Source organism: Aegilops tauschii, chromosome 2 (genome assembly GCF_002575655.3).
Source record: "Aegilops tauschii subsp. strangulata cultivar AL8/78 chromosome 2, Aet v6.0, whole genome shotgun sequence".
Taxonomy (NCBI): Eukaryota; Viridiplantae; Streptophyta; class Magnoliopsida; order Poales; family Poaceae; genus Aegilops; species Aegilops tauschii.
The window spans coordinates 37,935,958-38,002,469 of NC_053036.3; the positions used below are offsets into that span (position 1 = coordinate 37,935,958).

General features: G+C 43.2%; 1 pseudogene; it reads left to right on the forward strand.

The window, feature by feature from the left end:
* The first annotated feature begins 36,907 nt into the window (after window positions 1-36,907).
* LOC109739959 (L-type lectin-domain containing receptor kinase SIT2-like) lies at window positions 36,908-56,961 on the forward strand (annotated as a pseudogene).
* Window positions 56,962-66,512: the final 9,551 nt, after the last annotated feature.

Consider the following 66,512-nt stretch of genomic DNA (forward strand, 5'->3'; position numbering starts at 1 on the left):
AGTTGCCATCCAGTGAACATAGTTGCTGAAATTGCAATGACTACCTATTTACTACACTTTACCATGCCTACAGCGTGGCAGCAGCCGTAGCATGTGCACGAAATTAGTTGCCACATGGAAAACATATTTGTGGCAACTATCACAATCAATCAGGAAATTAGTTGCCATACGGTGCAGATAGTTACTCAAACTACCATGTTTGCATTCATACTGCACTTTGAAAAACAACTACCTAGATCTAGGGTTCAATGGCAACTATCATAACTTGAAATTCATCACCAAAATTCTCTCTGCACTGATCGCAAATAGCATTTCGAAGCAATGCGCAACTATCGGACAGAAAAACGACGACCCAATCCCAAGGCACAACCAGGATGTGGCTCCGGACAGGCCGAACCACACCGGCGTGACCGCCACCGCGGCGGCGACGAAACTGCTCAATGCCACCGAAAACGGCAACCACAAGACTCCGCCGCCGGCGGGAACGCCGGTGCATCGCGAACCCGCCTGAATCTCGATGAATCTCGAGCGAAGCATCGACCACGGAGGGGAGGGGAGAAATGTAGGCAAGGATTTTGAGCGTGGGAGGGAGCATTACCTTCAATCTGTAGGCGCTCCGGCGAAGACGCTCCGGTCCGGCGAGTCCCACCGATGGCCGCGAATGCCGTCGACTCTTCTGCCTCTGCCGTCGCCTTCTCCTCTCGCCTTCTCCTCCAATCGACTGAACTGCGGGGTGGGTTGTGCGAGTAACTAAGGGGAGGAGTAAATGGAACCGTGAGGGGAGGGGGGCGAAGTGCGCGACGTGTTTGACGGCAACCACGGTCGAGCGTGGCGTGCGGGCGCAGAGCAGTTCCAGTGCATGCCCCCGAGTGGCAACCGCTGACCGTGGGGAGGCAACCGGCGTGTGGGCGAACTATGTCACACACCACACACACGCCTTGTCCTATGTGGCACACAAAATCAGTCAAAACGTGCCAAGATTCGTGCAGATACTGCTGGACGGCGATGGAGGCGTGTGGTTGAGATGGCTAACGCCCACACGTGTGGGCGTTAACATTTCCGTTTATTTTTTGATGATGATGAGAAACGCAATACGAGTTGTCTCCACACATATACAGTCTCGAGTACATCCGGTGCGAACCGACATGTGGTTGGATCATCAGGAGGACAGTGGTATCCCCGACTCACTAGGATAAGTCACTGGTGCTCACATTTTTAGGGATTTATTTCACCCCTTTCGATGATGTATGTTCAGAGCAGAGGTTATCGTCGATTACAAAGACGTTTTAACGACTTCGCCCATCTCAAGATGATGTGTCAACCCAGTCTCTGGAGGATGATCGTACGGGTAGGTTGTGCGTGCGTGCGTTTATAGGAGTGAGTGTATGCACGTATGTATGAGTGCCTGCCCCTATAAGCACCTCCAACAGACTGAGCTGACACATCATCTTAAAATTGATGAAGTCACCGTCTACATCAACATTGTTTCTTACCAAAAGACAATCGTTAGTAAGCCTAAAATAAATTCATAAAAATGCAAAAATTTGTGCCAGGTTTAGGACTTGAATCCAGGTGGACAAGTTCCATCACAAGTTTCTCTTTTTTTTACAGCGAAGTTCCACCACAAGTAGCCTACGCTCGTTTTACGGGTTCATCTTATTTCTTGAGGTTGCTGCGTGTCCTACACCAACTCTAGGTGCTAAAGCGGACATGTTCGATCAGGACAAAACTCGCAGGTTCTCGCACTAGGTTTTTCCTGGCGAATAGTATTGTGTGTCGGTGATCTTGACCTATGTCCATAATCCGACGATTGGCCCTTCAAAGACCCCTTCTCCCTAATCCAACCCTGTGAATCATAGCTACTGGTAGTCTCGTAAGGACTAGTATCTAGTGTTGGTATGGCAACCCTAGTTTAGATCCCAGAAACCATCACTTCAATGAACGCGTTCTGATCTACTCCCTCCGTCCCATAATATAAGAGCGCTTTTGACACTACACTAGTGTAAAAAATGCTCTTATATTATGGAACCGAGGGAGTAGGCGACATCTCGGTTCAACTTCTCCCCGTCCACCTCGTATCCTTTTGCGTTTGACGGCATGCGGTCGTATCATCGTATCGTAATATAGATAGCCCTAGCCATCTTAGGAGTGCAACATAGTCAAATCGGAGGGACATGGTCGGGGAAGGAGTGGATAACATTCTCGAGAATATGCACGAGCCCAATGAACTGGCTTTTGTAAGCCGCCAGTTATGGCAAGACTTTGAGCGATTGTGCGGTTGAAGAAAGCCAGAACACCTTCTCCTTCGTGTAGCATGACACCAAAGTCTGACCCGAATGCGTCACACAGAAGGCTTGGTGAAGTCCGGCATGTGTAACACGTGTGGCGATGTGAGAGTTGTCCTGAGTGCCTCAAAGGTGCTCGTCGTGCTGACTAACTAGTGGTAGCTCTCCTTCTCAAGGAGCTTGGTGATGGGGCAGCGATGGAGCCAAAGTCACAAATGATTTTTCGGTAGTAGCCCGCCGACCCTTGGAACCTACTGAGTGCTCACACGGTCCGTAGTATCAGCCACTCCTGCAGTACTTGGACCTTTGATTTATCCACTATGGTCCCTCCCTCGGAGATAACGTTGCCAAAGTATGCCACCCTTGAACCCCCCAAAAATGCACTTGGAGCATTTGAGCACGAGTCATTCGTCCTATGAAAGATAAAAAACTGTACGAACATAGCACAAGTGGTCAGCCCATGTCGAAATGTAAATCAGAATATCATCAAAAAGTACGAGGGAAAATTGGCGCAAGTAAGTCCTTAGGGCGACGTTCATGAGTGTTTGAATGTCGTTGGCATGGTACTAAAGCCAAATGGCGTGACAAGGAACTCAAATAACCCCTGCCGTGTGCGAGACGCCGTCTTGTGGACATCATCGACGTGCATTCAGACTTGGTAATAACCCAGTTGTAAATCCATCTTGGTGAAAAATCAAGCTCAACGGAGTTTATCGAGCAAATCATCCACCACTGAAATAGGAAATTTGTCTTTGACTCTCCGCTCATTGAGGGCACAGTAATTGACACAAAAATGCAAGACATGTCATGTTTCTTCACCAATAGCATCGGGGAGGAGAATGTTGAGTGGCTAGGACAAATAAGGGACTGGCTATGTGCCAGTCGACTGAATTTCCCGACTATGGTCAGTCGACTGAATTGTACAGGGCAAACAAACATCGACTAACCATACAAAACAGAGTCAGTCGATCCCTAAAGGCAACCCAACCCAGAATTCTGGTCTGGCTCTTTCTGTTCTCTCTGGGCCTTCTTCTTCTTCTGCCCCTTTTCTGGACCTTCTCCATCTGTTTTCGCTGGACCCGCAACCCGTTAACCCGCTCAGTTTTCCTTCCTTCCTTCCACTTTCTTCCTCCTTCGAGACCTCCTCTACCCTAACAGCGCCGCCATGGAGAACCCTGGATCTGATCCAATTAAAGTCATCAAAAGATCAAGAAAGAAGAAGAAGAAAGATGGATCCGGTGACCCTACCTGTCCTCCTCTGGTAAATCATCTTTTCTTCCTCCCTTTCTCCATGGATCATATCATTTCACATCTTCTCAAGGAGCATGACACCAAAGCCTGACCCGAATGCGTCACACAGAAGGCTTGGTGAAGTCTAACATGTGCAGCACAGGTGCTAACATGAGAGCCGTCTTTGGTGCCTCAATTGGTGCTCTTCGCGCTGACTAACTAGTGGTAGCTCTCCTTCTCAAGGAGCTTGGTGATGGGGCAGCGATGGATCCATAGTCACAAATGATTTTTCGGTAGTAGCCCGCCGACCCTTGGAACCTACTGAGTGCTCACACGGTCCGTAGTATCCCACTCCTGCACTACCTGGACCTTTGATTTATCCACTATGGTCCGTCCCTCGAATATAACGTGGCCAAAGTATGCCACCCTTGAAACCCCCCAAAAATGCTCTTGGAGCATTTGAGAGCGATTAATTGGTCCTATGAAAGCTGAAAAACTGTACGAACATAGCACAAGTGGTTAGCCCATGTCGAAATGTAAATCAGAATATCGTCAAAATTTACGAGGACAAATTGGCGCAGGTAAGTCCTTAGGACGACATTCATGAGTGTTCGAATGTCGTTGGCATGGTAGTAAAGCCAAATGGGGTGATAAGGAACTCAAATAACCCCTGGCGTGTGCGAGACGCCGTCTTGTGGACATCATGCACGTGCATTCAGACTTGGTGAGAACCCAATCGGAGATCCATCTTGGTGAAAAATCAAGCTACACGGAGTTTATTGAGCAAATCGTCCACCACCGCAATAGGAAATTTCTCTTTGACTTTCCGCTCATTGAGGGCACGGTAACTGACACAAAAATGCAAGACATGTAATGTTTCTTCACCAATAGCATCGGGGAGGAGAATGTTGAGTGGCTAGGTACTACTTCTTGAGCTTGCGTTGGTTTTTCCCTTGAAGAGGAAAGGATGATGCAGCAAAGTAGAGATAAGTATTTCCCTCAGTTTGAGAACCAAGGTATCAATCCAGTAGGAGGTACATGCAAGTCTCCAATCTATGCACCTGCACAAACAATCAAACACTTGCACCCAACGCGATAAAGGGGTTGTCAATCCCTTCACGGTCACTTGGAAGGATGAGATCTGATAGAGATAGATATAAAAGATTACTAAAACATATAACAAAGTAAAAACAAATAAATTACAGCAAGGTATTTTTGGGTTTTTTGTTTATAGATCTGAAAATATATGATGGAAAATAGACCCGGGGGCCATAGGTTTCACTAGAGGCTTCTCTCTTCAAAGAAAACAACACGGTGGGTGAACAAATTACTGTCGAGCAATTGATAGAAAAGCGCAAAGTTATGATGATATCCACGGCAATGATTATGAATATAGGCATCACATCCGTGTCAAGTAGACCGACTCCTGCCAGCATCTACTACTATTACTCCACACATCGACTGCTATCCAGCATGCATCTAGAGTATTAAGTTCAAAAGAACGGAGTAACGCCTTAAGTAAGATGACATGATGTAAAGGGATAAACTCAAGCAATATGATGAAAACCCCATCTTTTTACCCATGATGGCAACAATACAATACGTGCCTCGCTACCCCCTACTTTGTCACTGGGCGAGGACACCGCAAGATTGAACCCCAAACTAAGCACGTCTCCCATTGCAAGAAGAACCAATCTAGTTGGCCAAACCAAACCGATAATTCAAAGAGAAATACAAAGATATGAAATCATGCATATAAGAATTCAGAGAAGTTCAAATAATATTCACAGATAATCCGATCACAAAACCACAATTCATCGGATCTCGAAAAACACACTGCAAAAGAATATTACATCGGATAGATCTCCAAGAACATTGAGGAGAACATTCTATTGAAGATCAAAGAGAGAGAAGAAACCATCTAGCTACTAGCTATGGACCCGTAGGTCTGTGGTAAACTACTCACACTTCATCGAAAGGGCAATAGAGTTGATGTAGAAGCCCTCCGTGATCGAATCCCCCTCCGGCAGGGTGCCGGAAAAGGCCCCAAGATGGGACCTCACGGGTACAGAAGGTTACGGCGGCGGAAAAGTATTTTGGTGGACGCTTCTGGTCGTTTGGGAATATTTGTGAATTTATAGGCCAAAGATTAGGGTTGGAGGAGCTCCGAGGGGCCCACAAGCCCTTAGAGCATCTCCAGCCGCGCCCCCAACAAGGCCCCCCAGGCGATTTTTCGGCCGCCGGCCCAAAAAATTGGCCTAGTCGTGCCCCCAGGGGCCCTTTTTTCGCCGGCTCGGGCCGAAATTGGCGCCGGCGGACTCAACCCGAACCCGGCGCGCTGGGGGGCGCCGGGCGAGTCGTTTTTGGCGCGAAAGCGCCGCGGGCCAGCCGCGTCAGCGACACCGCCCGCCTCGTCTTCTCCCGACGCCTCGGTTTCCCGCGGGGAATCAATGGCAAGGCTGCCGCCGGTCAGCTTTGCCATTGATTCCTCACGGGCGGCGCGTTCACGCGGCGCAGCTATATATGGCCTCGCTCGCCTGTGATGAGTGCCACCTCTCCACCTCTCCCGAGCGCCGCCGCCGAGCTCTTCTCCCCCAGCCCTCCCTCTCCCGAGCGCCGCCGCCGATCTCTTCTCCCCCAGCCACTCCATCTCCCGAGCGCCGCTGCCGATCTCTTCTCCCCAGCCACTCCATCTCCCCGATGGCCGAGCGTTTCCCCGGAGACGAGGCGGCGGCCAACGGCTTCGGCCGCCGTTCGCTCCGTGAACAGGAGTCCTGGCTCCTGTTCCAGGCGAACATCCCGGCACCACCGGACATGCGCGCCGGGCCAACGGGCTAGAGGCTCAGCAATTGGGGAGTGCCCATTCCCCCGTTGCCCGACGCCGTGGCCAAACCATCCTACTTCGCCGACGAGGTCGAGATCGTGCGGGCACGCCAGGACTCCATCAAGATGGCGACGGAGCGCCAGCGCGCCGCCCTACGGCGCTTCGAGCAGCGCCGCCGAGGCCGCGACGAAGGAGGAGTCGTCATCATCGACGACAGCAACGACGACGACGACGCGCCGCCGCCGCCACTAGCAAGGGAGGGGTCCAGCAGGGGCGCCCGAGTCAAGGAGGAGAAGGCCGACGATGGCGGCGATGACGGCGACTTCTCGGCCTTCAGCAAGTTTTTTTGATTAGTTTTTATATGTAATGGCGACTACTCGACTTAAATCCGCGAATATAAGCCCAAGTTTGCCGAAATTTGGCGTGTTTTAGCCGAACTTTGCGTAAATTTGCTACACAATTTTTTTCCCCGCGCCTGGGGCCGGCCCTGGGGGCGGTGGCTGAGGGCCAACTCGCCCCCAGGCCCATTTTTTTCGCCGGGTCACCCCCAGGCGGCGATTTTAGGCGCCCCTGGGGGGCCAACGGCTGGAGATGCTCTTAGGGCGCGCCCATGAGGCTTGTGGCCGCCTCGGGACTCCTCTGACTTCATCTCCAAGTCCTACGACTGTCTTCTGGTCCAAGAAAAATCACCGCGAAAGTTTTATTCCGTTTGGACTCCGTTTGATATTACTTTTATGTAAAACTCAAAAACAAGGGAAAAACAGAAACTGACACTGGGCTCTAGGTTAATAAGTTAGTCCCAAAAATAACATAAAATAGCATATTAATGCATATAAAACATCCAAAACAGATAATATAATAGCATGGAATGATAAAAAATTATAGATACGTTGGAGACGTATCACTAGGACAAATAAAGCCTCGTTCCAACATCTCGGTGCACTGCTTCTCAATATCATCCTTTTGAATCACCAAGTAGCGGTATGGTCTACCATGGCTGGTGTCGCACACAGTAGCATGTGGATTCGATGGTCACATTTGCGGACCGGTGTAAGACACTGTGGATCACAAATAAGGATGCAAAGTCCTCAAGGGTTGCTTCTAGGAGGTTTTGACTATTGCAAGAAGTTGTACATGCGCCTGATTTGGCTTCTCCTAGCAGAGTCATGTGATGATCCTTGTGCCAAAAGGACATTGACAACCTAGAGAAGTCCAATTCGATGGGTATAAGGGAGCCCAACCATTGTACCCCAAGAGCTATATCAAAGCCGCCTAGTGAGAGTGTATAATAGTCCACATGGAAGTCCCTAGTGCCCATAGATAGCCAGATGTTACGGCGGATGCCGCGGCTGATGACACAATCCCCATTAGCGACAACCATCTTCAAGTCCTAACACTAGGTGACGAGCGTGATACTACAGTCAACTGCTTCTTCCGTGATGAAGTTGTGGGTGGATCCGAATCCACTAGAGTGAGTAGCTGCACGTCGATGATGACAACCAATATCTGCATGGTTTGGGTGGAGTTGATACCAATCAGCGCATTCATAGGCACCTCCATGGTAGACGTGGCATCCTCGTCCTCCTCGGCGGTGATGTCACTATCAACGTAACACATGAACATTTACTTGCAGCGATGCCCATGAACGGATTGTTCACCACAGGTAAAGCATTGCCCTTTGGCATGACACTTGTGTTGGGGAACGCAGTAATTTCAAAAAAATTCCTACGATCACGCAAGATCTATCTAGGAGAAGCATAGCAACGAGCGGGGAGAGTGTGTCCCTTGTAGACCGAAAGCGGAAGCGTTTTATCAACGCGGTTGATATAGTCGTACGTCTTCACGATCCTCGATGACGTCCCTCGTACTCTTGATCCAGTTGAGGTCGAGGGAGAGTTTCGTCACCACAATGGCGCGACGACGGTGATGATGAAGTTATCGGCGCAGGGCTTCGCCTAAGCACTACGATGATATGACCGAGGTGTGTAAATGTGGAGGGGGCACCGCACACGGCTAAAAGATCAACTTGTGTGTCTATGGGGTGCCCCCTCCCCCGTATATAAAGGAGAGGAGGAGGAGGCCAGCCGGCCCTAGGGGGCACGCCCAAGGAGGGGAGTCCTACTAGGACTCCAAGTCCTAGTAGGATTCCACCAAGAGGGAGAGAGGGGGAAGGAAGGAGAGGGAGACAGGGAGAAGGAAAGGGGGGCGCCGCCCCCCTTCCCTTGTCCAATTCGGACTGCAAAAGGGGGGGGGGGCTGCGCTGGCTGCCCTCCTCTCTCTTCACTAAGGCCCATGGTAGCCCATTAGTTCTCCCGGGGGTTCCGGTAACCCCTCCGGCACTCCGGTTTTACCCGAAACCATCCGGAACACTTCCGGTGTCCGAATAACATGGTCCAATATATCAATCTTTATGTCTCGACCATTTCGAGACTCCTCGTCATGTCCGTGATCTCATCTGGGACTCCGAACAACCTTTGGTACATCAAATCACATAACTCATAATACAAATTGTCATCGAACGTTAAGCGTGCGGACCCTACGGGTTTGAGAACTATGTAGACATGACCGAGACACATCTCCGGTCAATAACCAATAGCAGAACCTAGATGCTCATATTGGCTCCTACATATTCTACGAAGATATTTATCGGTCAAACCGCATAACAACATACGTTGTTCCCTTTGTCATAGGTATGTTACTTGCCCGAGATTCGATAGTCGGTATCATCATACCTAGTTCAATCTCGTTACCGGCAAGTCTCTTTACTCATTCCGTAATGCATCATCCCGCAACTATATCTTATTAGTCATATTGCTTGCAAGGCTTATAGTGATATGCATACCGAGAGGGCCCAGAGATATCTCTCCGATAGACGGAGTGGCAAATCCCAATCTTGATCTATGCCAACCCAACAAACACCTTTGGAGACACATGTAGAGCATCTTTATAATCACCCAGTTACGTTGTGACGTTTGATAGCACACAAGGTGTTCCTCCGGTATTCGGGAGTTGCTTAATCTCATAGTCAGAGGAACATGTATAAGTCATGAAGAAAGCAATAGCAATAAAACTCAACGATCATAATGCTAAGCTAATGGATGGGTCTTGTCCATCACATCATTCTCTAATGACGTGATATCGTTCATCAAATGACAACACATGTCTATGGTCAGGAAACTTAACCATCTTTGATTAACGAGCTAGTCTAGTAGAGGCATACTAGGGACACTTTGTTTTGTCTATGTATTCACACATGTACTAAGTTTCCGGTTAATACAATTCTAGCATGAATAATAAAAATTTATCATGATATAAGGAAACATAAATAACAACTTTATTATTGCGTCTAGGGCATATTTCCTTCAGTCTCCCACTTGCACTAGAGTCAATAATCTAGTTCACATCGTCATGTGATTTAACACCAATAGTTCACATCGCCATGTGATCAAGACCCAAAGGGTTTACTAGAGTCAATAATCTAGTTCACATCGCCATGTGATTAACACCCAAAGAGTAGTAAGGTGTGATCATGTTTTGCTTGTGAGATAAGCTTAGTCAACGAGTCTGCCACATTCAGATCCGTATGTATTTCGCAAATTTTTATGTCTACAATGCTCTGCATTGAGCTACTCTAACTAATTGCTCCCACTTTCAATATGTATCCAAATTGAGATTCTGAGTCATCTGGATTAGTGTTTAAAGCTTGCATTGACGTAACTCTTTTACGACGAACTCTTTATCAACTCCATAACCGAGAAACATTTCCTTAGTCCTCTTAGGTAACTAAGGATAATTTTGACCGCTATTCAGTGATCCACTCCTGGATCACTATTGTACCCTCTTGACAAACTCATGGTGAGGTACACAATAGGTCTGGTACACAGCATAGCATACTTTATAGAACCTATGACTGACGCATAGGGAATGACTTTCATTCTCTTTCTATTTTCTGCCGTGGTCGGGTTTTGAGTCTTACTCAACTTCATACCTTGCAACACAGACAAGAAATCCTTCTTTGACTATTCAATTTTGAACTACTTCAAAATACTGTCAAGGTATATACTCATTGAAAAATCTTATCAAGTGTCTTGATCTATCTCTATAGATCTTGATCCTCAATATATGTAAGCAGCTTCACCGAGGTCTTTCTTTGAAAAACTCCTTTCAAACACTCCTTTATGCTTTCCAGAAAATTCTACATCATTTCCGATCAACATTATGTCAGTCACATATACTTATCAGAAAGGCTGTAGTGCTCCCACTCACTTTCTTGTAAATAAAGGCTTCACCGCAAGTCTGCATAAAACTATATGCTTTGATCAACTCATCAAAGCGTATATTCCAACTCCGAGATGCTTGCACCAGTCCATAGATGGATCACTGGAGCTTGCACATTTTGTTAGCACCTTTAGGATTGAAAAAACCTTCTTGTTGCATCATATACAACTCTTCTTTAAGAAATCCATTTAAGGAATGCAGTTTTGACATCCATTTGCCAGATTTCATAAAATGTGGCAATTGCTAACATCATTCAGACAGACTTAAGCATCGCTATGAGTGAGAAAATCTTATCACGGTCAACACCTTGAATTTGTCGAAAACCTTTTGCGACAATTCGAGCTTTGTAGATAGTAACACTACTATGAGCGTCTGTCTTCCTCTTGAAGATCCATTTATTCTCAATGGCTCGCCGATCATCGGGAAAGTCAATCAAAGTCCATACTTTGTTCTCATACATGGATCCCATCTCAGATTTCATGGCCTCAAGCCATTTCGCGAAATCCGGGCTCATCATCGCTTCCTCATAGTTCGTAGGTTTGTCATGGTCTAGTAACATGACTTCCAGAAAGGATTACCGTACCACTCTGGTGCGGACCATACTCTCGTTGACCTACGAGGTTCGGTAGTAACTTGATTTGAAGTTTCATGATCATCATCATTAGCTTCCTCACAAATTGGTGTAGGAATCACTGGAACTGATTTCTGTGATGAACTACTTTCCAATTCGGGAGAAGGTACAATTACCTCATCAAGTTCTACATTCCTCCCACTCACTTCTTTCGAGAGAAACTTCTTCTCTAGAAAGGATCCATACTTAGCAACAAATATCTTGCCTTCAGATCTGTGATAGAAGGTGTACCCAACAGTTTCCTTTGGGTATCCTATGAAGACACATTTCTCCGATTTGGGTTCGAGCTTATCAGGTTGAAACTTTTTCACATAAGCATCACAACCCCAAACTTTAAGAAACGACAGCTTAGGTTTCTTGCGAAACCATAGTTCATATGGCGTCGTCTCAACGGATTTAGATGGTGCCCTATTTAACGTGAATGCAGCTGTCTTTAATGCATAACCCCAAAACGATAGTGGTAAATCGGTAAGAGACATCATAGATCGCACCCTTATCTAATAAAGTAGAGTTATGACGTTGGGACACACCATTACGCTGTGGTGTTCCAAGTGGCGTGAGTTGTGAAACTATTCCAGATTGTTCCAAATGAAGACCAAACTCATATCTCAAATATTCACCTCCACGATCAGATCGTAGAAACCTTATTTTCTTGTTACGATGATTCTCCAGTTCACTATGAAATTCTTTGAACTTTTCAAATGTTTCAGACTTATGTTTCATCAAGTAGATATACCCATATCTACTCAAATCACCTGTGAAGGTCAGAAAATAACGATACCCGCCGCAAGCCTCAACACTCATCGGACCACATACATCAGTTTGTATTATTTCCAGTAAGTCAGTTGCTCCGTCCATTGTTCCGGAGAACGGAGTCTTAGTCATCTTGCCCATGAGGCATGGTTCGCAAGCATCAAGTGATTCATAATCAAGTGATTCCAAAAGTCCATCAGCATGGAGTTTTTTTCGTGCGCTTTACACTAATATGACCTAAACGGCAGTGCCACATATAAGTTGCACTATCATTATTAACTTTGCATATTTTGGCTTCAATATTATGAATATGTGTATCACTACGCTCGAGATTCAATAAACCATTTATATTGAGTGTATGACCATAGAATGTTTTATTCATGTAAATAGAACAACAATTATTCTTTGACTTCAATGAATAACCGTATTGCAATAAACATGATCCAATCATATTCATGCTCAACGCAAACACCAAATAACATTTATTTTAGGTTCAACACTAATCCCGAAGGTAAAATGAGTGTGCGATGGTGATCTTATCCACCTTGGAATCACTTCCAACTGACATCATCACCTCGCCCTTAACTAGTCTCTGTTTATTTTGCAACTCCCGTTTCAAGTTACTACTCTTAGCAACTGAACCAGTATCAAATACTGAGGGGTTGCTATAAACACTAGTAAAGTACACATCAATAACATGTATATCAAATATACCTTTGTTCACTTTGCCATCCTTCTTATCCGCCAAGTATCTAGGGCAGTTCCACTTCAAGTGACCATTTCCTTTGTAGTAGAAGCACTCAGTTTCAGGCTTGGGTCTATCTTTGGGCTTCTTCATGATAGTGAAAACTTGCTTGCCATTCTTCTTGAAGTTCCCTTTATTTCCCTTGCCCTTTTACTTGAAACTAGTGGTCTTGTCAACCATCAACACTTGATGCTTTTCTTGATTTCTACCTTCGCCGATTTCAGCATCGCGAAGAGCTCGGGGAGAACATATAGGGTTGTGGAGGAGAACCCTTCCTTTTTTGTTTTATGTTTATTGCTTGCATTTTTCAATACCGGTCAAGGACAGAAGAGGACATAATATATCATGTGGTTTACTCTTGGAAATTTTGACTCTGGACTTTTTCAACTGACTCAGACTTGAACACAATAGGGAAACATTCTACGAGACAAAAAACCACAACCTACTCAAATTAGACTTCCAAAGACGTAAAGTTGCCTAATCATACACTCTTATCATGTGGTGGCTGTGGAGTCCTACTTGGGCTTGCACCTGTGGACATAGTTCTAACCCCACATGACGTTGGTTCTCTCAAATTTTCTGGCCCAAAAGTTCAATTATTGTTCTTACCATTTCTTTCAAAGAATCAATGATAATGCTCTCAGCAATCCAAAGGTATCCATTGGTTGCATACACTAGAACACCATGTGCGATTATATAAAAGCTACCATCATCATTTACAAATTGGAAAATTCGAGCACTCCGCAAGGAGCACCTTCTGCATGAAATATGGATCATGCCCAGTCACATCTCCATAATTCTATGGATGCCTAATTGCATTTGTGTGTCATAGGTGGGCTAATCTATAGAGGCGGTATACCCATCTTCCTTTGTTGCTTCTTCTTATACAATAAAATGACACACATGGACAAGTAAAAAATGAGCATTAGAAGCGGGCTCCAGAAGCGGTTGTGGCCAAGAAGAATGAAGTCGCGTGCAATAACACAACTCGAAGTGCTATTCTTACTATACAAAGCTCCGGAGGTGGTTGGAAATACGAAACCGCGTGCAGGAAATATTGGAGCCGATTGTTAATTCGTGGTTGCCTCTAGTTTCTCTTCATCGCAAGTGATTTTGTTCTAGAAAATTCATGTGCTAACTGATTTCCTCGGGGCCCTTCCCTTCTTTTTGTCTACGTGTTCATAGGCATGCCCCATTTATTTTCCTTTCCTTTCAACATTCAAAATGATTTTCCGTTCTCCCATCCCCTTCCCCTTCCCCTTGGCCAATCCATGGACAACCTAGCAAAAACATAGCACCTCTAAGTTTTTTCGTCGGTTACAGATGTTGACCCAGTCCTTCGTGGTGGCAGATCCTATCCGACCATGCCATCGACGATGGGTCACAGATCTGGTGGTATGTGTGACTGATACGTCCATTTTGCATCATGCTTTTATATCGATATTTATTGCATTATGGGTTGTTATTACACGTTATGCCACAATACTTATGCCTATTCTCTCTTATTTTACAAAGTTTACATGACGAGGGAGAATGCCGGCAGCTGGAATTCTGGGCTGGAAAAGGAGCAAATATTAGAGACCTATTCTGCACACTCCAAAAGTCCTGAAACTCCACGGAAGTCATTTATGGAAATAAGAAAAAAATACTGAGCGAAGAAAATACCAGAGGGGGCCCACACCCTGGCCACAAGGGTGGGGGGCGCGCCCTACCCCCCTGTGCGCGCCCCTGCCTCGTGGGCCCCCTGGTAGGCCTCCGGTGCCCATCTTCTGCTATATGAAGTCTTTCGTCCGAGAAAAAAATCAGAAGCAAGCTTTCGGGAAGAAACTCCGCCGCCACGAGGCGGAACCTTGGCGGAACCAATCTAGGGCTCCGGCGGAGCTGTTCTGCCGGGGAAGCTTCCCTCCAGGAGGGGGAAATCATCGCCATCGTCATCACCAACGATCCTCTCATCGGGAGGGGGTCAATCTTCATCAACATCTTCACCAACACCATCTCCTCTCAAACCCTAGTTCATCTCTTGTATCCAATCTTTGTCCCAAAGCCTCAGATTGGTACCTGTGGGTTGCTAGTAGTGTTGATTACTCCTAGTAGTTGATGCTAGTTGGTTTATTTGGTGGAAGATCATATGTTCAGATCCTATATACATATTAATACCCCTCTGATTATGAAAATGAATATGATTTGTGAGTAGTTACGTTTGTTCCTGAGGACATGGGAGAAGTCTTGCTATAAGTAGTCATGTGAATTTGGTATTCATTTGATAGTTTGATGAGATGTATGTTGTCTTTCCTCTAGTGGTGTTATGTGAACGTCGACTACGTGACACTTCACCATTGTTTAGGCCTAGAGGAAGGCATTGGGAAGTAATAAGTAGATGATGGGTTGCTAGAGTGACAGAATCTTAAACCCTAGTTTATGCATTGCTTCGTAAGGGGCTGATTTGGATCCATATGTTTCATGCTATGGTTAGGTTTACCTTAATACTTCTTTTGTAGTTGCGGATGCTTGCAATAGGAGTTAATCATAAGTGGGATGCTTGTCCAAGTAAGGACAACACCCAAGCACTGGTCCACCCACATATCAAATTATCAAAGTACCGAACGTGAATCATATGAACGTGATGAAAACTAGCTTGACGATAATTCCCATGTGTCCTCGGGAGCGCTTTTCTCTATATAAGAGTTTGTCCAGGCTTGTCCTTTGCTACAAAAAGGATTGGGCCATCTTGCTGCACTTTATTTACACTTGTTACTTGTTACCCGTTACAAATTACCTTATCACAAAACTATCTATTACCGATAATTTCAGTGCTTGCAGAGAATATCTTGCTGAAAACCGCTTATCATTTCCTTCTGCTCCTCGTTGGGTTCGACACTCTTACTTATTGAAAGGACTATGATAGATCCCCTATACTTGTGGGTCATCAAGACTCTTTTCTAGCGCCGTTGTTGGGGATTGAAGCGCCTTTGGTAGGTGGAATTTGGTAAGGAAAAATTTATATAGTGTGCTGAAATTTACTGTCACTTGTTACTATGGAAAGTAATCCTTTGAGGGGCTTGTTCGGGGTATCTTCACCCCGACCAGTAGAGCAAATAGTTGCTCCTCAACCTACTAAACCTACTGAATATGTTTACTTTGAAATTCCTTCGGGTATGATAGAGAAACTGCTAGCTAATCCTTTTGCAGGAGATGGAACATTGCATCCCGATTTACACTTAATCTATGTGGATGAAGTTTGTGGATTATTTGAGCTTGCAGGTATGCCCGATGATGTTATCAAGAAGAAGGTCTTCCCTTTATCTTTGAAGGGAGAGGCATTGACATGGTATAGGCTATGTGATGATATGGGATCATGGAACTACAAACGATTGAAATTGGAATTTCATCAGAAGTTTTATCCTATGCATCTCGTTCATCGTGATCGTAATTATATATATAATTTTTGGCCTCTCGAAGTAGAAAGCATCGCTCAAACTTGGGGTAGGCTTAAGTCAATGTTATATTCATGCCCCAATCATGAGCTCTCAAGAGAAATGATTATTCAGAATTTTTATGCTCGGCTTTCTCGTAATAATCAATCCATGCTCGATACTTCTTGTACTGGCTCCTTTACGATGAAGACTATTGAATTCAAATGGGATTTATTGGAAATAATTAAACGGAACTCTGAAGATTGGGACCTCGACGAAGGTAAAGAGTCAGGTATAACACCTAAGTTCGATTGTGTTAAATCTTTTATGGATACCGATGCTTTCGGTGAATTTAGCACTAAATATGGACTTGACTCTGAGATAGTAGATTCTTTCTGTGAATCATTTGCTACTCATGTTGATCTCCCTAAGGAGAAGTGGTTTAAATATAATCCTCCCATTGAAGTAAAAGTAGTTGCACCTATTAAAGTTGAAGAAAAGACTATCACTTACAATGATCCTATTGTTCCTACTGCTTATGTTGAGAAACCACCTTTCCCTGTTAGAATAAAGCATCATGCTAAAGCTTCAACTGTAATCAACAAAAGTAATATTAGGACACACAAACCCCCTGAGCAAGTTAAAGTTGAATCTAAAATTTCTATGGTCAAAGATCTATTGGCTGATAATATCGATGGGCATGTTATTTACTTCTGTAATGAGACTGCGAGAATTGCTAAACCTTGTGCTAAAGATAAACATAGACCTGTGGTAGGCATGCCTATTATTTCTGTTAAAATAGGAGATCATTGTTATCATGGCTTGTGTGATATGGGTGCTAGTGCTAGTGCGATACCTCATTCCTTATACAAAGAAATTATGCATGATATTGCACCTGCTGAAATAGAAGAAATTGATGTTACCATTAAGCTTGCCAATAGAGATACTATTTCACCGATTCGGATTGTTAGAGATGTTGAAGTCCTGTGTGGGAAGGTTAAATATCCTGCTGATTTTCTTATTCTTGGTTCCCCACAAGATAGCTTTTGTCCCATCATATTTGGTAGACCCTTCTTGAACACAGTTAATGCCAGGATAGACTGCGAAAAGGATGTTGTTACTATTGGTTTGGGTGATATGTCTCATGAGTTTAATTTTGGTAAATTTAGTAGACAACACCGTGATGAGGAATTGCCTAGTAAAGATGAAATTATTGGTCTTGCTTCTATTGCCGTGCCTCCTAATGATCCTTTAGAACAATATTTGCTCGACCATGAACATGATATGTTCATGAATGAAAGAAGGGAAATAGATGAAGTATTCTTTAAACAGGGACCTATTCTGAAACACAACTTGCCTGTTGAAATCCTAGGGGATCCTCCTCCACCCAAGGGTGATCCCGTGTTTGAGCTTAAACCATTACCTGATACTCTTAAATATGCTTATCTTGATGAAAAGAAGACATATCCTGTTATTATTAGTGCTAACCTTTCAGAGAAGGAGGAAGAGAAATTATTGAAAACTCCGAAGAAGCACCGTGCTGCTATGGATATACTCTTGATGATCTTAAGGGCATTAGTCCCACTCTATGTCAACACAAAATAAATTTGGAGAAAGACGCCAAACCAGTTATTGATCACCAATGACGGCTAAATCCTAAGATGAAAGAAGTGGTAAGAAAGGAAATATTAAAGCTCCTAGAGGCAGGTATAATCTATCCCATTGCTGATAGTCAGTGGGTAAGTCCTGTCCATTGTGTCCCCAAGAAGGGAGGTATTACTGTTGTTCCTAATGATAAAGATGAATTGATCCCACAAAGAATTGTTACAGGTTATAGGATGGTAATTGATTTCCGCAAATTAAATAAAGCTAATAAAAAAGATCATTACCCTTTGCCTTTTATTGATCAAATGCTAGAAAGACTATTTAATAACATACACATTTTTGCTTTCTAGATGGTTATTCTGGTTTCTCTCAAATACCTGTGTCAGCGGAGGATCAAGAAAAGACCACTTTTACTTGTCCTTTCGGTACTTTTGCTTATAGACGTATGCCTTTTGGTTTATGTAATGCACCTGCTACCTTTCAAAGATGCATGATGGCTATATTCTCTGACTTTTGTGAAAAGATTTGCGAGGTTTTCATGGATGATTTCTCCGTTTATGGGTCCTCTTTTGATGATTGCTTGAGCAACCTTGATCGAGTTTTGCAGAGATGTGAAGAAACTAATCTTGTCTTAAATTGGGAGAAATGCCACTTTATGGTTAATGAAGGCATTGTCTTGGGACATAAAATTTCTGAAAGAGGTATTGAAGTTGATAAAGCTAAAGTTGATGCTATTGAAAAGATGTCGTGTCCTAAGGACATCAAAGTTATAAGAAGTTTTCTTGGTCATGCCGGTTTTTATAGGAGGTTCATTAAGGACTTCTCAAAAATTTCTCGGCCTTTGACTAATTTATTACAAAAAGATATACCTTTTGTCTTTGATGATGATTGTGTAGAAGCATTTGAAATACTTAAGAAAGCTTTGATTTCTACGCCTATTGTTCAGCCTCCTGATTGGAATTTACCTTTTGAAATTATGTGTGATGCTAGTGATTATGCTGTAGGTGCTGTTCTAGGGCAAAGAGTTTATAAAAAATTAAATGTTATTCAATATGCTAGTAAAACTCTAGACAATGCCTAGAGAAATTATGCTACTACTGAAAAAGAATTTTTAGCAATTGTTTTTGCTTGTGATAAGTTCAAACCTTATATCGTTGATTCTGAAGTAACTATTCACACTAATCATGCTGCTATTAAATACCTTATGGAAAAGAAAGATGCTAAACCTAGACTTATTAGATGGGTTCTCTTGCTACAAAAATTTGATTTACATATTATTGATAGAAAGGGAGCTGAGAACCCCGTTGTAGACAACTTGTCTAGGTTAGAGAATGTTCTTGATGACCCACTACCTATTGATGATAGCTTTCCTAATGAACAATTAGCTGTCATAAATGCTTCTCGTATTGCTCCATGGTATGCTGATTATGCTAATTACATTGTTGCTAAATTTATACCACCGAGTTTCACATACCAGCAAAGGAAAAAGTTTTTCTATGATTTAAGACATTACTTCTGGGATGACCCACATCTTTATAAAGTAGGAGTAGATGGTGTTATTAGACGTTATATACCTGAGCATGAACAGGAACAGATCCTATGCAAGTGTCACTCCGAGGCTTATGGAGGACACCAAGCTGGAGATAGAACTGCACATAAGGTATTGCAATCCGGTTTTTATTGGCCTACTCTCTTCAAGGATGCTCGTAAGTTTGTCTTATCTTGTGATGAATGTCAAAGAATTGGTAATATTAGTAGACGTCAAGAAATGCCTATGAATTATTCACTTGTTATTGAACCATTTGATGTTTGGGGCTTTGGTTACATGGGACCGTTTCCTTCCTCTAATGGGTATACACATATTTTAGTGCTGTTGATTACGTTACTAAGTGGGTAGAAGCTATCCCAACTAGTAGTGATGATCATAACACATCTATTAAGATGCTTAAAGAAGTTATTTTTCCGAGGTTTGGAGTCCCTAGATATTTAATGACTGATGGTGGTTCACATTTTATTCATGGTGCCTTTCGTAAAATGCTTGCTAAGTATGATGTTAATCATAGAATTGCATCTCTGTATCACCCGCAGTCTAGTGGTCAAGTAGAATTGAGTAATAGAGAGCTCAAATTAATTTTGCAAAAGACCGTTAATAGATCTAGAAAGAATTGGTCCAAGAAACTTGATGATGCATTATGGGCCTATAGAACTGCATATAAAAATCCTATCGGTATGTCCCCGGATAAAATGGTTTACGGAAAAGCATGTCACTTACCTCTCGAACTAGAACATAAGGCATACTGGGCCATTAAATAGCTCAATTATGATTTCAAACTTGCCGGTGAGAAGAGGTTATTTGACATTAGCCCACTTGATGAATGGACAACCCAAGCCTATGAGAATGCCAAATTGTTTAAAGAAAAAGTTAAAAGATGGCATTACAAAAGGATACAAAAGCGTGAGTTTAATGTAGGTGATTATGTGTTGCTATTCAACTATCGTTTAAGATTTTTTGCAGGAAAACTTCTATCTCAATGGGAAGGTCCTTACGTTATCGAGGAGGTCTATCGTTCTGGTGCCATAAAAATCAACAACTTCGAAGGCACAAATCCGAAGGTGGTGAACGGTCAAACAATCAAACATTATATCTCAGGTAATCCCATAAATGTTGAAACCAATATTATTGAAATCGTAACCCCGGAGGAATACATAAGGGACACTTTCTGGAACGTTTCAGACTCCGAAAAGAAATAGGTACGTGGTACGGTAAGTAAACCGACTCCAAAACAGTTCTATTGGCAATTTTCTCCGTTTTGGAATATTTAAGAAAATAGGAAAATAAGAAGTAGTCCGGGAAGGACACGAGGCTTCCACGAGGGTGGGAGGCGCGCCCTACCTCCTTGGGCGCGCCCCCTGCCTTGTGGGCACCTCGTGCGCTTTCCGAACTTCGTATTCTTGCACGATACTTCTTTTGGTCGGTAAAAATTCATTATATAATCTCCCGAAGGTTTTGACCACCGTACCATGCAAATATCCTCTGTTTTCTTTTCGAGCTGTTTTTCTGTCAGATCTAGATCGTCATGACGTCTCCATGTGCCCCCAAGGACAAGTTCTTCGAGAAGGTCATCAACCCCTACCTTGCGGAGGTGCTGCAACACCCTCAAACCATTGAGATGCATGAGGGGTGCTGCACATCCGCGATGTTGAGGGACCAAGGAGGACCGGAAGCGTGGAGACAAGGCTCGAGGCAATGGAGCAACAAGTTTTCAAGTGTCAAGAGATGGTGGAGCGCGGACTTGACTCCAATCACATAATGATCACGGAGTTCACCAACAACCACAAGCTGGACACCAAGGACATCGGGGAGGCCATCTTCAAGCTTCACGAGAAAATCGAGCACCTCCAAGCCCATATCTATGACCTGCAAAACCAAAACTGTGAGTATGAATATAGATTCAAGAGGATGAGTTTGGCTGCAGATTTAAGGATCCCGGAGACTCTATCATCCTTCTATGATGGAGAGCCTATGCCTTGGAAGAGGGACGACAAGCCTACATCATCAACAATTCCTTCACCAGCAAAAGAGACATAATCACATGGGTATGGGCACTCCCCTTGGCAACTGCCAAGCTTGGGGGAGGTGCCCCGGTATCGTATCACCATCACACTCCTATCTTTACCGTTTTTCTTACTTCGATCCTTTTGGTAGTATCTTGATCTAGTAGAATAAAGTTTTAGTATGATTTCGTTTTGAGTTTTGCCTTATGATCCCTTCTATGTAATCGAGTCCGTGAGCTATATATAATAAAGATTAGTGTTGAGTCAAGGGCTTGATTACTATGCTTTGATCTTGAGGGAATAAAAGAATAAGAAAGAAATAAAAAGGAACAAAGAGATCATATTGATCTTATGGAGAGTAATGACTTCACATATAAAGAGTATGATGATTAAATGTTGTTGAGAGTTGACAGGCATAGTTTTGGTCATCGTCGCAATTAATAGGAAGTAATAAAGAAAGAGAGGTTTTCACATATAAATACACTATCTTGGACATCTTTTATGATTGTGAGCACTCATAAAAATATGACATGCTAAAGAGTTGATGTGGGACAAGGAAGACAACGTAATGGGTTATGTTTTCTTATATCTGAATTGAAGTATATTGTCATGGATCATCCAACATGTTGAGCTTGCCTTTCTCCCTCATGATAGCCAATTCTTTGCACCAAGTAGAGATACTACTTGTGCTTCCGAATACCCTCAAAACCAGTTTTGCCATGAGTGTCCACTATATCTACCTATGGATTGAGTAAGGTCCTTCAAGTAAGTTGTCATCGGTGCAAGTGATAACCCACAAGTATAGGGGATCAATTGTAGCCTCTTTCGATAAGTAAGAGTGTCGAACCCAACGAGGAGCTAAAGGTAGAACAAATATTCCCTCAAGTTCTATCGACCACCAATACAACTCTATGCACGCTTGACATTCGCTTTACCTAGAACAAGTATGAAACTAGAAGTACTTTGTAGGTATTGTTGGATAGGTTTGCAAGAAAGTAAAGAGCGAGTAAATAAAAGCTAGGGCTGTTTAGATGAAGACACAACTAAGTTAGTTTAAGTAAAGAGCTTGTTGTCACGAGAAAGTTATTTGTCCCTAGGCAATCGATAACTAGACCGGTAATCATTATCGCAATTTTATTTGAGAGAGAGGCATAAGCTAACATACTTTCTCTACTTGGATCATATGCACTTATGATTGGAACTCTAGCAAGCATCCGCAACTACTAAAGATCATTAAGGTAAAACCCAACCATAGCATTAAAGTATCAAGTCCTCTTTATCCCGTACGCAACAACCTACTTACTCGGGTTTGTGTTTCAGTCACTCACGCAACCCACTATAAGCGAATCATGAACGTATTGCAACACCCTACAGCGGGGATCCCTCACGCTTGCTCGACACGGAGAGCACCATAGGACAACACCAATAATAAAACATGCAACTCAAACCAATCTTGATCATCAAAATAGCCCATAGGACAAAACGGATCTACTCAAACATCATAGGATAGCCATACATCATTGAAAAATAATATATAGCGTTGAGCACCATGTTTAAGTAGAGATTACAGCGGGTAAGAGAGAGGTTACACCACTGCATAGAGGGGGGAAGAGTTGGTGATGATGGCGGTGAAGTTGTTGGTGAAGATTGCGGTGATGATGATGGCCACGGCAGCGTTCCGGCGCCACCGGAAGAGAAGGGGAGAGGGGGGCCCCTTCGGCTTCTTCTTCCTTGACCTCCTCCTTAGATGGGAGAAGGGTTTCCCCTCTGGTCCTTGGCCTCCATGGCGTGGGAGGGGCGAGAGCCCCTCCGAGATTGGATCTATCTCTCTGTTTCTCTCTGTTTCTGCGTTCTGGTCTGCTGCGTTGATTTTACTTCCCAAAAATCACAAATATTCCAAAATAATTCTCCATCCGTTTTTATCCCGTTTGGACTCCGTTTGATATGGGGTTTCTACGAAACATAAAACATGCAACAAACAGGAACTGGCACTGGGCACTGGATCAATATGTTAGTCCCAAAAATAGTATAAAAAGTTGCCAAAAGTATATGAAAGTTGAATAATATTGGCATGGAACAATCAAAAATTATAGATACGACGGAGACGTATCAGCATCCCCATGCTTAATTCCTGCTCGTCCTCGAGTAGGTAAATGATAAAAAAGATAATTTTTGATGTGGAATGCTACCTAGCATAATCTTGATCATATGTCTAATCATGGCATGAATATTAAGACATGAGTGATTCAAAGCAATAGTCTATCATTTGACATTAAGACAATAATACTTCAAGCATACTAATAAAGCAATCATGTCTTTTCAAAATAATATGGCCAAAGAAAGTTATCCCTACAAAATCATATAGTCTGGCTATGCTCCATCTTCACCACACAAAATATTCAAATCATGCACAACCCCGATGACAAGCCAAACAATTGTTTCATACTTTTGACGTTCTCAAACCTTTTCAACTTTCACGCAGTACATGAGCGTGAGCCATGGACATAGCACTATAGGTGGAATAGAATGGTGGTTGTGGAGAAGACAAAAAAGGAGAAGATAGTGTCACATCAACTAGGCGTATCAATGGGCTATGGAGATGCCCATCAATAGATATCAATGTGAGTGAGTAGGGATTTCCATGCAACGGATGCACTAAGAGCTATAAGTGTATGAAAGCTCAAACTGGAAACTAAGTGGGTGTGCATCCAACTTGCTTGCTCATGAAGACCTTGGGCGTTTGAGGAAGCCCATCATCGGAATATACAAGACAAGTTCTATAATGAAAATTCCCACTAGTATATGAAAGTGATAACTCAAGAGACTCTCTAAAACTTCCGGGTTGTCTCCCTGGCAGCGCTTTCTTTAAAGCCATTAAGCTAGGAATATAGTGCTCAAGTAGTGAATCCACCCGGATCCCAAGGTATATCAAAGCCAATTTTAATTAACAATGATTTGGCATTTAGTAGTGAGCACAAAGTAACATATATCAAGCAAAGACGAAGCCTAACTCTCTTCCTATGCATCGGCATGTCATAAAAGAACAATTCATGCACACAAAGTAAAGGCCAATGCATAGTATAAACAGTTTCTTGCAATTTTATAGTGTTGGAAACATAGAGAGGTGGAGATATAGTTCCTCTCTCATAATAATTGCAAGTAGGAGCAGCAAGCACATGCATATTATATTCATCAAAATCATCATGTGCAACGGTATAAGGCAACCCATCAATATAATCCTTAATAAGGGCAAACTTCTCCGATATAGTGTAGTCAGGAGAATTCAAAAAGATAATAGGACTATCATGCGTGGGTGCAATAGCAACAATTTCATGTTTAACATAAGGAACTATAGCAAGTTCATCTCCATAAGCATCATTCATATTGGCATCTTGGCCACAAGCATAGCAAGCATCATCAAAAAGGGATATTTCAAGAGAATCAACAGGATCATACCAATCATCATAGCAAATCCTTCGGTAAGCACGAAGGGAAATTAAACAATGTATGAGTTGAAGAGTTACTCTCATTAGAAGGTGGGCACGGGTAGCTAATCCGCTCTTCCTCCTTTTGTTCTTCGCTATTCTCCTCGTCTTTTTCATCCAATGAGCTCACAGTTTCATCAATTTCTTCTTCCATAGACTCCTGCAAAATATTAGTCTCTTCTTGGACAGCGGGGTAATCCTCAATATATTGTTCAACATAAGCATTAGAAGCATAATTATCATAGCAATATTTAAGTATGGCAAAATTTTCAGATTTGTAAAGAGTAGCACCATACGTTTCAATCAAAGAAGCAATTTCATAAGCACCGTTAAAAGCAACAAATTCTTCAATTTGTTGAATATCATAGTAACTATAAACACCCTTAGCATACGAAGATAAGATTCCATTATTAATAAACTCACATTGGTAGGGAAGGTGTTTCTTAGGGTTTTCAGAACAACAAGTAACATCATACATATAACATAAATTCCGAGCATAGCATTGCAAACGATGAATTTGACCCAATAGAATTTTCCATTTTTCAGATATTCGGTGTCGCGCATAACAAGCATGCTCATCTAAAGATTTGCCCTCAACTAAGGTAGTTGGGGTTTCAGCACGAGCACATAGGGATCGAAGATGATCCAAGTAATAAGTTTCAGGAGTGTGATAGATTTTGAGTGGTTCTTCAACCATTGGTTCAGTAGGTACAACTAATTTTTTTGGTATTTTGCATTTCCTACCCATAACTAAAGATAGGAAACAACTAAGAACAGTAAATAAAAATTACTTAGTGATAAAGCAAACAAGCACACACGAGAATATACACCCCACGCTATTGCTCCCCGGCAACGGCGCCAGAAAAAGGTCTTGATAACCCACAAGTATAGGGGATCAATTGTAGCCTCTTTCCATAAGTAAGAGTGTCGAACCCAACGATGAGCTAAAGGTAGAACAAATATTCCCTCAACTTCTATCGACCACCGATACAACTCTACGCATGCTTGACGTTCGCTTTACCTAGAACAAGTATGAAACTAGAAGTACTTTGTAGGTATTATTGGATAGGTTTGCAAGAAAGTAAAGCGCGAGTAAATAAAAGCTAGGGCCTGTTTAGATGAAGACACAACTAAGTTAGTTTAAGTAAAGAGCTTGTTGTCACGAGAAAGTTATTTGTCCCTAGGCAATCGATAACTAGACCGGTAATCATTATTGCAATTTTATTTGAGGGAGAGGCATAAGCTAACATACTTTCTCTACTTGGATCATATGCACTTATGATTGGAACTCTAGCAAGCATCCGCAACTACTAAAGATCATTAAGGTAAAACCCAACCATAGCATTAAAGTATCAAGTCCTCTTTATCCCATACGCAACAACCTACTTACTCGGGTTTGTGTTTCAGTCACTCACGCAACCCACTATAAGCGAATCATGAACGTATTGCAACACCCTACAGCGGGGATCCCTCACGCTTGCGCGACACGGAGAGCACCATAGGACGGCACCAATAATAAAACATGCAACTCAAATGAATCTTGATCATCAAAATAGCCCATAGGACAAAACGGATCTACTCAAACATCATAGGATAGCCATACATCATTGGGAAATAATATATAGCTTGAGCACCATGTTTAAGTAGATATTACAACGGGTAAGAGAGAGGTTACACCGCTGCATAGAGGGGGGAAGAGTTGGTGATGATGGCGGTGAAGTTGTTGGTGAAGATTGCGGTGATGATGATGGCCACGGCAGCGTTCCGGCGCCACCGGAAGAGAAGGGGAGAGGGGGGCCCCTTTGGCTTCTTCTTCCTTGACCTCCTCCCTAGATGGGAGAAGGGTTTCCCCTCTGGTCCTTGGCCTCCATGGCGTGGGTGGGGCGAGAGCCCCTCCGAGATTGGATCTATCTCTCTGTTTCTCTCTCTTTCTGCGTTCTGGTCTGCTGCCCTTTCACCGTTTCGTGTATATATGGAGATCCGTAACTCTGATTGGATTGAAACCTTCGCCCAGATCTTTTTCCAAAAATTAGCTTTCCTGCGGCCAAAGTAGATCATCAACCGCCTTGCGAGGGGCCCACGAGGGTGGGGGGCGCGCCCACCTGGAGTGGGCGTGGGCCCCACCCTCGTGGCCACCTTGGGCACCGTCTCGCGTTTATTTTACTTCCCAAAAATCACAAATATTCCAAAATAATTCTCCGCCCATTTTTATCCCGTTTGGACTCCGTTTGATATGGGGTTTCTGCGAAACATAAAACATGCAACAAACAGGAACTGGCACTGGGCACTGGATCAATATGTTAGTCCCAAAAATAGTATAAAAAGTTGCCAAAAGTGTATGAAAGTTGAATAATATTGGCATGGAACAATCAAAAATTATAGATACGACGGAGGCGTATCAGCAAGCAATAAAATTGCTCTCTAAATATGTATGATTTATTAGTGTGGAGAAAATAAGCTGATCTTGTGATGTGGAAGAAATAAAAGCGACGGACTGCATAATAAAGGTCCATATCACAAGTGGCAATATAAAGTGACATTCTTTTGCATTAAGATGTCGTGCATCCAACCATGAAAGCGCATGACAACCTCTGCTTCCCTCTGCGAAGTCCTATCTTTTACTTTTGTGTTATTCCTTATGCAAGAGTCATGGTGATCTTCACCTTTCCTTTTTACATTTTATCCTTTGGCAAGCACATTGTGTTGGAAAGATCCTGATATATATATCGAATTGGATGTAAGTTAGCATGAACTATTATTGTTGACATTACCCTTGAGGTAAAAGGTTGGGAGGCAACACTATAAGCCCCTATCTTTCTCTGTGTCCGATTAAAACTCCATACCCATAAGTATTGCGTGAGTGTTAGAAATTGTGAAAGACTAAATGATAGTTGAGTATGTGGACTTGCTGAAAAGCTCTTATATTGACTCTTTCCGATGTTATGATAAATTGCAATTGCTTCAATGGCCGAGATTATAATTTGTTACTTCTCAATGAAGTTTCTGATTCATACTTGACGCTGTGAATAGATTATTACTTGAGCATAAGAAATCATATGACAATATCCATATATGTTGCTGCTAGAAGAATTATCATGATGCCCTCATGTCCGTATTTTATTTTATCGACACCTCTATCTCTAAACATGTGGACATATTTATCGTTATCGGCTTCCGCTTGAGGACAAGCGAGGTCTAAGCTTGGGGGAGTAGATACGTCCATTTTGCATCATGCTTTTACATCGATATTTATTGCATTATGGGCTGTTATTACACGTTATGCCACAATACTTATGCCTATTCTCTCTTATTTTACAAGGTTTACATGATGAGGGAGAATGCCGGCAGCTGGAATTCTGGGTTGGAAAAGGAGCAAATATTAGAGACCTATTCTGCACAACTCCAAAAGTCCTGAAACTCCACGGAAGTCATTTCTAGAAATAATAAAAATACTGAGCGAAGAAAATACCAGAGGGGGCTCACACCCTGGCCACGAGGGTGGGGGGCGCGCCCCCTACCTCGTGGCCCCCCTGGCAGGCCTCCGGTGCCCATCTTCTGCTATATGAAGTCTTTCGTCCGAGAAAAATCAGAAGCAAGCTTTCGTGAAGAAACTCCGCCGCCACGAGGAGGAACCTTGGCGGAACCAATCTAGGGCTCCGACGGAGCTGTTCTGCCGGGGAAACTTCCCTCCAGGAGGGGGAAATCATCGCCATCGTCATCACCAACAATCCTCTCATCGGGAGGAGGTCAATCTTCATCAACATCTTCACCAGCACCATCTCCTCTCAAACCCTAGTTCATCTCTTGTATCCAATCTTTGTCCCAAAGCCTCAGATTGGTACCTGTGGGTTGCTAGTTGTGTTGATTACTCCTTGTAGTTGATGCTAGTTGGTTTATTTGGTGGAAGATCATATGTTCGGATCCTATATGCATATTAATACCCCTCTGATTATGAACATGAATATGATTTGTGAGTAGTTATGTTTGTTCCTGAGGACATGGGAGAAGTCTTGCTATAAGTAGTCATGTGAATTTGGTATTCGTTCGATATTTTGATGAGATGTATGTTGTCTTTCCTATTGTGGTGTTATGTGAACGTCAACTACATGACACTTCACCATTGTTTGGGCCTAGAGGAAGGCATTGGGAAGTAATAAGTAGATGATGGGTTGCTAGAGTGACAGAAGCTTAAACCCTAGTTTATGCGTTGCTTCGTAAGGGGCTGATTTGGATCCATATGTTTCATGCTATGGTTAGGTTTACCTTAATACTTCTTTTGTAGTTGCGGATGCTTGCAATAGGAGTTAATAATAAGTGGGATGCTTGTCCAAGTAAGGATAGCACCCAAGCACCGGTCCACCCACATATCAAATTATCAAAGTACCGAATGCGAATCATATGAACGTGATGAAAACTAGCTTGACGATAATTCCCATGTGTCCTCGGGAGCGCTTTTCTCTATATAAGAGTTTGTCCAGGCTTGTCCTTTGCTACAAAAAGGATTGGGCCATCTTGCTGCACTTTATTTACACTTGTTACTTGTTACCCGTTACAAATTACCTTATCACAAAACTATCTATTACCGATAATTTCAGTGCTTGCAGAGAATATCTTGCTGAAAACCGCTTATCATTTCCGTCTGCTCCTCGTTGGGTTTGATAATCCCCAAGTGCAGGGAATCATCATAGAAATTCCCAAAGGTGGAAGTGATAAGTATGGAGTGTCGAACCCACAAGGAGCTAAAGGTAAGATCAATATTCTCTCAAGCCCTATCTGCCAGTGATACGACTCTACGTACACCGAACGTTTGCTTCCAACTAGAAAGGAGAAATAAAACTATGTTGTGGGTATGAAGAGGATAACTTTGTATGATACCGGAGAGCTAAAATATAAAAGTAGGTGCTGTTATCATAAAGTTAGAATATATTACTAAATATTATAAATAGCGAGTGTGGAATAATGGTGGATCGGTGTGCGGAATTGTCCTAGGCAATTGTTAACAAGACCGATAGTCGTCATTGCAATTTCATATGAGGGAGAGGCATAAGCTAACATACTTTCTCTACTTGGATCATATGCACTTATGATTGGAACTCTAGCAAGTCCGCAACTACTAAAGATCATTAAGGTAAAACCCAACCATAGTATTAAAGCATCAAGTCCTCTTTATTCCCATACGCAACAATCCCTCTTACTCGGGTTTGTGTTTCAGTCACTCACCAACCCACTATAAGCGAATCATGAACGTATTGCAACACCCTACAGCGGGAATCCCTCACGCTTGCGCGACACGGAGGGCACAATAGGACAGCACCAAAATAAAACATACAACTCGTACCAATCTAGATCATCAAGCAACCCAAAGACAAAGGATATCTACTCAAAACATCATAGGATGGCAACACATCATTGGATCATAATATGTGGCATAAAGCACCATGTTCAAGTAGGGATTATAGCGGGGTGCGGGAGAGTGGACCGCGTAAAATAGATGAGGATGGTGATGTTGATGAAGACGATCACCGTGGCGATGATTCCCCTCTCAATGGCACTCCGGTGCCACCAAGAGAGAGGAGGAGAGGTTCTCCCCCTTATGCTTCCTCCTCCGTGGCCTCCCCCCTAGACGGGGAAAGGTTCTCCCTCTGGTCCTTGGCCTTCATGGCGATGATGGCCTCTCCGGGACACTCCTCCATGGCCACCGGTGATGATGGCCCCCTCCGGCAGGGTGCCAGAGAGGGCCTAGATTGATTTCTCGTGGCTACAGAGGCTTGCGGCGGCGGAACTTCCGATCTAGGTTTCTTTCCGGAAGTTTAGGTATATATGAGAGGTGTTGGCGTTGATTTCACGTCAGGGGGTTTCCGGGCTGTCCATGAGGCAGGGGGCGCGCCCCCCACCCTCGTGGGCAGCCCGGGACTCTTCTGGCCTACTTCCGGTACTCAGTGGGCTTCTTCTGGTCCAAAAATGATCTCCGTCAAGTTGCACGTCAATTGGACTCCGTTTGGTTTTCCTTTTCTACGATACTCTAAAACAAGGAGAAAACAGAAACTGGCACTGGGCTCTAGGTTAATAGGTTAGTTCCAAAAATCATATAAAAGTGTATAATAAAGCCCATTAAACATCCAAGATAGGTAATATAACAGCATGAATACTTCATAAATTATAGATACGTTGGAGACGTATCAGGGTTCGACACTCTTACTTATCGAAAGGACTACGATAGATCCCCTATACTTGTGGGTCATCAGTGACGCCGTCAAGGCACTCCTTGCCGTAAGGGGAATGTCGTCGTCGTCAACCTCCACCGCTGCCTCCTCGGGCAGAATCCGACAGGGTGAGCTCCCAATTACGCCCTGCAAATAGTTATAATTGTTTAGCTATAAATCCGGGACAAGGTCAAACCATTCCCCAAAATTTTGACAGGAGCATTGATTTGGTAGAAGCTGATTTCATAGTTATAGATAGAGTCGCACTGTGATTTACGTTGATAGAAACTAACTAGCCTAACTTCTTGCCATCACGACCACAATAACCATGGAGATGGCGCCTGGATTCCTTGATGTGGTTGGGGTTGGCAAGGAACGCGGTGATGGAGGCCCCGATGGCCCAGAATTTGGCCTCATCATGCCTGTCCCAAGAGATCCCTGCCTCGGCATGGACGGCGGGGACATGCATGAGTGTAGGTGCAGGGGCATGCATGGGGTGAACTAGCCATCCACAATAGCACATGTTTCAATTTCTTTTCCCGTCTGCACACTCCGTATTTCTTGTACAAAAAAACCAAGAATGATCTCCTTGTGCCATACAGTTCTTCATTAAGCGAACCAAAACCACTTTCTAAAAATTCTGCTCGGCAAACCGTAGGAATACACCTGATTGTTGACATTCCGCGAACAATACCATGAATGTTTGCAGCAATTAAACCCTATCATATATATCACCTCCACTAGTGATCGGTGGTGTGAAGTTACACAAATGGCAATTGTCCAGGCTGAAAGCAAGAAGGCAGTGCAATAAGTTCAATGTTATTCCTTTGCGAATTGTAATCCCCACTTCCTTATTGTGTCCATTGTCCCATTAACTCTATATCGCTGAAGTGATACCATTCACCCGGATTTTCGTAGATATGGCAAAACACAATCAAATAGTAATCACTCTAACGAAGAAGCAGTTGTAACACAAGTTTACCATCAACCTCTTAATTTAAATGATTTTGTCAGCCTCTTGCAAATCGCATTTTCCCATGGTTTTAGCTCCCAACCGACCAAAATATGATATTACAAGGACAATAGAAAGAGAAAAATAAACTAGAATTACTTTTAATCTTGATTGCATGACCGGGGTGTTTTCAATGACGATGTTATTTATACCAAACTTTAATATTTTACAATTTACTTTTTTTCATAATAGAATATTTATGAGTATATTTTTTATTCAGTACTTATCATATTGAACAACATAGTAATGTTCCTCAATATTAGTTATTCTTATTTTTGTTATATAGTGTATATATCCCTAAAAGAGATCTACATTGTCCTAAGTTTAAATTATATTCCTTAGAAAACTTGTCCTAATGTATACATTGCCTCTTAACAAGTTCTTGAAAGAAGTACCCTAAAATACAAAAAAGTTTAAAGAATTAAAAAATTGTGTGGCTCGTTTAAATAATTTTTGACAATTGCATGAGTGTACTCTCTGTCTCCCTCCTCTATGTCTGTATCTCTCTCTCACTGTGTTTATGCATAATTTAATACCCTTAAATATCTTGGTGTTCATGTATATTTTAATGTGTGCAAATATCTTGGTAGAAATATGTAGATACATCATATATTCTAATAAATATCTTAACAGTGGTCTATAGTGTATGATTAGGTAAGAAACATTATAGTTTTAGATTACAAATTGAACCTTTTTGGCATGCTTGTTTACTGGTTGTTCATGGTTAAATGTGTCCTACAAGTTACAATGGATTCAATAATAATTTGTAACGAGTGCATTATCTGGACTTGGTACTGAAAGTAATATGCTAATAGTAATCACTAATGAACACAATAATAGAGTGGGTTTTACTACTTTTGCATACATAAAATCTGATTATTCACAAAATATGTCTAGTATCAATGCTCCTACCGTGCATGAATTTAAACATGAAAATCTAGTCACCATAGGTTTCAATACAATCTGTACGGCATCGATTAGAGAGAGAGACTACCAATCTAGCTAAACTTGCTGGCATTGACCTTGGTCAGATCGTTTTGTCCATATGTGGTAACTTATAAAGATTAAGATTGTAGTAAAGAAAGAAAGGCATAACTCTAACACCTACACCTAAATCACACAAAGCTTACTTAACATAACTCTTTTTAATGGTGCATGGTATAGTTGATATCCTAGGATCTCCTAACCCGTCAAGAATTCCAGCTTTGAAAGAATAGTTTTCAAGCATAGTAGATATCTCTTTAGTAAGTATCTTTCTTTTTGTTAGTAACAATATCTTTCATATACTTGGAATAAAACAGAAAATGAATAGCTTCAGTCGAAGAGATTTGCGAATAAAGATCACTAAGAACAATAGACTTTTCAAATATTTCATCATCTTTACTTTTGTGAACATCACTAGGAAAAATCATAGTGTTTTGACCCATGGTCCTCTTTCTCTACCATACCTAATAGTTTGTTTAATCTTCCTAGGTTGAATCACAACAGAGATGAGCTGAAACATAGCACCACTATAGAATCATCAATGATTGATAATGCTAGAGCCCTAGGGTATTATACACAAATGCAACCATCATATATGGATATGGTATTATGTATGACAATTATCCACTATACGTCTTCAAATTTATATTTAGAGTTTTTAGATCAAGGACGGTGATCTCTCCACATGTTACATACCCAATGCCCCTTGAGCACTATAGATAGATGACCATTGCTTCACCCCTTATATCAACAAACATTGTCCTTCTATGATCAATATTTGAACACAAAATTCTAGAGGTTTAATTCTAAGTCGTTATCATCTAACATATATAGTGTTTCACACGGTGAAGCTGAATCAACATGTGCATCTTTATTGTATCAAAGATAATTTTGAGTTAAATGATGTAATTATTATTTAATATTTTTACAGTACAAAATTATAGCTCATCAAGTTATGGGAATCTTTCACAAAATGATTAATCAGATTGAGATATTATCTGTAAAGAAGAACATTTGTTGCCCAACGGTTTAAATAGCATACAACTAGAAATATGTGACCCAACTTTGTGCCCAATAAATATAATGTTAATATAAAAATACTTTGATGTTGTAATGAACATGTGTATAAATATAAATATTGTTAGCATATTGCTCGCGTAGTTATATGTTTGTCTTGGAGAAGCAGTGTTATAAACAGATACCTTGAACCGTGCTTGAGCTGAAACCATCAAATGCTGAACAATCTCATAGGGCTCATAACTTTATAAATAGTAATAATAATTCTCCAGCTAGAGCATAAATTAGGTGCGTTTAAGCTTTGATGTACAACAAGCGCCTCAACATTGCTTTTATAGTTGGTGCCGCGTCTGTAGTTTTGCTATGGACGAGGTGATACTAAATTTAGATTGATATGTGTTGCAATGGTATTAAGCTAAAAATATGGCTGCAAATTTCTAAAAATTGATTACATGGGCCACTACAGTAGAGATGCATCTGACCCATGGTGTGGTTTATGGGTTGTAGAAATTTCTTCCATTCACTTTCAAGAGGATGAGTCCTGGACTATCTATTGGGTCGAAATGATAGAGAATTAAGGGCACACCACCCTGAGCTATTTTTAAAAAAATAAGCAGTTCATTGCATAGTAGACCACCCCTAACTAGATTAGTAGCAAACATATTTGAGCTCGAGCTTTGCATCAAGCTTGAGCTCGCATGCTAAGGTCTCGAGTCGAATATAAGCTGAGTCTTTAGTGCATCAAGCTCGAACAATTTGTTGATTTCCAATATTTTTGACAGCCCTATATCTGGACCAACACCTTTGTTAAGAAAATACCCACACCAATTTGTTGCATTAGAGCCCATAACACCTTGGTCAATTTGCAAAAAGTAGTTTTTAGCATGTCTTTCTAAAATTTAGAACCCCATTACTCCGGTTATGATAAGATAATTACAATATCAATATAGTTTAAAAACAATCATAATCATAACTTTTTATTTCACTGCAATGTTAACAATTTCATACATGCATTGGATTATAAAAAATGAAACACATGAGTAATTCTTACCATGTATTGCGCTCAGCTAGGGTTTCCCCTGCCTCTAGCCGGTACCGCTACCGGTCCGCCTCGTCTCTCCAATGGTCGCAGGCACTGTTTAAGAAATCTTCCGATTCAGCGATTTATCGTCCGCTTTATCGTCCGATTTATCGCTACTCATGGGGTGACCGATAAGATTATGCCTTACCTTCACCATTTATCGTTTGGGCTGATTTATCACTCTGACAAGCGACTTATCAGGAATATACCGATAAATTGGGCCTATTCCTAACATTATGTTTGCAAAATGTATGTTTATTTGCGTTTTGTGGACCTTGTTATGCAGTATGTACTATTGTCCTTTTTTATTTGTCATCATACGAGGATTCAAAGGCTAGGAATCATGGTAACACTTCTGTCCAATATTGTTTTGGTGTTGAATATAGCATATTTTAGTGTTGGGAACCTAGGATTTGCAAAAAAATGGCCGATTAATAATCGACTGATAAAATCGATTAATCGGCCAATTTCCGATTAATCTCTAATCCCAGCTGACCGAGACGCTAACAATAAGCGATATCCTCAACATTGGTCGTAGGACCATGGAGGCATGGTGGATCCCGACCCTTGCCAGCGGGAGGGCTCCATTTAGGTCTTTTTTCGAGTTCTGTTAGAGTTTGTGCCATGGTCAAGAAGACGAGGCGGCATCGGCTTCCTGAAGATGGAATAAGGTCCTCCCTGCCTAGCCCCCGCCCTGACAGTGCTTCTAGCATCGTCGAAGGGCCTGTGGAGATGTGTCTCCGATGGATCTCGTGAGATCTGTTCGGCATTTGTCTTCGGTGGATCCGTTTGGATTTGGTCTTCGTTCGTCTACGTCTGTGTGTGTTTGCAGATTAGATCCTTCTGATCTATGCTTCTCTTCATTGGCGGCGGTTGCTGTTTTGGTGCGCTGGTCCTGTGGGGCCTTAAGATGACGACTTTCTGACTGTTTACTTCAACAATGTTTGCCCGACTTCGATGAAGGATGGGCGATGACGGCGACATGTCTACGCCTCGCTCCAGGGATTGTAGTCATTGCTAGGTGGTTTACGGAGCTGGATGTAATTTTACTTCTGGTGTTCTTTGTACTACCTTGACAGTTGATGAATAGATCGGAAATTTTCTCGCAAAACAATAATAATCCTACCATGTATTCTTTTAATCCAGATTCTAGTTTGTTTTCTTGTAAAGAAATATTTTTGTGGAAAAGGGAAATGAATTTTGTTGCTTTCCTAATATTAATTTTCAAATGCCAAACCAACGAGAACAATTCCATACATACAACAAATGAAATCAACAAAAATTATTTTTTTTCCACTAACTTGTAAAATGCTAACAAGGACACCGCACAGTGAGTGACATAATGTTGGAAATAGTGCAAGACCAAATCTACAATGCTACAGAGTGTACAACACACGTGAAGCATCTACACTGATGTCAAGACGGAAGCCAATATTGCATAAAGATAGAGTACATAGCCAATAATCATCATGTAAATTTACACTCGTTTCCTAAGATGAATCGATCCACGCGTGGCCATCATCGGTAGGAACTTTCGGGCCATCCCACTTCAGATGAAGTACCTAACATTGCAATCCAGTGGCGCATATGATCGATTTATCGCCAACCATGGTATAGCCCAACGTTTTCAGACATTGATGTGTGTGGAAAGGCCAGCATGGTATAGCAAGTTAGTCCAACTGCAAATTAATTCTAAGCTTGTTATTTTGATAATCTGCAACCACAAAGGCACCATAAATAGCTGATGAGGTGCTTCATCCTCCTTGCATCTTTACTGACATACTGCCAGTTATCCACACATCTCACATGAAGTTCTTCCTAATGATCCTTCTCCTTTCCGTTGGCCTTCACGTTGCAACCAGCATCACTGGTGATAGCCAACTCCTATACCCTAACTTCACTGGCAGTAACATCACCGTCGATGAAACTGCTACAATCACATTGAAAGGACTCCTTGAGCTGACTAATGGCACAGCTAATCGCAAAGGCCATGCATTCAACCCAACTCCGTTGTACTTCCACAAATCACCCAATGGTATTGTGAAATCCTTTTCAGTCACCTTTGTGTTCGGCATCCGCTCTAGCTATCCCAGCATGATCCAACTGTTCGGAATCGTTGCATGGAAAAACAAAAAAATTTCTACGCACACGCAATGATCTATCCATGGAGATACATAGCAACGAGGGGGAGAGTGTGTCTACGTACCCTCATAGAACGTAAGCGGGAGCGTTTCACAACGCGGTTGATGTAGTCGAACTTTCTTCGCGATCCACCGATCGAGTATCGGACGTACGGCACCTCCGAGTTCTGCACACGTTCATCTCGGTGACGTCCCTCGCCTTCTTGACCCAGCAAGACGTCGAGGTAGTAGATGGGTTCCGTCAACACGAAGGCGTGGTGACGGTGATGGTGAAGTGATCTCCGCAGGGCTTCGCCTAAGAACTATGAAAATATGATCGGGGTAGTAAACGGTGGAGGGGGGCGCCGCACACGGCTAGGCAATTGTCTGGTGTGTGCTAGGGGCGCCCCCACATATATATAGGTGGGAGGGGGAGGGGAGAGGCCAGGAGGCGCCCCAAGTAGGACCGAATACTACTTGGGCTCCTCCCAAGCCGCGCGCCCCTCCCAACCATATATATAGGAGGGGGAATGAAAGAGGGGAAGGGGAAAGGAAGGGGGAATCCTATTCCCTTTCTTTCCTTTCCTCCTTCCCCTTTACTTCTCCACCTTGTCCGGCCCATATGGGGGGCGCACCAGCCCCTTATGGTTGGTGCGTTTCCCCTCTTAGCCCATAAGGCCCATATCTTTTGCCGGGTGTGCCCGGAACACCTTCTGGTGACCGGATATGTACCCGGTACCCTCCGGAACACTTCCGGTGTCCGAATACTATTGTCCTATATATCAATACCTCTCGACCATTTCGAGACTCCCTATCATGTCCGTGATCTCATCCGGGACTCCGAACAACATTCAGTTACCAAATCACATAAATCATATAATACTATATCGTCATCGAACGTTAAGCGTGCGGACCCTACGGGTTCAAGAACTATGTAGACATGACCAAGACACCTCTTTGGTTAATAACCAATAGCGGAACCTGGATGCTCATATCGGCTCCTACATATTCTATGAAGATCTTTATTGGTTGAACCGTTATGACAACATACGTAATTCCCTTTGTCCATCGGTATGTTACTTGCCCGAGATTCGATCGTCGGTATCTTCATACCTAGTTCAATCTCGTTATCGACATGTCTCAATACTCGTTACGTAATACATCTTCTCGTGACTAAATCCTTAGTCGTTTGCTTGCAAGCTTATGATGTGTATTACCGAGAGGGCCCAGAGATACCTCTCCGATACTCGGAGTGACAAATCCTAATCTTGATCTATGCCAACTCAACAGACACCTTCAGAGATACCTATAGAGCATCTTTATAATCACCCAGTTGCGTTGTGACGTTTGATAGCACACAAGGCATTCCTCTGGTATCCAGGACTTGCATAATCTCATAGTCTAAGGAATATGTATTTGACATGAATAAAGCAATAGCAATAAAACTGAACGATCATTATGCTAAGCTAACGGATGGGCCTTGTCCATCACATCATTTTCCTAATGATGTGATCCCGTTCATCAAATGACAACCCATGTCCATGGTTAGGAAACCTTAACCATCTTTGATCAATGAGCTAGTCTAGTAGAGGCTTAGTAGGGACACTATGTTTGTTTATGTATTCACACATGTATTTAGGTTTCCGATCAATACAATTCTAGCATGAATAATAAACCTTTATCATGAATAAGGAAATATAAAATAACAACTTTATTATTGCCTCTAGGTCATATTTCCTTCAGTCTCCCACTTGCGCTAGAGTCAATAATCTAGATTACATAGTAATGAATCTAACACCCATGGAGTCTTGGTGCTGATCATGTTTTGCTCATGGAAGAGGCTTAGTCAACGGGTCTGCCACATTCCGATCCGTATGTATCTTGCAAATTTCTATGTGTCCATCCTTGACTTGTTCAAGAATGGAGTTGAAGCGTCTCTTGATATGTTTGGTTCTCTTGTGAAACCTGGATTCCTTCGCCAAGGCAATTGCTCCAATGTTGTCACAAAAGATTTTCATTGGACCCGATGCACTAGGTATTACTCCCAGATCGTATATGAACTTCTTCATCCAGACTCCTTCATTTGCTGCTTCCGAAGCAGCTATGTACTCCGCTTCACACTTAGTTCCCGTTGATAATCCCCGAGTGCAGGGACTCATCGTAGCAATTTCCAAAGGTGGAAGTGATAAGTATGGAGTGTCGAACGCACAAGGAGCTAAAGGTAATATCAATATTCTCTCAAGCCCTATCTGCCACTAATACGACTCTACGTACACCGAACGTTTGCTTCCAACTAGAAACGAGAAATAAAACTACATTGTGGGTATGAAGAGGATAACTTTGCATGATATCGGAGAGCTAAAATATAAAAGTAGGTGCTGTTATCATAAAGTTAGAATATATTACTAAATATTATAAATAGCGAGTGTGGAATAATGGTGGATTGGTGTGCGGAATTATCCTAGGCAATTGTGAAAAAAACCGGTAGTCGTCATTGCAATTTCATATGAGGAGAGGCATAAGCTAACATACTTTCTCTTCTTGGATCATATGCACTTATGATTGGAACTCTAGCAAGCATCCGCAACTACTAAAGATCATTAAGGTAAAACCCAACCATAGCATTAAAGCATCAAGTCCTCTTTATTCCCATACGCAACAACCCCCTTACTCGGGTTTAAGCTTCTGTCACTCTAGCAACCCACTATAAGCAAATCATTAATGTATTGCAACACCCTACAGTGGGACTCCCTCACGCTTGCGCGACACGGAGGGCACAATAGGACAGCACCAAAATAAAACATACAACTCGTACCAATCTAGATCATCAATCAACCCAAGGACAAAAGGTATCTACTCAAAACATCATAAGATGGCAACACATCATTGGATCATAATATGTGGCATAAAGCACCATGTTCAAGTAGGGATTACAGCAGGGTGCGGGAGAGTGGACCGCCTAAAATAGATGATGATGGTGATGTTGATGAAGACGATCACCACGGCGATGATCCCCCCCCCCCCCCCCGATGGTACTCCGGCGCCACCGAGAGAGAGGAGGAGAGGTTCTCCCCCTTGTGCTTCCTCCTCCATGGCCTCCCCCTAGATGGGGAGAGGTTCTCTCTCTGGTCCTTCGCCTTCATGGCGATGATGGCCCCTCTGGGGTTCTCCTCCATGGCCTCCGGTGATGATGGCCCCCTCCGGTAGGGTGCTAGAGAGGGCCTAGATTGATTTCTCGTGGCTACAGAGGCTTGCGGCGGCGGAACTTCCGATCTAGGTTATTTTCTGGGGGTTTATGTATTTATAGGAATTTTTGGCATTGGTTTCACGTCAGGGGGGTCTCCGAGTTGTCCACGAGGCAGGGGCCCACGCCCAGGGGGGTGGGCGCGCCCCCACCCTCGTGGACAGCCCGGGACTCTTTTGGCCCAACTCTTTTACTCCAGGGGCTTCTTTTGGTCCATAAAAAATCATCAAAAATTGGCGCGTCAATTGGACTCCGTTTGGTATTCCTTTTCTGTAAAACTCAAAAACAAGGAAAAAACAGAAACTGGCACTGGGCTCTAGGTTAATAGGTTAGTCCCAAAAATCATATAAAATAGCATATAAATGCATATAAAACGTCTAAGATGGATAATATAATAGCATGCATACTTCATAAATTATAGATACGTTGGAGACGTATCTGCATCCCCAAGCTTAATTCCTGCTCGTCCTCAAGTAGGTAAATGATAAAAGAAATAATTTATGAAGTGTGAATGCTAGCAAGTGCATAAGTTTGATCAATGATAGTTCCAACCACTTTTTCTAGCATCATTATATATCATAACAGTAGCTCAACTCATAAAACTTCTCATGATCAAGTGACAAGTTATTCACATGTTAAAGTATAGATCATAAACTTTCTTGAAATCTAACAAACTGTGCTCTTAGTCATCAAACACTTGCAATTCATCTTACTTTCGGGAAGGGTCTATGTAAGAGCTTTGATTCAGCAAACTCCACATACTCAACTATCATTTAATCTTTCACAATTGCTAACACTCATGTGATATTTATGGGTTCAAAGTTTTAATCGGACACAGAGAAAGATAGGGGCTTATAGTTTCGCCTTCCAACCTTTTACCTCAAGGGTAATGTCAACAATAATAATTTCTGAAAACCTACATCCAAGTGGATATATTTATTCGGATCGATCCAACACAAAGTGCTTGCCAAAGGAAAAAGTGTAAAAAGGAAAGGTGATGATCACCATGACTCTTGTATAAAGGTAGAAGATAAAAGTAAAAGATAGGCCCTTCGCAGAGGCAAGCAGAGGTTGTCATGTGCTTTTAAGGTTGGATGCACAAAATCTTAATGCAAAAGAACGTCACTTTATATTGCCTCTTGTGATAGAGACCTTTATTATGCAGTCCGTCGCTTTTATTTCTTCTCTATCACAAGTTCGTATAAAGCTTATTTTCTTCGCACTAATAGATCATACATATTTAGAGAGCAATTTTTATTGCATGCACTGATGAAAACTTACTTGAAGGATCTTACTCAATCCATAGGTAGGTATGGTGGACTCTCATGGCAAAACTAGTTTAAGGGATATTCTGAAGCACAAGTAGTATCTCTACTTGGTGCAAAGAATTTGGCTAGCATGAGGGGGAAAGGCAAGCTCAGCATGTTGGATGATTCATGACAATATACTTTATTTCGGATATAAGAAAACATAACCCATTACATTGTCTTCCTTGTCCAACATCAACCTTTTAGCATGTCATATTTTAATGAGTGCTCACAATTACAAAAGATGTCCAAGATAGTATATTTATATGTGAAATCTCTCTTCCTTCAATATTCTTTCATGAATTGTTCAAGTGACCAATTCTGCGTTTGCTAACTTTCAATAAGTTTACTACCTATACTTATTCTTTGTGAAGTCATTACTCCCCATGGTATAAGCATATGAAACATATATAAATTCAGATTTATGATATTCAATTCATTCAACCATTTACTCATAGGATATATGTGAAGCACGTGAGTAAATGACAAACTACTCCAAAAATATATAAGTGAAGAACACTGAGTAGTCAAATAATTAACTAGCCATGGGAGGATTCTTTTTCATTCAATAATTCAGATCCAATGATTTTATTCAAACAGCAAGTAAAATTGAAAATACGCTCCAAGCAAAACACATATCATGTGACGAATAAAAATATAGCTCCGAGTAAGGTATACCGATAGTTTTGAAGACGAAAGATGGGATGCCAACCGGGGCATCCCCAAGCTTAGATGCTTGAGTATCCTTTGAAATATTTACTTGGGGTGCCTTGAGCATCCCCAATCTTGAACTCTTGCCTCTCTTTATTCTTCTCATATTGATAGCTCCTCGATCTTCGAACACTTCATCCACACAGAACTTTAACAAAGACTTTGTGAGATCCGTTAGTATAACAAAGCAAATCACTACTATAAGTACTTGTTGCAAACCAATTAAAATTTTGTTTTTGCATTATAGCTACTGTAATATAACTTTTCCATGGCTTAATCCACTGATAGAAATCGATAGTTTCATCAAAACAAGCAAGCAATGCATCAAAAACAGAATCTGTCTTAAACAGGACAGTCTGTAGTAATCTGGAAGTTTAGCAAACTTATGTAACTCCTAAAATTATGGAATAAATTTGAAAATTTGAAGAATTTGTACAGAAGTGATGTGCAAAAAGTTTCAGACCCATTTGACCTTCCAGTAAAAAAAATATGTAAATTCATGCACTACAACCAAAGTTTCTGTTTTTGTTCTGCACATAGTAAACAAGAAATCTAATCATCCTAAAACCAAAGCTTGGCACATTATTTTTATAATACAAAGGATATATACAAGGGGATAATTATTTACAGAGAAACTTCCATGAAAAATTCTACATTGTTTCCGTGAGCATGAACACAAGTGCTCAAGGTCGACCCTCACTTCTTCGATGCATAACTTTCCAATCACTTCTGTTTTTGAAAAACTTTTTAGGCATGAGAGGCAAGTAATATTTTTTTTTGTATTTTAATTCTTTTGTATGTTTCACCCACAACTAAACAGAAACAAAAAGGAAAAACAAAATCTACTTAGTGGAGAAAGCAAACAAGCACACACGAGAATATCAACCCCACGCTATTGCTCCCCGGCAGCGGCGCCAGAAAAGAGCTTGATAATCCCCAAGTGCAGGGAATCATCATAGCAATTTCCAAAGGTGGAAGTGATAAGTATGGAGTGTCGAACCCACAAGGAGCTAAAGGTAAGATCAATATTCTCTTAAGCCCTATCTGCCACTGATACGACTCGACGTACACCGAACGTTTGCTTGCAACTAGAAACGAGAAATAAAACTACGTTGTGGGTATGAAGAGGATAACTTTGCATGATATCGGAGAGCTAAAATATAAAAGTAGGTGCTGTTATCATAAAGTTAGAATATATTACTAAATATTATAAATAGCGAGCGTGGAATCGGAATTGTCCTAGGCAATTGTTAACAAGACCGGTAGTCGTCATTGCAATTTCATATGAGGGAGAGGCATAAGCTAACATACTTTCTCTTCTTGGATCATATGCACTTATGATTGGAACTCTAGCAAGCATCCACAACTACTAAAGATCATTAAGGTAAAACCCAACCATATCATTAAAGCATCAAGTCCTCTTTATTCCCATACGCAACAACCCCCTTACTCGGGTTTAAGCTTCTGTCACTCTAGCAACCCACTATAAGCGAATCATTAATGTATTGCAACACCCTACAACGGGAATCCCTCACGCTTGCGCGAAACTGAGGGCACAATAGGATAGCACCAAAATAAAACATACAACTCGTACCAATCTAGATCATCAATCAACCCAAGGACAAAAGATATCTACTCAGAACATCATAAGATCGCAACACATCATTGGATCAAATATGTGGCATAAAGCACCATGTTCAAGTAGGGATTACAGCGGGGTGCGGGAGAGTGGACCGCGTAAAATAGATGAGGATGGTGATGATGATGGTGATGTTGATGAAGACGATCACCGCGGCGATGATTCCCCTCCCGATGGCACTCCAGCGCCGCCGAGAGAGAGGAGGAGAGGTTCTCCCCCTTGTGCTTCCTCCTCCATGGCCTCCCCCTAGAGGGGGAGAGGTTCTCTCTCTGGTCCTTGGCCTTCATGGCGATGATGGCCCCTCCGGGATCCTCCTCCATGGCCTCCGGTGATGATGCCCCCCTCCGGCAGGGTGCCAGAGAGGGCCTAGATTGATTTCTCATGGCTACAGAGGCTTGCGGCGGCGGAACTTCCAATCTAGGTTATTTTCTGGGGGTTTCTGTATTTATAGGAATTTTTTGCGTTGGTTTCACGCCAGGGGGGTCTCCGAGTCGTCCACGAGGCAAGGGCCCACGCCCAGGGGGTGGGCGCGCCCCCCACCCTCGTGGACAGCCCGGGTGTCTTCTGGCCCAACTCTTTTACTCAAGGGGCTTCTTTTGGTCCATAAAAAATCATCAAAAATTGGCGCGTCAATTGGACTCCGTTTGGTATTCCTTTTCTGTAAAACTCAAAAACAAGGAAAAAACAGAAACTAGCACTGGGATCTAGGTTAATAGGTTAGTCCCAAAAATCATATGAAATAGCATATAAATGCATATAAAATGTCTAAGATGGATAATATAATAGCATTAATACTTCATAAATTATAGATACGTTGCAGACGTATCACCCGCCATGACGCTCTACTTGGAACTGCACCAACTGACAGCTCCACCATTCAATATAAATACGTATCTAGTTTGTGACTTAGAGTCATCCGGATCAGTGTCAAAGCTAGCATCGACGTAACCATTTACGACGAGCTCTTTGTCACCTCCATAAACGAGAAACATATCTTGGTCCTTTTCAGGTACTTTAGGATGTTCTTGACCGCTGTCCAGTGATCCACTCCTGGATTACTTTGGTACCTCCCTGCCAGACTTATGGCAAGGGACACATCAGGTCTGGTACATAGCAGAGCATACATGATAGAACCTATGACTGAGGCATAGGGAATGACTTTCCTTTTCTCTCTATCTTCTGCAGTGGTCGGGTATTGAGTCTGACTCAACTTCACACCTTGTAACACAGGCAAGCACCCTTTCTTGGACTGATCCATTTTGAACTTCTTCAAAACTTTATCAAGGTATGTGCTTTGTGAAAGTCCTATTAAGCGTCTTGATCTATCTCTATAGATCTTGATGCCCAATATATAAGCAGCTTCACCGAGGTCTTTCATTGAAAAACTCTTATTCAAGTATCCTTTTACGCTATCCAGATATTCTATATCATTTCCAATCAACAATATGTCATCTACATATAATATTAGAAATGCTACAGAGCTCCCACTCACTTTCTCGTAAATACAGGCTTCACCGAAAGTCTGTATAAAACCATATGCTTTGATCACCTCATCAAAGCGTATATTCCTACTCCGAGATGCTTGCACCAGTCCATAGATGGATCGCTGAAGCTTGCACACTTTGTTAGCACCTTTAGGATCGACAAAACCTTCTAGTTGCATCATATACAACTCTTCTTTAAGAAATCCATTAAGGAATGCAGTTTTGACGTCCATTTGCCAGATTTCATAATCATAAATGCAGCAATTACTAACATGATTCGGACGGACTTAAGCATTGATAACCCACAAGTATAGGGGATCAATTGTAGCCTCTTTCGATAAGTAAGAGTGTCGAACCCAACGAGGAGCTAAAGGTAGAACAAATATTCCCTCAAGTTCTATCGACCACCGATACAACTCTACGCACACTTAACGTTCGCTTTACCTAGAACAAGTATGCAACTAGAAGTACTTTGTATGTGTTTTTGGATAGGTTTGCAAGATAATAAAGAGCGCGTAAATAAAAAGTAGGGGCTGTTTAGATAAAGACACAATAAAGTAAATATAGCGAGTGTGGAAAAGTGGTGGTAGGAGTTGCGAAATTGCCCCTAAGCAATTGACTATTTTACTAGACCGATAGCAAGTTTTATGTGGGAGAGGCCACTGCTAGCATGTCATCCATGACTTGGAATTCTACGCACTTATGATTGGAACTATGAGCAAGCGTCCGCAACTACTAATGTTCATTAAGGTAAAACCCAACCATAGCATTAAGATATATTGGTCCCCCTTCAATCCTGTATGCATCAATTTCTATGCTAGGTAGAAGCTTCTGTCACTCTTGCCCTCCAATACATAGTCCTATCAACATACAACTAACCCTATGGTGTGATCCACGCGCACGCTCATATGACGGGCACCAAAGGACAGCAACATAACCACAAGCAAATTAAATCAATCATAGCAATTCATCAACCACCGATAGGACAACGAAAATCTACTCAGACATCATAGGATGGCAATAGATCATTGGATAATAATATGAAGCATAAAGCACCATGTTCAAGTAGAGGGTACAGCCGGTTGCGGGAGAGTGGACCGCTGTAGATAGAGGGGAGAAGGTGATGGAGATGTTGGTGAAGATGGCGGAGGTGTTGGTGAAGATCGCGGTGATGATGATGGTGGCCACGGCAGCGTTCCGGCGCCACCGGAAACGAGGGGGAGAGGGGCCCCTTCTTCTTCTTCTTCCTTGACCTCCTCCCTAGATGGGAGAAGGGTTTCCCCTCTAGTCCTTGGCCTCCATGGCATGGGAGGGGCGAGAGCCCCTTCGAGATTGGATCTGTCTCTCTGTCTCTATCTCTTTATGCGTTCTAGTATTCTGCCCTTTCACCGTTTCTTATATATCCAGAGATCCGTAACTCCGATTGGATTGAAACCTTCGCCAAGATTTTTTTTCCAAAATTAGCTTTCTTGCGGCCAAAGAAGAGCAGCAACCACCTTACGGGTGGCCCACGAGGGTCAGGGGCGTGCCCAGGGGGGCAGGCGCGCCCCCTGCCTCGTGGCCACCTCGGGCACTATCTCGCGTTGATTCTTCTTCCCATATTCTCCAAATATTCCAAAAATATTCTCCGTCCATTTTTATTTCGTTTGGATTCCGTTTGATATGGGGTTTTTGTGAAACATAAAACATGCAACAAACAGGAACTCGCACTGGGCACTGGATCAATATGTTAGTCCCAAAAATAGTATAAAAAGATGCCAAAAGTATATGAAAGTTGTATAATATTGGCATGGAACAATAAAAAATTATAGATACGACGGAGACGTATCAAGCATCGCTACGGGTGAGAAAGTCTCATCGTAGTCAACCCCTTTAACTTGTCGAAAACCTTTTGCAACGAGTTGAGCTTTGTAGACAGTAACATTACCATCAACTTCAGTCTTCTTCTGGAAGATCCATTTATTCTGTATGGCTTGCCGATCATCGGGCAAGTCCACCAAAGTCCACACTTTGTTCTCATGCATGGATCCTATCTCAGATTTCATGGCCTCAAGCCATCTGTCGGAATCTAGGCTCATCATAGCTTCTTCATAGTTCGTAGGTTCGTCATGGTCTAGTAACATGACTTCCAGGACAGGATTACCGTACCAGTCTGGTGCGGAACGTGCTCTGTTCGACCTACGAGGTCCAGTAGTAACTTGATCTGAAGTTTCATGATCATCATCATTAGCTTCCTCACTAGTTGGTGTATGCATCACGGGAACGGATTTCACTGATGTGCTACTTTCCAATTCGAGAGAAGGTACAATTACCTCATCAAGTTCTACTTTCCTCCCACTCACTTCTTTCGAGAGAAACTCCTTCTCTAGAAAGGTTCCATTCTTGGCAACAAAGGTCTTCCCTTCGGATCTGTGGTAGAAGGGGTACCCAATTGTTTCCTTAGGGTATCCTATGAAGATGCACTTCTCCGATTTGACTTCAAGCTTATCAGGCTGAAGCCTTTTGACATAAGTGTCACAACCCCAAACTTTAAGAAATGACAGCTTAGGTTTCTTGCCAAACCACAGTTCATACGATGTCGTCTCAACGGATTTAGACGGTGCCCTATTTAATCTGAATGCAGCTGTCTCTAATGCATAACCCCAAATTGATAGTGGTAAATCGGTAAGAGACATCATAGATCGCACCATATCTAATAAAATACGGTTACGACATTCAGACACACCATTACGCTGTGGTGTTCCAGGTGGCGTGAGTTGTGAAACTATTCCACATTGTTTTAAATGAAGGCCAAACTCGTAACTCAAATATTCACCTCCGCGATCAGATTGTAGAAACTTTATTTTCTTGTTACGATGATTCTCCACTTCACTCTAAAATTCCTAGAACTTTTCAAATGTTTCAGACTTGTGTTTCATTAAGTAGATATACCCATATCTGCTGAAATCATCTGTGAAGGTCAGAAAATAACGATACCCGTCGCATGCCTCAACACTCATCAGACCGCATACATCGGTATGTATCTTTTCCAGTAAGTCATTGGCTCGCTCCATTTTTTCGGAGAACGAAGTTTTAGTCATCTTTCCCATGAGGCATGGTTCACTAGTATCAAATGATTCATAATCAAGTGATTCCAAAAGTCCATCTACATTGAGTTTCTTCATGCGCTTTACACCAATATGACCTAAACGGCAGTGCCACAAATATGTTGAACTATCATTATCAACTTTGCATCTTTTGGCATCAATATTATGAATATGTGTATCACCAAAATCAAGTTTCAACAGAAATAGACCACTCTTCAAGGGTGCATGACCATAAAAGATATTACTCATATAAATAGAACAACCATTATTCTCTGATTTAAATGTATAACCGTCTCGCACTAAAAAAGATCCAGATATAATGCTCATGCTCAACACTGGCACCAAATAACAATTATTCAGGTCTAAAACTAATCCCGAAGGTAGATGTAGAGGTAGCGTGCCGACGGCGATCACATCGACCTTGGAACCATTCCCGATGCGCATCATCACCTCATCCTTAGCCAATCTTTGTTTAATCCGTAGCTCCTATTTCGAGTTACAAATATGAGCAACCGAACCAATATCAAATACCCAGGCGCTACTACGAGCATTAGTAAGGTACACATCAATAACATGTATATCAAATATACCTTTGTTCATTTTGCCATCCCTTCTTATCAGCCAAATACTTGGGACAGTTCCACTTCCAGTGACCAGTCCCTTTGCAGTAGAATCACTCAGTTTCAGGCTTGGGTCCAGCTTTAGGCTTCTTCCCGGGAGTGGCAACTTGCTTGCCATTCTTCTTGAAGTTCCCTTTCTTTCCGCTACCCTTTTTCTTGAAACTAGTGGTCTTGTTAACCATCAACACTTGATGCTCCTTCTTGATTTCTACCTCCGTAGCCTTAAGCATTGCGAAGAGCTCGGAAATTGTTTTGTTCACCCCTTGCATATTACAGTTCATCACGAAGCCTTTGTAGCTTGGTGGCAGTGATTGAAGAACTCTGTCAATAACACAATCAAATGGAAGATCAACTCCCAGCTGAGTCAAGTGATTGTAATACCCAAACATTTTGAGTATGTGTTCGCTGACAGAACTGTTCTCCTCCATCTTGCAGCTATAGAACTTGTTGGAGACTTCATATCTCTCAACCCGGGCATTTGCTTGAAATATTAACTTCAACTCCTAGAACATCTCATATGTTCCATGACATCCAAAAATGGCTTTGAAGTCCCGGTTCTAAGCCGTAAAGCATGGCACACTGAACTATCGAGTAGTCATCAGATCGAGCTTGCCAGACGTTCAAAACATTAGCATCTGCTCCTGCAGCATGCCTTTCACCGAGCGGTGCATCAAGGACATAATTCTTCTGTGAAGCAATGAGGATAATCCTAAAGTTACGGACCCAGTCTGTGTAGTTGCTATCATCATCTTTCAACTTAGCTTTCTCTAGAAATGCATTAAAATTCAGGGGAACGGTAACACGGGCCATTGATCTACAACATAGATATGCAAATACTATCAGGACTAATTTCATGATAAATTAAGTTCAATTAATCAAATTACTTAAGAACTCCCACTTAAATAGACATCCCTCAAGTCATCTAAGTGATACGTGATCCAAATCAACTAACCCATGTTCGGTCATCACGTGAGATGGGGTAGTCATTAATGGTGAACATCTCTATGTTGATCATATCTACTATATGATTCACGTTCGACCTTTCGGTCTCCATTGTTCCGAGGCCATGTCTGTACATGCTAGGCTCGTCAAGTTTAACCTGAGTATTCCGCATGTGCAAAACTGTCTTGCACCCGTTGTATGTGAATGTAGAGTCTATCACACCCGATCATCACGTGGTGTCTCAACACGATGAACTGTCGCAACAGTGCATACTCAGGGAGAACACTTATACCTTGAAATTTAGTGAAGGGATCATCTTATAATGCTACACTACTGGAATTAGCTTATCTGCCGTCTGCTAGCTAACGGCAAAGAAGGTCTTTGCCGTCCGCTTACAAAACACGGACGGCAAAGAACTGACTGATGGCAAAGAAGGATTTTGCCATCAGCCAGTTCTTTGCCGTCCGCTAGCTGACGGCAAAGATTCTTTGCCGTCAGCTGACGGCAAAGAGAGAAGTGGCCCCACTTACGAGCTGATTAGATAAAACTTAACGGCTCCCCTCTTTGCCGTCCGCTAGCGGATGGCAAAGCACGGCGGACGGCAAAGACCTAACTTCACTAACCTAACTAACGGCCGAGCCCCCCACCCCCTTCCTCACTGTTTCTCTCCCTCTCTCCTCCCGACGACCAGATCGACCCCCCCCCCCCCCGCCGCCGCCGCCCCCACCACCCACCGCCGCCCCCGCCACCGCCCCCGCCACCCGCCGCAGCCTGCCCCGTCGCCCCACCACCCCGCCGGCCCCGACCCACCGACGCCCCATCACCCCACCATCCCGCTGCCCCGGCGCCCCGCCGCCCTACCGTCCCACTGTCCCGGCGCCCCGGCGCCCCCACCACCCGCCCACCACCCAGGCGCCACCGTCGCCCCCGGCGCCACCGCGGCCCCATCGGCCCCGCCTCCCTGCCGTCTCCCCCTGAGCTCCACTGCCTCGGAGCTCCACCGCCCCGGAGCCCTGCCACCCCCGTCGCCACCGCCACCCTGCCGCCCGCCGCCCCCGCCGCCACCGCCACCCCCGAGCTCCGGTGAGTTATTTTTTCTGTTTTTTCTTTTTTTTGCTGTTTAATTGTTTGTGTTAAATTTAGGTCTACATATGTGTTAGTGTTAGTGTTAGATTTAGTGCTAGATATATGTTAGTGTTAGATTTAGTGCATGGGTTTTAGATAATTAGTTATATTATTAAAACAAGTAGAAAAAAGATGAAAAAAGAAGAAGAAGAAAAGAAGAATATGTAGAAGGGGAAGAAGAAGAGAAGGAAAGAAGAAGAAGAAGAAAGGAAAGAAGAAGAAGGATAGAAGGAAACACCCCGACCCCCTGACCCCGGCAGACAGCAAAGAATCCCCACATTTGCCTACAGCAGCAGACGGCAAAGCCTTGTCCCACAGTAACGTCCAGCTGACGTCATTCGGCGGACGGCAAAGGCCGGATGCTCTTTGCCGTTAGCGGCGAACGACAAAGGCTGCCGTTAGCCGCCTAACGGACTAACATCGCATTTATTGTCGTCAGCTTTTTTTGCCGTCAGCCGCTGATAGCAAAGGCCCCTTTGCCGTCCGCTTCAAAAAGCAGATGGCAAAGAAGCTCTTTACCGATCCCTACTTTGCCGGAGCCTTTTGCCGTCCGCGGCAGACGGCAAAGGGCTTTGCCGTCTGCCGTAGCAGACGGCAAAGTAGCTAATTCCTGTAGTGCTACCGCCGTACTAAGCAAAAATAAGATGCATAAAAGATAAACATCACATGCAATCAAAATATGTGACATGATATGGCCATCATCTTGTGCTTTTGATCTCCATCTCCAAAGCATCGTCATGATCTCCATCGTCACCGGCTCGACACTTTGATCTCCATCGTAGCTTCGTGGTCATCTCGCCAACTACTGCTTCTACAACTATTGCTAACTCATAGCAATGAAGTAAAGCAATTACAGGGCGTATGCATTTCATACAATAAAGAGACAACCATACGGCTCCTGCAGGTTGCCAGATATCTTACAAAACATGATCATCTCATACAATAATGTATATCTCATCATGTCTTGACCATATCACATCACAACACATACCCTGCAAAAACAAGTTAGACGTCCTCTACTTTGTTGTTGCAAGTTTTACGTGGCTGCTACGGGCTTCTAGCAAGAACCGTTCTTACGTACGCATAAAACCACAACCGTGTTTCATCAAGTTTGCTGTTTTAACCTTCTTCAAGGACCGGTCATAGTCAAATTTGATTCAACTAAAGTAGGAGAAACAGACACCCACCAGCCACCTTTATGCAAAACTAGTTGCATGTCTGTCGGTGGAACCGGTGTCATGTACGTGGACATGTAAGGTTGGTCCGGGCAGCTTCATCCCACAATACCGCCGAATCAAAATAAGACATTGGTGGTAAGCAGTATGGCTATCACTGCCCACAACTCTTTGTGTTCTACTCGTGCATATCATCTACGCATAGACCTGGCCCATGATGCCACTGTTGGGAATCGTTGCATGGAAAAACAAAAAAATTCTACGCACACGCAATGATCTATCCATGGAGATGCATAGCAACAAGGGGGAGAGTGTGTCTACGTACCCTCGTAGACCATAAGCGGAAGCGTTTCACAATGCGGTTGATGTAGTAGAACTTCCATCGCGATCCACCGATCGAGTACCGAACGTACGGCACCTCCGAGTTCTGCACACGTTCAGCTTGGTGACGTCCCTTGCCTTCTTTATCTAGCAAGACATCGAGGTAGTAGATGGGTTCCGTCAGCACGACGGCATGGTGATGGTGAAGTGATCTCTGCAGGGCTTCGCTGAAGCGGTGAAGTGATCTCTGCAGGGCTTCGCTGAAGCGCTATGAAAATGTGACTGGGGAAGTAAACGGTGGAGGGGGGCGCCGCACACGGCTAGACAATTGTCTGGTGTGTGCTAGCCCCCCCCCCCCACATATATATAGGTGGGAGGGGGAGGGCAGAGGCCAGGAGGCGCCCCAAGTAGGACCGAATCCTACTTGGGCTCCTCCCAAGCCGCGCGCCCCCTGCCATATATATCGGAGGGGGAAGGAAAGAGGGGGGAGGGGGAAGGAAGGGGGAATCCTATTCCCTTTCTTTCCTTTCCTCCTTCCCCTTTCCTTCTCCACCTTGGCCGGCCCATATGGGGGGAGCACCAGCCCCTTGTGGCTGGTGTGTTTCCCCTCTTGGCCCATAAGGCCCATATCTTTTGCCGGGGGTGCCCAGAACCCCTTCCGGTGACCCGATATGTACCCGGTACCCTCCGGAACACTTCTGGTGTCCGAATACTACCGTCCTATATATCAATCTTTGCCTCTCGACCATTTCGAGACTCCTTGTCATGTCCATTATCTCATCCGAGACTCCGAACAACACTCGGTCACCAAATGACATAACTCATATAATATTATATCGTCATCGAACGTTAAGCGTGCGGACCCTACGGGTTCGAGAACTATGTAGACATGACCGAGACACCTCTCCAGTCAATAATCAATATCGGAACCTGGATGCTCATATTGGCTCCTACATATTCTACGAAGATCTTTACCGGTCGAACTGTTATGACAACATACGTAATTCCCTTTGTCCATCGGTATGTTACTTGCCCGAGATTCGACCGTCGGTATCTTCATACCTAGTTCAATCTCGTTACCGGCAAGTCTCTTTTCTCGTTCCGTAATACATCATCTCGTGACTAACTCCTTAGTCGTTTTCTTGCAAGCTTATGATGTGTATTACCGAGAGGGCCCAGAGATACCTCTCCGATACTTGGAGTGACAAATCCAAATCCTAATGTTGATCTATGCCAACTCAACAGACACCTTCGGAGATACATGTAGAGCATCTTTATAATCACCCAGTTACGTTGTGACGTTTGATAGCACACAAGGCATTCCTCCGGTATCCGGGAGTTGCATAATCTCATAGTCGAAGGAATATGTATTTGACATGAAGAAAGCAAGAGCAATAAAACTGAACGATCATTATGCTAAGCTAACGGATGGGTCTTGTCCATCACATCATTCTCCTAATGGTGTGATCCTGTTATCAAATGACAACTCATGTCCATGGTTAGGAAACCTTAACCATGTTTGCTAGTCTAGTAGAGGCTTACTAGGGACACTATGTTTGTTTATGTATTCACACATGTATTAAGGTTTTCGATCAATACAATTCTAGCATGAACAATAAACCTTTATGATGAATAAGGAAATATAAAATAACAACTTTATTATTGCCTCTAGGGCATATTTCCTTCACCAACATGGCTTGGCCTTCGTTGTCGCACCAAGCAAGAACTTCTCAGACGCATTGCCCAATCAATACCTAGGTCTCACAAATACTATGAAAAACAGCAGCCCAACCAACCATTTCTTTGCTGTTGAGCTCGACACCGCCCTAACCATTGAAATCCAAGAAACCACCGCCAACCACATAGGCATAGACATCAATAGCCTCAACTCCGCAAAGTCCTACTACGCAGGCTATTATGATGACAGGAGTGGTAGCTTCCAAAATCTAAGTCTTAGTAGTGGCGAAGCAAAGCAAGTACAGGTGGAATACAACGGCGAAGAAAAGCAAATCAATGTGACCATTGCTCCCGTTGAAATGGAGAAACCAGCACGGCCATTGATCTCATACACCTACGACCTCTCAACCGTGCTGCAAGAGCCGGCATACATCGGCTTCTCTTCATCGACAGGTCCAGTCGACTCACAACACTACGTGCTCGGCTGGAGCTTGAACATGAACAGACCAGCTTCAGCACTCGACATCACGAAACTACCCAAGCTACCGCGCGAGGGCCCAAAACCTCGATCAACACTCTTGGAAACCATCCTACCAATAGCAACCGCAACATTCATTATTGTTGCAGGTGCTATCACAATTTTACTTGTGAATAGGAAACTGCGGTACTCCGAGCTAAAAGAAGATTGGGAAGTTGAGTTTGGGCCACACCGGTTCTCATACAAGGATTCATATCATGCCACTGAAGGATTTAAGAGCAAGCACCTACTAGGTGCTGGAGGATTCGGGAAGGTATACAAAGGAGTGCTCCCATCATCTAAATTAGATGTGGCCATGAAGAAGGTGTCCCGTGAATCAATGCAGGGTATGATAGAGTTCATTGTTGAGGTTGTCAGCATTGGCCACATTCGACACGGGAACCTTGTTCAGTTACTTGGCTACTTCATGCGAAAAGGTGAACTCCTTTTAGTATATGAATACATGTCAAATGGTAGTCTTCATAAGTATCTGTACTATGATGAGTACAACACCACATTGAATTGGGCCAGGATGTTTCAGATCATGAAAGACATTGCAACAGGTCTTCTCTACCTCCATGAGAAGTGGGAAAAAGTTGTCGTCCATCGTGATATTAAGGCAGGTAATGTGCTTCTTGATAGCAAAATGAATGGGCGCCTAGGTGATTTTGGCCTCGCAAGATTGTACGACCATGACACCGACCTACAGGCAACACATGTTGTCGGTACCATGGGGTATCTAGCCCCAGAATTCATACGCACAGGCAAGGCATCCCCACTCACAGATATGTTTGCTTTTGGCGCTTTCCTTCTTGAAGTCACATGCGGGCAAAGATGAGTGAACAACAATACAGAAGATAATCAAGAGGTGCTAGTTGACTGGGTTCTTGAGCAGTGGCACAAAGGATCACTCATAGAGATAGTAGACACCAAGCTACAAAGTGATTATAATGTTGATGAAGCATGCTTAGCACTAAACCTAGGACTATTGTGCTCACACCCATTTACCACTTTAAGACCTAACATGCAGCAAATCGTACGGTACCTTGATGGTGATCTGCCACTCCCAGAGTTGACACATACATACATGAGCTTCAGCATGCTCTCTCTAATGCAGGATGAAGGGTTTGACCCATACACAATGTCATACCATTCTTCACAGGCAAGCATAGGCACAATATCTGGCATTTCAGGAGGAAGATGATATGCATGGTGCTTATTGCTATGATATATCATCATTTGCATGCCAGCCATTAAAATTTAGTACTAACTCATGTAATGTTGGGGTTAGGTACATTTCAGGGGGCTTTTTCTTTCTGTGAGAGTGATGTACAATTGCTTATAGTGTGCTGTTTGACTTCTAATATGTATATGAAAAGGCTACCCTTGTATTAGTGGGTTGGTTCACATGTGTTATTCAGTTTCTTATGCATATGCAATTGTCACCTGTTTAATGCTGGGCTACTACAGAGTAAGTCTCTGTTCAGAAGAGTTACTTGGAGACTAGTTTGTTCAGAGGAGTTATTTGGAGCTCTAGCGACTTGGAGGACAGTTTATGCTGACCCCTTTTGAGGACCCCCCGTGAGAGATCTTTATTTCAAAGCCAAGTCTTTTTGTTTTTGTTGAATTTTCATCCTTCTGGCCACTCATCTGGCCAATTGTAAATATTGCTCCCAACCTATCATAATGGAAAAGCTAGCAATTGCTGGCTTCCCTTCAAAAAAAGTTCGCTGGTGTAAATAAAAAATGAAAAATGAAAATCAGTTAGGGGCAATTCCCTATCCAACTTAAGTGACACAATTCTTACTTCAGCTTTAGTGAAGTAGTTTGTTGGTGTAAAGTGAATTGAGTCACGTACCCGAAAGTGCTTTTGTTGCCAATACTATTGGGAAACATAGCATGAAATTAAAAAAAAATCCTACGCTGACGCAAGATCTATCTAGGAGATGCATAGCAACGAGAGGCGGAGAGTGTGTCCACGTACCCTCGTAGAACGAAAGCGGAAGCGTCTGATGTAGTCGAATTTCTTCTCGTTCTGACCGATCAAGCACCGAACGTACGGCACCTCCGAGTTCTGCACACGTTCAGCTCGATGACGTCTCTCGAACTCTTGATCCAGCAAAGTGTCGAGGGAGAGTTCCGTCAGCACAACGGTGTGGTGACGGTGATGGTGAAGTGATCCACGCAGGGCTTCGCCTAAGCACTACGTGAATATGACCGGAGAAGTAAACTTTGGAGGGGGGGGCGCCGCACACGGCTAGGAATCAGTGTTGTTATGTTCTAGCGGTGCCCCCCACATATATATAGGTGGGAGAGGGAGGGGAGCAGCAAGGGGCGCCCCAAGTAGGAGGGATCCTACTTGGGCGCCTCCTCCAAGTCGGCCTCCCCCCTTCCATAAGTATCGGAGGGGGAAGGAAAGAGAGGGGGGAGGGAAGGAAACGGGGAGGCCGAATCCTCCCCTTTCCTTCTCCCTTCCCTCCTTTCCTTCTCCTCCTATTTCGGCCTATATGGGGGCGCACCAGGCCCTTGTGGGCTGGTATGTCCCTCTCTTGGCGCAATAAGGCCCATATCTTTGCCGGGGTTGCCCGGAACCCCTTTCGGTGACCCGATATGTACCCGGTACCTTCCGGAACACTTCCGGTGTCCGAATACTATCGTCCAATATATCAATCTTTACCTCTCAAGCATTTCGAGACTCCTTGTCATGTCCGTGATATCATCCGGGACTCTGAACAACATTCGGTCACCAAATCACATAACTCATATAATACAAAATCATCATGGAACGTTAAGCGTACGGACCCTACGGGTTCGAGAACTATGTAGACATGACCGAGACACCTCTCCGGTCAATAACTAATAGCGCAAACTGGATGCTCATATTGGCTCCTACATATTCTACAAATATCTTTTATCGGTCGAACCGTTATGACAATATACGTTATTCCCTTTGTCCATCGGTATGTTTCTTGCCCGAGATTCGATTATCGGTATCTTCATACCTAGTTCAATCTCGTTACGGGCAAGTCTCTTTACTCGTTCTATAATACATCATCCCGCAACTAACTCATTAGTCACTTTGCTTGCAAGGCTTCTTATGATGTGTATTACCGAGAGGGCCCAGAGATACCTCTCCGATACTCGGAGTGACAAATCCTAATCTCGATCTATGCCAACCCAACAAACACCTTCGGAGATACCTGTAGAGCATCTTTATAATCACCCAGTTACTTTGTGACGTTTGATAGCACACAAGGTATTCCTCCGGTATCCGGGAGTTGCATAATCTCATAGTCGAAGGAATATGTATTTGACATGAAGAAAGCTATAGAAATAAAATTGAACGATCAATATGCTAAGCTAACGGATGGGTCTTTTGCATCACATCATTCTCCTAATGATGTGACCATGTTCATTAAATGACAACACATGTCTATGGTTAGGAAACTTAACCATCTTTGCTTAACGAGCTAGTCTAGTAGAGGCTTACTAGGGACACAGTGTTTTGTCTATGTATCCACACATGTATCAAGTTCCCGGTTAATACAATTCTAGCATGAACAATAAACATTTATCATGATATAAGGAAATATAAAATAACAACTTTATTATTTCCTCTAGGGCATATTTCCTTCAGTCTCCTACTTGCACTAGAGTCATTAATCTAGTTCACATCGCCATGTGATTTAACACCAATAGTTCACATCTTTATGTGATTAACACCCATAGTTCACATCGCGATGTGACCAACACCCAAAGGATTTACTAGAGTCAATAATCTAGTTCACATCGCTATGTGATTAATACCCAAAGAGTACTAAGGTGTGATCATGTTTTGCTTGTGAGAGAAGTTTAGTCAACGGGCCTGACACATTCAGATCCGTATGTATTTTGCAAATTTATATGTCTACAATGCTCTGCATGGAGCTACTCGAGCCAATTGCTCCCACTTTCAATACGTATCTGTTGGGGAACGTAGTAATTTCAAAAAAATTCCTACGCACACGCAAGATCATGGTGATGCATAGCAACGAGAGGGGAGAGTGTTGTCCACGTACCCTCGTAGACCGACAGCGGAAGCGTTATCACAACGCGGTTGATGTAGTCGTACGTCTTCACGATCCGACCGATCAAGTACCGAACGTACGGCACCTCCGAGTTCTACACACGTTCAGCTCGATGACGTCCCTCGAACTCCGATCCAGCCGAGTGTTGAGGGAGAGTTTCGTCAGCACGACGGCGTGGTGATGATGATGATGTTTCACCGACGCAGGGCTTCGCTTAAGCTCCGCAACGGTATTATCGAGGTGTAATATGGTGGAGGGGGGCACCGCACACGGCTAAGAGATCTCAAGTATCAATTGTTGTGTCTCTGGGGTGCCCCCTGCCCCCGTATATAAAGGAGCAAGGGGGAGGCAGCCGGCCAAGGGGAGAGGCGCGCCATAGGGGGGAGTCCTACTCCCACCGGGAGTAGGACTCCTCCTTTCCTTGTGGGAGTAGGAGAAGGGAAGGGGGAAGGAGAAAGAAGGAAGGGTGCACCCCCCTTCCCTAGTCCAATTCGGACCAGACCATGGGGAGGGGTGCGGCCACCTTTTGAAGCCTTTCTCTCCTTTCCCGTATGGCCCATTAAGGCCCAATACGAATTCCCGTAACTCTCCGGTACTCCGAAAAATACCCGAATCACTCGGAACCTTTCCGAAGTCCGAATATAGTCGTCCAATATATCGATTTTTACGTCTCGACCATGCCGAGACTCCTCGTCATATCCCTGATCTCATCCGGGACTCCGAACTCCTTCGGTACATCAAAACTCAATAAAACTGTCATCGTAACGTTAAGTGTGCGGACCCTACGGGTTCGAGAACTATGTAGACATGACCGAGACACGTCTCCGGTAAATAACCAATAGCGGGACCTGGATGCCCATATTGGCTCCCACATATTCTACGAAGATCTTTATCGGTCAGACCGCATAACAACATACGTTGTTCCCTTTGTCACCGGTATGTTACTTGCCCGAGATTTGATCGTCGGTATCTCGATACCTAGTTCAATCTCGTTACCGGCAAGTCTCTTTACTCGTTCCGTAACACATCATCTCGTAACTAACTCATTAGTCACAATGCTTGCAAGGCTTATAGTGATGTGCATTACCGAGTGGGCCCAGAGATACCTCTCCGACAATTGGAGTGACAAATCCTAATCTCGAAATACGCCAACCCAACAAGTACCTTTGGAGACACCTGTAGAGCACCTTTATAATCACCCATTTACGTTGTGACGTTTGGTAGCACACAAAGTGTTCCTCCGGTAAACGGGAGTTGCATAATCTCATAGTCATAGGAACATGTATAAGTCATGAAGAAAGCAATAGCAACATACTAAACGATCGAGTGCTAAGCTAACGGAATGGGTCAAGTCAATCATGTCATTCTCCTAATGAGGTGATCTCGTTAATCAAATGACAACTTATGTCTATGGCTAGGAAACATAACCATCTTTGATTAACGAGCTAGTCAAGTAGAGGCATACTAGTGACACTCTGTTTGTCTATATATTCACACATGTATTATGTTTCCGGTTAATACAATTCTAGCATGAATAATAAACATTTATCATGATACAAGGAAATAAATAATACTTTATTATTGCCTCTAGGGCATATTTCCTTCAGTCTCCCACTTGCACTAGAGTCAATAATCTAGATTACACAGTAATGATTCTTACACCCATGGAGCCTTGGTGCTGATCATGTTTTGCTCGTGGAAGAGGCTTAGTCAACGGGTCTGCAACATTCAGATCCGTATGTATCTTGCAAATTTCTATGTCTCCCACCTGGACTAAATACCGGATGGAATTGAAGCGTCTTTTGATGTGCTTGGTTCTCTTGTGAAATCTGGATTCCTTTGCCAAGGCAATTGCACCAGTATTGTCACAAAAGATTTTCATAGGACCCGATGTACTAGGTATGACACCTAGATCGGATATGAACTCCTTCATCCAGACTCCTTCATTTGCTGCTTCCGAAGCAGCTATGTACTCCGCTTCACATGTAGATCCCGCCACGACGCTTTGTTTAGAACTGCACCAACTGACAGCTCCACCGTTCAATGTAAACACGTATCCGGTTTGCGATTTAGAATCGTCCGGATCAGTGTCAAAGCTTGCATCAACGTAACCATTTACGATGAGCTCTTTGTCACCTCCATATACGAGAAACATATCCTTAGTCCTTTTCAGGTATTTCAGGATGTTCTTGACCGCTGTCCAGTGATCCACTCCTGGATTACTTTGGTACCTTCCTGCTAGACTTATAGCAAGGCATACATCAGGTCTGGTACACAGCATTGCATACATGATAGAGCCTATGGCTGAAGCATAGGGGACATCTTTCATCTTCTCTCTATCTTCTGCAGTGGTCGGGCATTGAGTCTTACTCAACTTCACACCTTGCAACACAGGCAAGAATCCTTTCTTTGCTTGATCCATTTTGAACTTCTTCAAAACTTTGTCAAGGTATGTGCTTTGTGAAAGTCCAATTAAGCGTCTTGATCTATCTCTATAGATCTTGATGCCCAATATATACGCAGCTTCACCGAGGTCTTTCATTGAAAAACTCTTATTCAAGTATCCCTTTATGCTATCCAGAAATTCTATATCATTTCCAATCAGTAATATGTCATCCACATATAATATCAGAAATGCTACAGAGCTCCCACTCACTTTCTTGTAAATACAGGCTTCTCCAAAAGTCTGTATAAAACCAAATGCTTTGATCACACTATCAAAGCGTTTATTCCAACTCCGAGAGGCTTGCACCAGTCCATAAATGGATCGCTGGAGCTTGCACACTTTGTTAGCTCCCTTTGGATCGACAAAACCTTCTGGTTGCATCATATACAACTCTTCTTCCAGAAATCCATTCAGGAATGCAGTTTTGACATCCATTTGCCAAATTTCATAATCATAAAATGCGGCAATTGCTAACATGATTCGGACAGACTTAAGCATCGCTACGGGTGAGAAGGTCTCATCGTAGTCAATCCCTTGAACTTGTCGAAAACCTTTCGCAACTAGTCGAGCTTTATAGACAGTAACATTACCATCAGCGTCAGTCTTCTTCTTGAAGATCCATTTATTTTCAATGGCTTGCCGATCATTGGGCAAGTCAACCAAAGTCCATACTTTGTTCTCATACATGGATCCCATCTCAGATTTCATGGCCTCAAGCCATTTTGCGGAATCTGGGCTCACCATCGCTTCTTCATAGTTCGTAGGTTCGTCATGGTCTAGTAACATAACTTCCAGAACAGGATTACCGTACCACTCTGGTGCGGATCTTACTCTGGTTGATCTACGAGGTTCAGTAATAACTTGATCTGAAGTTTCATGATCATCATCATTAACTTCCTCACTAATTGGTGTAGGTGTCTCAGAAACTGGTTTCTGTGATGAACTACTTTCCAATAAGGGAGCAGGTATAGTTACCTCATCAAGTTCTACTTTCCTCCCACTCGCTTCTTTCGAGAGAAACTCCTTCTCTAGAAAATTTCCGAATTTAGCAACAAAAGTTTTGCCTTCGGATCTGTGATAGAAGGTATACCCAACAGTCTCCTTTGGGTATCCTATGAAGACACATTTCTCTGATTTGGGTTCGAGCTTATCAGGTTGAAGTTTCTTCACATAAGCATCGCAGCCCCAAACTTTAAGAAACGACAACTTTGGTTTCTTGCCAAACCACAGTTCATAAGGCGTCGTCTCACCGGATTTTAATGGTGCCCTATTTAACGTGAATGCAGCCGTCTCTAAAGCATAACCCCAAAACGATAGCGGTAAATCAGTAAGAGACATCATAGATCGCACCATATCTAGTAAAGTGCGATTACGACGTTCGGACACACCATTATGTTGTGGTGTTCCGGGTGGCGTGAGTTGCGAAACTATTCCGCATTGTTTCAAATGTAGACCAAACTCGTAACTCAAATATTCTCCTCCACGATCTGATCGTAGAAACTTTATTTTCTTGTTACGATGATTTTCAACTTCACTCTGAAATTCTTTGAACTTTTCAAATGTTTCAGACTTATGTTTCATTAAGTAGATATACCCATATCTGCTTAAATCATCTGTGAAGGTGAGAAAATAACGATATCCGCCACGAGCCTCAACATTCATCGGACCACATACATCTGTATGTATGATTTCCAACAAATATGTTGCTCTCTCCATAGTTCCGGAAAACGGTGTTTTAGTCATCTTGCCCATGAGGCACGGTTCGCAAGTACCAAGTGATTCATAATCAAGTGGTTCCAAAAGTCCATCAGTATGGAGTTTCTTCATGCGCTTTACACCGATATGACCTAAACGGCAGTGCCACAAATAAGTTGCACTATCATTATCAACTCTGCATCTTTTGGTTTCAATATTATGAATATGTGTATCACTACTATCGAGATTCAACAAAAATAGACCACTCTTCAAGGGTGCATGACCATAAAAGATATTACTCATATAAATAGAACAACCATTATTCTCTGATTTAAATGAATAACCGTCTCTCATCAAACAAGATCCAGATATAATGTTCATGCTCAACGCTGGCACCAAATAACAATTATTTAGGTCTAAAACTAATCCCGAAGGTAGATGTAGAGGTAGCGTGCCGACCGCGATCACATCGACTTTGGAACCATTTCCCACGCGCATCGTCACCTCGTCCTTAGCCAATCTTCGCTTAATCCATAGCCCCTGTTTTGAGTTGCAAATATTAGCAACAGAACCAGTATCAAATACCCAGGTGCTACTGCGAGCATTAGTAAGGTACACATCAATAACATGTATATCACATATACCTTTGTTCACCTTGCCATCCTTCTTATCCGCCAAATACTTTGGGCAGTTCCGCTTCCAGTGACCAGTTTGCTTGCAGTAGAAGCACTCAGTTTCAGGCTTAGGTCCAGACTTGGGTTTCTTCTCCTGAGCAGCAACTTGTTTGCTGTTCTTCTTGAAGTTCCCTTTCTTCTTCCCTTTACTCTTTTTCTTGAAACTGGTGGTCTTATTGACCATCAACACTTGATGCTCCTTTTTGATTTCTACCTCCGCAGCCTTTAGCATTGCGAAGAGCTCGGGAATTGTCTTACTCATCCCTTGCATATTATAGTTCATCACGAAGCTCTTGTAGCTTGGTGGCAGTGATTGAAGAATTCTGTCAATAACGCTATCATCCGGAAGATTAACTCCCAGTTGAATCAAGTGATTGTTATACCCAGACATTTTGAGTATATGCTCACTGACAGAACTATTCTCTTCCATCTTGCAGCTGAAGAACTTAATGGAGACTTCATATCTCTCAATTCGGGCATTTGCTTGAAATATTAACTTCAACTCCTGGAACATCTCATATGCTCCATGACGTTCAAAACGTCGTTGAAGACCCGGTTCTAAGCCGTAAAGCATGGCACACTGAACTATCGAGTAGTCATCAGCTTTGCTCTGCCAGACGTTCATAACATCTGGTGTTGCTCCTGCAGCAGGCCTGGCACCCAGCGGTGCTTCCAGGACGTAATTCTTCTGTGCAGCAATGAGGATAATCCTCAAGTTACGGACCCAGTCCGTGTAATTGCTACCATCATCTTTCAACTTTGCTTTCTCAAGAAATGCATTAAAATTCAACGGAACAACAGCACGGGCCATCTATCTACAATTAACATAGACAAGCAAAATACTATCAGGTACTAAGTTCATGGTAAATTCAAGTTCAATTAATCATATTACTTAAGAACTCCCACTTAGATAGACATCGCTCTAATCCTCTAAGTGATCACGTGATCCATATCAACTAAACCATGTCCGATCATCACGTGAGATGGAGTAGTTTCAATGGTGAACATCACTATGTTGATCATATCTACTATATGATTCACGCTCGACCTTTCAGTATCCGTGTTCCGAGGCCATATCTGTTATATGCTAGGCTCGTCAAGTTTAACCTGAGTATTCCGCGTGTGCAACTGTTTTGCACCCGTTGTATTTGAACGTAGAGCCTATCACACCCGATCATCACGTGGTGTCTCAGCACAAAGAACTTTCGCAACGGTGCATACTCAGGGAGAACACTTATACTTTGATAATTTAGTGAAGGATCATCTTATAATGCTACCGTCAAACAAAGCAAGATAAGATGCATAAAGGATTAACATCACATGCAATCAATATAAGTGATATGATATGGCCATCATCATCTTGTGCTTGTGACCTCCATCTCCGAAGCACCGTGCTTGTGATCTCCATCTCCGAAGCACCGTCATGATCACCATCGTCACCGGCGCGACACCTTGATCTCCATCGTAGCATCGTTGTCGTCTCGCCACCTTATTGCTTTTACGACTATCGCTACCGCTTAGGGATAAAGTAAAACTATTACATGGCGATTGCATCTCATACAATAAAGCGACAACCATATGGCTCCTGCCAGTTGCCGATAACTCGGTTACAAAACATGATCATCTCATACAACACATTATATCACATCATGTCTTGACCATATCACATCACAACATGCCCTGCAAAAACAAGTTAGACGTCCTCTACTTTGTTGTTGCATGTTTTACGTGGCTGCTACGGGCTTAGCAAGAACCGTTCTTACCTACGCATCAAAACCACAACGATAGTTTGTCAAGTTGGTGTTGTTTTAACCTTCGCAAGGACCGGGCGTAGCCACACTCGGTTCAACTAAAGTGAGAGAGACAGACACCCGCCGGTCACCTTTAAGCAACGAGTGCTCGCAACGGTGAAACCAGTCTCGCGTAAGCGTACGCGTAATGTCGGTCCGGGCCGCTTCATCTCACAATACCGCTGAACCAAAGTATGACATGCTGGTAAGCAGTATGACTTATATCGCCCACAACTCACTTGTGTTCTACTCGTGCATAGCATCAACGCATAAAACCAGGCTCTGATACCACTGTTGGGGAACGTAGTAATTTCAAAAAAATTCCTACGCACACGCAAGATCATGGTGATGCATAGCAACGAGAGGGGAGAGTGTTGTCCACGTACCCTCGTAGACCGACAGCGGAAGCGTTATCACAACGCGGTTGATGTAGTCGTACGTCTTCACGATCCGACCAATCAAGTACCGAACGTACGGCACCTCCGAGTTCTACACACGTTTCGTCAGCACGACGGCGTGGTGACGATGATGATGTTTCACCGACGCAGGGCTTCGCTTAAGCTCCGCAACGGTATTATCGAGGTGTAATATGGTGGAGGGGGGCACCGCACACGGCTAAGAGATCTCAAGGATCAATTGTTGTGTCTCTGGGGTGCCCCCCTGCCCCCGTATATAAAGGAGCAAGGGGGAGGCAGCTGGCCAAGGGGAGAGGCGCGCCATAGGGGGGAGTCCTACTCCCACCGGGAGTAGGACTCCTCCTTTCCTTGTGGG